Source organism: Lycium ferocissimum, chromosome 11 (assembly GCF_029784015.1).
Source record: "Lycium ferocissimum isolate CSIRO_LF1 chromosome 11, AGI_CSIRO_Lferr_CH_V1, whole genome shotgun sequence".
NCBI classification, from domain to species: domain Eukaryota; kingdom Viridiplantae; phylum Streptophyta; class Magnoliopsida; order Solanales; family Solanaceae; genus Lycium; species Lycium ferocissimum.
This window is the reverse complement of record NC_081352.1, coordinates 24,871,786-24,933,436: the sequence shown is the minus strand read 5'-3', so window position 1 is coordinate 24,933,436 and position 61,651 is coordinate 24,871,786. Positions and strand designations below refer to the sequence as shown.

Below are 61,651 nucleotides of genomic sequence, written 5' to 3'. Positions count from 1 at the left end.
TCGACTGGCGAGGTCGAAATTGTACTTGAGAAATTAGAATTTCGTATAAGCGAGGTCGAAAAACTGGGCAACATTTTGAATTTCGACCTCATGCGGTCGAAATTTTTTTATGTTCTTTCATATTTTGACCGCAAGAGGTCGAAAACTTTCAATAATATTTATATTAAAAAAATATTTTCGACCGCATGCGGTCGAAATTTTTATTAATATTTAAATAAAAAATAACCTTTTCGACCTCACGTGGTCGAAAATTTTATTTTCGTAATTTAGGTAGAAAACTTGTTTCGACCGCGTGAGGTCGAAAATTTTCGACCACGTGAGGTCGAAAAAAAATTTCACCCTAGCTGTTAGCGACTGTGCCTTGAGGTCGAAATTTTGGTCGAAAATTGGCCTTTTTCGACCGCGTGAGGTCGAAAATTTTGGTCGAAAATCACTGTTTTTTTAGTAGTGAGTTACGGAATCTGCTTTTTATACGACTCTCTGGAGATAGCTGTTTTCAATAGAATTTGTATTATAAGTCCCCCAAAAGCTTCTATGCATTCCAATTCTAGTGTTGATATCCACCTTTCTTTTATTGTTAGACATCAGTTTCCTAGTGTTTCACAAAATACATCTGATACGATATAGCATGAAATATCAATTACAACTATTTAGCGTCATAGTGGAGCATATAACATCAGCACAAAAAAAAAAAAAGTTCAACAATGACAGGAACAAAATGGTGATACTTTCAAAGGTACAAAACTATCAGTAAGGCATATGACTATCCGGAGAAACACACAACATGAGCTATTCATGGTTCAATAGTGTGAACAGAACACACAAATTACCTCTTCATAGTTAAAGTGGTGGACTTTCTTCAAAATCCGTTAATCAAAATTGAGCGGCCATTATGTTCCGACTAAATGAAACAAAAGACATTAAATTTAAACAATTACACCCACAAATCGCAGAATGAGTCTTTGCGGAAAGAACTTCTTGAATTCATAAGACTTTCTCTGAAAAATCAAACTGTGCCGTTATAACCCTCGAAACCCCATGTGCTAGACATCGGTTTACCAAAAGGTTCAAAGTTGTTTTAATTGTCAATAAGATTATCTCAAAGAAGGAAGCATCATCAAACTGACTAAATATTTTGGTTCATAGCATATACACTCATTTGCATAACAAAGTTGTACAATTTAGTCTTGAACATGCTTCCAGTAGTACCATAAAGACAGAAGGGTAGTTAGATTGTTCATGTTAAGCGTTCCAACTAATACAAAAGCCAATTAGAGTCTAGCACGCAGAGGAGGACCTCGGTCAAGTAGAAGAAGCGTCTCATTTTACGAAATCAAAATTTCAAAACCTTCATTCGCCGTGACAAAGAAGTAGCAAAATTAGAGGGGAAAAAATTGACCCTAAGCAATTCGAGTGGGGTTGAAGAAAGGATTGCAAAACGGTTTTCATTGTAAGCAATTATAGATGTTTGTTGTTGTGCTATTTTTATTCAATGTCACGGTATTTAGATAGAACGATCTTGAGCAATGAAGTAGTAGCATGTTGCTCCTTTCCTTTTTCCTGCTCTCTTTTCTCTAGTCAAAGTAAATATGAAGCAACACAAATTATAAGAATGTACTTGCAACATAGAACCTCTAGGAAACTGAACAACTATAGCTAACTTGCCGACTATATAATATATATATATATATATATATATATATATATGTATGTGTGTGTGTGTGAGTGTGTGTGTGTGGTGTATGTGCGGCCCTTTTGAAATTGTTATTATTCCACTAGCCTTTACGGTAATATTCAATAAAAGTGTCCGAACCTACTATTACAAAACTAAAGAAGCTATTGCAAGAGTAGAAAATAAGAATAAACCTAGGATAAGGCATTATATTATGATTTAAACACATATTCCTCTTAACTTCAAATAAAGTTCAACTGTTAACTAATAGGTTCGCAGGCCGTGTGTTATTAGTGTAATGAGAGTAGTACACAATAGAGTAATGAAGGATCAAAGTACGCCATAAATGGGAATAAATACATTTTACTCATTGACTTCATACATGTAAATTTATGTAATAAATAGATACACTGACCTTTGTTTTACTTCTCTTAATTTGGACTTGCATTATTGATGATTTCCCTTTCGGAACTGGCTTGGAATTTTAATCTGACAATGAAAATCAGAGCGAAAAATGTCAAACTAACCTAGAGGGGGTGTCAACATGCAATGAACAAGTAAATTCAAAAGCACATGGTTAAATCATATATACAAAGACAACCAGAAATGGCAAACATATGCTCGTACCTATTGTTTTTATATCATGATCCTCTTCCTGCTGGTGTATGTAGTAAAACTTCAAATTTTAATTCCTTTAGGAAGCTCCATGTAATAGTGGATACTGTCTATCTCTACTACATGCATAGCATCCCTCTTACCCATATGTAATATCAAGAACAACCACTTGACTCTAATCTAATCCCTTGAACCAATTCCTATCATGCCACCTTGGAAAATTCACTACAAAGGAGAGAGAGAAAGAGAAGGGAACTTACATATCGACAAATATTAATCCATTGCAAAAAAGGGGGGACATGCATAAGAAGAAACCATTGTAAGAGAAGAAAGATGAAGCGACAGAAACAAAAGACCGATGAAACTAAATTATACTCCAAATTCTGAAATTAACAAAATTTAGTTAAAATGGTATTAACAACAAAATCAGAATTAGCTCTGCATAATTCTCCAGCAACATACATTACAAGTTTGGGACTTTCTACATAGGCTCTTTGTGGCTCTTTAGAGCAGAGTGCAGACATGCTCAGAAGGCTTGAGATTGCTCACTGTACGTCCTCATATAGTCTGCTTTATGGGATTTAAAAAGTTAAAACTTCTAAATAGTATAAGTACATTAAACTACTAAAAAAACACATGACTCTGATGATGAAACACCAAGATTTCCCAGAAACGAAGAACGATAAACATCTACTAAAATCTTTTACTAAATTCTACCATCATGATTTACTATTACTATATTTAAAGTCTGCATTCACTACAAAATCTTGGATTGATTCTCCTGACAAATAATCAAATGATTTCTCAGATCTTATGAATCGATCATCAATAAACATGTGATAGGTGATCAATAGGCTATAGAAGTGTTGAATTTTATCCAAGATTAGGATAAGACTTCTCTTTAGAACGATAGGCATTGACTTTTGCTCAACTGCTCAACTCTAAAGCATATGGTGACATGAAAGAAGAAAACTAAGTACAAAAGTATACCTAGAATCAAACAGGAGGGAAGCTTGAATATTACTTTCAAAACTACTATATTAGACCACTTATACCATGATTAACAACACACCATTGACTGCACTTTTAAGACGCCAGTAAAAGCTGAAATCAATATGGCTGAAAGAACCCCTTAATATTCTATTGCCATCATGTTCATTTCATCTTTTTCTCGGTTTCAGTCTTAAATTGTAGACCATGCTGACTTTCAGTCCTAAAAGTATTCTTCATTTCAATATATCCAGTGATTCGACCTCTGGATAAATGAAACAAAAGTTCATTTCATTTTTTGATAGAAATGTATGGATTTCAATCTTCAAGCCTCGTAAGGGTTGCACAATGACTATAAAATTCCACAACCCACGGTGAGTAACTTGTCAACTCGAGAAGGCGATAACACAAGAATTAATTATGAAAATATTACAAAGCAAAGAAGTAAAAGACCAACCTTTCTCTTCTCACTGGCCTAAGGATTTTATGATGCATTTTTCATCATTACTAAAGTGTATTCCCTGATATAGGCCGTTGTATTCTCCTCTCTTAATTTTCGTATCACCTTGAAATCATCTTGCTCGTTATACGACATATCAACAGACAAAAAATATTAAATTCATCCATACAGCCTTAAAAGTATTCATGTGTAAACTAAACAAATCAGTAAATCAATACGCCCATCGAACAGTAAAGGATCATAATCCCAATCTTTGTTTTGGTTGAATCGAATAGATGTATGTGTAGAATCCTTTAAGAAAGTTAACAAAAGAGATGGAATATGTGTCCACTGTAAAAATCTCAGTCCATCAGACCCTTTTTAAATCTCCTTTCACGATCAGCACCTATTTAATATAAGTCTATCTGCGTGTTATTCTGACATGGTATAAGAATTTCATCAGTGAACATTTAGAGAGATGAGGGAAATATAAAGGTCTAGTGTGCGGAGGTTGAGACTAACACTGGTGCGCACGTTATAAAAAAGAAGCGGGCAGAGCAACTGCTATTGTTTTCTCCAACCGTTGTCAATACCAAATTATTCAGTGTAGTCCAAATTTGGACTATTCGAAAACGTTAAATTTGTCCTCGCTATTTTTAGAGCAATGTTAAAGTCTACTCTGAAAAATCTAAATAGATCGGTAGTTTTAAGGCTCCCTATCAAGAAATAAAGCTTTATTTCGATATGAACACAACTGTTATAAAACAATAACAGCACATGACCAAAATTAAATATGAGAAACACATAGTAAAGGATAAATATGTTATTAAAACTTAAATTAAGTTCTGGATACCTGCAATACAGCTGCAATGTAATTTCTCCGGCAAATGAATAGATTTTTGCTCCTTCCCAATATCTCATCTTTTCAATTACTCTTCTTTTACCTCTAAGTAATTGTAATGCTATCACATGAGAAACCAACAAAATTGAAAACAAAAGACCCTGTCAAGAACAAAAGATTTTATAAATAAAAACGGGAAGATGAAAAGAATGATGAGAACACAATATAAGTAATGTCAACAGCCAAGAGTGCTAAAATTCAGTCATGCAACATGGCTACAACCCAAATAGCAAACAAAATTGCAAATTTCAAAGAAATGTCAAACCAAAAAAAAAAAAGATATCCAAATGAAGCTCATCGGCGGCGGTAGATCATCTTGTACAAAGGGATATAACCCAAAGGAGGTGTCAATTTACAGTAGGTCGTCATGGGGAAACCCAAAGGTTCAATTTACAGTGGGTCTTAATTTTGAGCTCCCATTGATGTAATTTTTTTCTAGAAAATATATATTTAAAAAAAAATTATTTAAAAATAATAATTTTTTTTAAAAAAAATAATTTTTATATTTTTTAAAATTTTTTTTGCTCAAAGGCTTAAAAAATTACCTCAAATTTTTGTGTATGTATGAGCAAAATTTTTAATATAATTTTCATACACAAAATTGTGAGCGAAAACTTTAAGCCTTGAATATTGTATAAAAGCTGTTACAATGTTGTTGTAGTTGTATTAATTTTCCAGAAACCTCATATGAACATTATATACGAAAAATGTGAATGAAATTCTAAGTCTTGAGCGAGATATACACATTTCATACCATTCTTATGCATAAAATTTTGAATGTAATGTTTAAGCCTTGATCGAGATATACGCACTTCATACATTCTTCATACATAAAATTTGAGCGAACTTTTTAAGCCTTGAGTAAGATATACACATTTTATACACAAAAATTTGAGCGATTATTTTAAGTCTTGAATGTTGTATTAAAGTTGTATATAATATTGTTGTAGTTGTATTAATTTTATAGAAATCTAACATGAACTTTATACACAAAAATGTGAGCGAAATTTTAAGACTTGAGCTAGATACAAATTTATATTATTTTCATACACACAATTTTGAGCAGATTTTTAAAGCCTTGAATGAGATATACACATTTCATACATTTTTCATACCGTTTTCATACACTAAATTTTGAGCGAACTTTTTAAGCTTTGAGCGAGATATACACATTTCATACAACTTTCATACATAAAATTTTGAGCGAAAAAAAAAATATAAAAATATTTAAAAAAAGAACATTTTTTTTCAAATAAAAAATATTTAAAAAAAATATTTTTAAATTAAATTTTTTATTTTTAAAAGCATGTTTTGTATAGGGTATGTAATGTTATGTTTTGTAAATATAAAGCTATCGTCGCGTTTCGTAAATATTTCTCCTTAAGATGTATATATACGTAGTTGTCCTACTTTTATAGTAAGTAGAAAATAGAGATATAATGTTAGTAGTAGTAATTAAAGGATAAGGATAATTTTGATTAGAATCCAATTTTAAGAGACTATTTTTGGTCCTTTTACATTACTCCCCGAGTCCATTGACGTTACAGGGAAGATTAGGGTTCAGATTTTATTGCATTGAAGGAGATGACCACACTATTAGTACAACCGAAAGTTTGAAATTTAAAAAGGAGGAAAATCAATTACCTCCAAACACGTGCATCAAAATCTTAAAAGTTGTTTGAAATTCCCTTCATATGGTCTTAAAGGAAAAAACACGGAAGCCTGAAACCAACAGAAAAATTAAAATCAAAGCTCACCTGCAAATAATCCAATTAAAACATGAGAATAAAAATAATGCTCTCGTAAGGAGGAGGTGAAAGGGAGGGAACAATTGAAATGTAAATGACCAGAAGAAGGCGAGCCTCAAGTTACAGAGAATGGAAAAGAAATAAAGACTTACAATGAAGAAGAAGAAATGGCTAGGATCTTGAAAATCAATGGACCACAGTGTAACTCAGTTTCGTATCCAACAAAGGCTTAAAATGATCTGGGCTGCCGCAAGTATAACAAGCTCTCGACCCATACTGACATCGCCCATAGTGCGCTCTGCCACAATTACCACACTGCTGTGGTAGTGATCTAGCCTGTCCCGACCCCCTCTGCTGCTACTTCCAGCTTCAGAAAACGCCATGGTTCCATTAACCATAAAGGTAGAGAACTTCTGAAAGAGGGTAACGTTTAATTTGCGTTTAGGCTCCAAATGCTAAATATGCTAAGATTACTAATCGGGTTCTTCAATGATAGTCACATTGTTCATTACCACAAACTCCTCATCGTCCAAAAACTCGAAGCAAGCGAATGCTTCCATAAATATGGCAGAGGAAACAAAAGCAAGAACGCGTGAAATAGTTAACTAAAGAGAAGAGTACAATAGATGACTGGCAAGACCAAGCATGAAATAACAAAAGCGATTAGAATGAGCATACCCCAAATAATTCGAGCCACAAGAACGAACCGATTAGAATCCCTTTTCCATATAATCTTCATTGGGGAAGCTTGGTATTATTTCTTACTTGCAAGGAAGCCTTCCTTACTATCTGCATTCACCGTTAATTTTTCTTATTCAACTTCAAGAGTAATACAGAGACTATCACTACAATGCAAGACATCCTTTATCATAGTTATACAAATTGCCAGTTCAAAAGTGACATGGAGCACTACTATTTTAGTGCCACAATGCAAGACACTCTTCGTCATAATTGCACTGATTTCCAATTCAATTTCAACGGTGATGCAGGTACCATCAGAATGCAGGACACCTCTTTATCATACTTATGAGACACGGAGACTAAATTTCTCTATATAACTAACAATTTTGAAGAATTCAAAATTATTTAACTAACTGAATAGTGTCAAATATTTTGGACATTTCAAGATGGAAGGTGTATCATATAAATTGGACAGAGTATGTTTATTCACCTCCCATAATCCTTCATCGCGTATCATCAAGATACATTTATCGAATCCCATATGTTAAAGAAGCTCACTTCCAAAAAAAAAAAAAAATGAGCGGATGATATAAATCCAGATTGGAGTTGCCCTGTCAAAAGAGAGAAATACAAAAATTCTGATTTAGGCATACTATCAAACACCCTCGTCGCGCATCAAATTTCTTAGTTTAAGACATAATGGATCTAGTAAGTGAACTTTCTACCGAAGAACAATGATTACCTCAAGCAAACTAATTTTTCATCCTTGTAAGGAAAAACCTGCGGTTGAGAATTGAGATATCACCTAAATATCGAAATTTGACATGTATCAACAATTATCAAGAAAAATTTGATACTTTAAATATTCTCGAAGACGGACTAATTTTGTAGTACTCATTTTATAGCGAGAATACTAACAAAATGCTATTAGAGGATTTCGATCAGTAATTTTCTCAAGCAATTAAGCCATTAGAGAATTAATCAAAACACGCATTGAGTATCTATTTCTAGATATGCATGTGAAGATCGGAAGAAAATACTGACAGACATGTAAGAATCTAACAAAAAAAAATTTACCCATAAACATGTGCAATAAGAAAAGATTAATTGGCAAGAAAACTTACGACAACTGGAGCTTAGACCAGAAACATTAGACCAAGCGAATAGCCTTTGCAAGATAGCCACAAAATGAATAATCTCTGAAAGGATCCAGTGATAGAAACTCCGGAAAAGGGCCAAATATACCCCTGTACTATTGAAAAAGGGTCAAATATACCCCTCGTTATACTTTGAGTTCAAATATACCCCAGTCGTTATACTATTGGTTCAAATATACCCCTCCTCTATTAAAGTTGTTCAAGGTGGACATCCAATCCTATATGACACTGCCATTTGATGAGGTGAATGCCATGTGGCATGCCATCTTAGCATCCTAACCAATTTACCTCTCCCTTTTATTCCACCACTAAAATTTACTTTCCTGTGAACCATATCTCCATTAAAATTGGAGATGCCAAATTTCTTTTAATACCAAAAATCATTACTGTATAATTTTGCACCTTAATTTTTCAATATGCTGGTGGTTGATTCACTTGTAGGAACAATTGTATTTCGGAAGAAAGTAATTTTGCACCTTCATATATCAATATGCTCTGGTTAATTCACTTGTAGGGGAACAATTATGGTTCGGACAGAAGTTGATTTCCTTTGATGTTTATCAAGACTCCTGAGTTTTCGACACAAATGATCCCATTGAGAGTTTTTTCTCTCCAATTTCATCCTTTAAAATATGATAAGCATAAATATAGGTGCTATTTTGGTCTGAGACAGCTCCAGACCTAAAACAGAAACAGCTTAAAACTCTTGATCGGGTTCTCTTCCATATCAGAAATAAAAATAAGGGTGTTGAGTCGGCATGCCACATGGCATCCACCTCATCAAATGGTAGTGCTACGTAGGATTGAATGTCCATCTTGAATAACTTTAATGGAGGAAGGATATATTTGAACCAATAGTATAACGGTAAGGGTATATTTAGACCCAAAGTATAACGAAAGGTATATTTGACCCTTTTTTAATAGTACAGGGATATATTTGGCCCTTTTCCGTAGAAACTCTGATTTAGGAGAGAAGACGGTGGATGGAAGAGAGGAAATTGAAAGGGGAGAAGGACAATTCGTGCAATTTCTTCCATTTTTTTAGTTTTTAATTTGTAATAGATAAATTCCCTTTTTTAAAACTAAACTATATAAAAGCATGAGTTGAAGAAGTGGATCGTCAACCAAGGGCAATTTGGTCAAAGCACTTGCCATTGAATAATTCTATTAGTTAAAAAGTAGAATCTTACTGTAGCTTAGTATTAAATATATTCGTACTTTCCTTATTTTGCCCCTGCTCATAAAAATTGCATCACAACAGATGATGTCATTTCAAGTGGCAGGTATTAATTAGGTTTTTGGCCACGTGTCACTTTTACACTCCTTTTACTTTTCACTATTTTATCATGCTCATATAATTCCACTTAATAGACAAATAACGTTTGTGTATATGTGTTAATGTTCATCTATATATATATTCATCGAAAGTGCAAATTTAGGTATGTTTATTAACAATATAAAATATATATACTATCACTACCCAATACATAAATCTTTACAATTATACACAACTACATACACATAGATACACTATATAATCCAAAGTGTTGGGCCCGTGCGCAGCACGGGCATACGCCATCTAGTATATATGTATTATATATTATTTTTTTATTATTATATTATATTATATTATATTATATTATATTTATATACTATATTATATACTATTAATAAGTGACAATGTAAAGGGTAATTCAGTAAATGTGGCGTTGGTCCTCAGGGGTATTTTCGGTATTCTACAACACACTCCAACAATCTGGAATGATCCATATTTAAAAAAAAAAAAATCTCGAAGCATACATCTTCTTTCTTCCCTAATTTTATACTACTACTCAACCGAATTCTAGAAGCATCTCAATCTCTTAATCTTCTCAGCCGGGTCTTCCAATTTCAGGTAAAGCTTCTCTCAATTTTGGTTTAATCTTGTACCAATTCTTTTCAAATTTCTCAACGTAGAGAAAGGGATAGAGTTTCGGAAGGTTTGTTATGAGTGAATGTAGTTGTGATTTGGGTAGATAACGATGAGCAAACAGATTATTGAGTCTATTTCCTCGTATCTGCGGTCCCCTACTCAAGTTTTAATGGAGGCATCCCCGTGCTTCAGCCAACGACCGCTGCAGTTTCTTTCTTTTCAATTGTGAATGAACAGTAGATGTAGAGCAAGAAAGAGAATAGTGGAAAAGGAAGGAGGAAAATAAACAAAGCTTCTCGCTCAATTTCTGCTGAAAATTTTCTTTCAAGATCTCCTAATAGTTTCCAATTTCTTGGATGTTGTTGTCCTATGGTGGTTGATGACATTATTCTGTTATAGATAGGAGGAAAAGTTCTAATTTTTAGGTTGAAAAAAAATCCTATATTTTATGTTTTGTGGTTTTAGAACCAAATAAAAACTGAAGCGTGTGCTTCATATACATATCCAGTTGCAAGACACTTAAACGTGATCCAAACAAACAAAGCTACGGGTTGGAGCGAAAACAAGTCCTCCCCTCAAGAAAATGGTCTGATCATCTCATTTTTAGTTTTGAATTGTAGTTTAGTTTATTGGAGTATGCATATGTGGTCATTTTGGAGATAATAGTCAAAATACTCCCCAACGTTTGACCAAAATGCCAACTACACACCGAACCTTTGCTTTGGTCCTATTACCCCCTTGGACAATTTTTTTCAATATTAAAATGCCCACTTTTTCTTTGATGTGGCGATCCGATATGACAACCTCAATTATTTGATCTTGTGCTTGTCCACACGCGCACGGCCACGTGCCACATCTTTAATTTCCCCTCATTTTTTATTAATTTCCCCCCCTTGCTCCATCCATTTACTCTTCTTCAAAAAAAAAAAAAAAAAAATCTCTCAATTTTCCACACTCCATTTTCGGTATGAGGATCCAAAAACCCATACCCAATTCTTCTTCATCTTCATCAACATCATCATCATCATCATCTTCATTAGGAGTTGAAAAAAAAAATCACACCAGCTTCCTCAAATTTGATCCAAAAAAACCCAAATGTGAAAGAAATCTTCCTAATACCAAGTAGAACAAAGTTCATCCATTAATTTGATCAAACAATTAAGAATTTAAAGAAACCCACTTGGTGTTCTTCATAGTTTTCTCCAAATTCCTAACAATGGAGTTTAATTTTCTCCCAAATCAACTCAAAGAATTAGTGCTTAGCTTAAACAACTCCAACCAAGCAACAAGTAGTAACTCCAAACAAGCAACTTTCAATCGGATTTTCTTTAACGGATTAGATTTTCAACCTTTTTTTTTTTTTTTCCATTTTCGGTTTTTTTTTTGATTTTTTTTTTGAATTTGATTTGGGAAAAAAATTCAAATGTGAAAGGAAGCTTCCTAACACCAAGTAGAACAAATTTCATCCATTAATTTGATCAAACAATCAAGAATACATAAAGTTACGGGTTCGAACCCCCGCTCAAGCATAAAATAAAAAAATAATTTCGCAAGGCGGATCGGGGAGAATATGCCGGATCCGGCATACAATCTTTAAGGAAAAGCTAAAGTTATGCCGGATCCGGCATAACTAAAATCTGCCCCATAAGGCAGAATTTTTCCTAAGACATAGTTTAGTTATGCCTTACGGGGCAGAATTTTAGTTAAGGCATAACATAATTATGCCCCATAAGGCAAGAACTTTTCCTTAATGCATAGACTTTGCCTTATAAGGCAAAGTTTAAGTTATGCCTTAAGAAAAACTTTCGCATTATGGGCATACTTTTAGTTATGTCTTTGGGGCATACTTTTTAGTTAAGGCATAACTAAAAGTTTACCTTGAAAAGTAATATATATATATATATATATATATATAAGGCAAATCTCGCCGCCGGCGGACTTTTACTTAAACACAACTAAAAGTCGCCCCCTCCGGCGGACTTTTACTTAAACACTGACTAAAGTACGCCCCTCGGCGGACTTTTACTTAAACACAACTAAAGTACGCCCTCAGCGGACTTTTAGTTGAACACAACTAAAAGTCTGCGGAGGGAAAAACTTTCCCTCAGAGAAAGCATATATATATTTTTTTTAACTTTTCAAGGAAACTTTTAGTAATGCCTTAGCTAAAAGTGTGTCCCATAAAACATAACTAAAAGTATGCCCCATAAGGCGTAAGTTTTCCTTAAGGTATAACAAAAGTTTGCCTTATAAGGCAAAATTTAATGGGCAAACTTTTATACGGACCGGCATAACTTTGTGAAGGAATTATCAAAGTTATCTTGGGACCGACATACTTATGCCAAGTCTGCCCATAAGGCATAAGTATGCCGGGTTCGGCATAACTTTGGTAATTCCTTCACAAGTGTATGCCGTTGGGGGCATAGCGAAATTTAACTACGCCTTGCGAATTTTTTTCAAATTTTTATTGCGTGTGGGTTCGAACCTGGAACCTATGGGTTTTAGCCGAAGGGCAAAATTTAAAGATTTCAAATATGAGGGGCAAATTTAAAGACCACCCCAAACGAAGGGCAATTCTGCGAATTGCCCTTTAAAGAAACCCACTTGGTGTTCTTCATAGCTTTCTCCAAATTCCTAACAATGGAGTTTAGTTTTCTCCCTAAATCAAAGAATTAGTGCTTAAACAACTCCAACCAAGCAACAAGTAGCAACTCCAAACAAGCAACTTTCAATCGGATTTTCTTTAACAAGATTAGATTTTCAACCTTTTTTTTTCTTCATTTTCGTTTTTTTTTCTTGATTTTTTTTTTTTTGTGAATTTGATTTGGGAAAACGGTGATTATAAGAATAATCACTATCCTAGCTCTAAATTTATAATGGGTATTATTTTGACCAAAAAAATGGAGATGGGTGTTAAATAGGGTGAAGAAGAAGATGAAGTAGCCTAAAAATGGAGGAATTTAAATTTATCTATGTGGCATCTATGTGGCGGTCCGGTTGGCATTTTAAAACACATCGGATGCTTTTTTTAAAGGCTATAACGCGCCCGAGCGGTGTAGTCACGCTCTTGTCCACATCGGCAAAAAAGGGGCATTTTAATCGAAAAAAATTATCCGGGGGGTAATAGGTCCAACGCAAAGGTTAGGTTTGTAGTTGGCATTTTGGTCAAACGTTGGGGGGTATTTTGACTATTATCTCGGTCATTTTGTGACTTCTTTGCAATTTCTATTTGGCTACATAGATTTGGTGATTTTATATAGAATAGCATTTATATTTAAACTTCCGAATTTAAGCACTTCTTAAAATTATGTTATGCTTAGCTATTAAGTCTTTTTTGTGATTTACGGTAGCAATATCTCTATAACACACTTGTGCTATATACGATGAGGTATTTTCTCTTTTGTGAGTTTATCCGCTAAGATTAGGACAAACAAAACAAGGATGATTTAGCATGATTCCTGGGGAGTGTGTATGGTACCTATGACATGGTATAACTTTGTTCTTTTCTTTGTTTATAACTCACTGCAAATTAGTGTTGGAGCCCTAACATGGGTTGATAAACAGTTCATTGATTTTGCGTTTTTTGGAGCCAAAATGTAGCCTGTTGAACAATTTAAGTATATATTAGGAGTTTTTTTTATGACATTATGTAATTTAAGTATATATTAGTGTTCAGTACTTTTCTAAGACATTTTGTTAAGTATATATTAGGTGTTCATTATTTAAGTTGTGTTCAATACATTATGTTCAGTGGTTTCAGTAGTTTTAAACAAGTCACAAAATCTAACGAGTTTGTTGAAGAAGTTGCAACAACTGACCCATCGTACATTGCAACAAGTTTTTAATATGTTGCAAAGGATGAGTAAGTTGTTGCAACAAGTTGGTAATCTGTTGCAACAGATGGTTCAGTCGTTGCAATATATGGGTCAGTTGTTGTGACAAATCTAACTGCTGTTGAAGAAGTTGCAACGACTAACCCATCTGTTGCAACAAGTTTGTAATCTGTTGCAACAGATGAGTCAGTTGTTGCAACAAGATGTAAATTTGTTGCAACAGATGGTTCAGTTGTTGCAACATATGGGTTAGTTGTTGCGATAAATCTAAGCGCTGTTTTAGAAGTTGCAACAAGTTGATAATCTGTTGCAACAAGTTTGTGATCTGTTGCAACGGATGAGTCACTTGTTGCAACAAATTTTTCAATTGTTGAAGAAATTGCAACAACTAACCCATCATTGCAACAAGTTTGTAATGTTTACACCTAAATGAGTCGATTGTTGCAACAAGATGTAAATTTGTTGCAACAGATGGTTCGATTGTTGCAACATATGGGTTAGTTGTTGCGATAAATCTACATTGTTTTAGAAGTTGCAACAAGTTGATAATTTGTTGCAACAAGTTTCTGATCGTAAATACGGATGAGTCGATTGTTGCAACAAATCTTTCAATTGTTGAAGAAATTGCAACAACTAACCCGCGTTACAACAAGTTTGTAATTTGGTTAAGATGGGTTAGTTGTTGCAACAAGTTCATAATATGTTGCAACAAGTGCATTATCTGTTGTAACGGATGAGTAACCTGTTTAAAAGCTTGACATTTAGTAAACAATAAATATCATTTGTTTTCATTGTTTACACCTAAATATGGGTGAATCAAGTAGTTCTCACAAATTACACCAACGATCGCTCGATTTGGGAAGTATACGCTTAGTTGATCATATGTCCTGACTCAGAATACCATCAAATTGGTTAGGAACATTTAGTAAACAATAAATATCATTGGTTTTCGTTGTTTACACCTAAATATGGGTGAATCAAATAGTTCTCATCAAATTACACCAACGATCGCTTGATTTGGGAAGTATACGCTTAGTTGATCATATGTCCTAACTCAGAATACCATCAAATTGGTTAGGAACATTTAGTAAACAATAAATATCATTGGTTTTCGTTGTTTACACCTAAATATGGGTGAATCAAATAGTTCTCATCAAATTACACCAACGATCGCTCGATTTGGGAAGTATACGCTTAGTTGAACATATGTCCTGACTCAGAATACCATCAAATTGGTTAGGAACATTTAGTAAACAATAAATATCATTGGTTTTCATTGTTTACACCAAAATATAGGTGAATCAAGTAGTTCTCATCAAATTACACCAACGATCGCTCGATTTGGGAAGTATACGCTTAGTTGATCATATGTCCTGACTCAGAATACCATCAAATTGGTTAGGAACATTTAGTAAACAATAAATATCATTGGTTTTCGTTGTTTACGCCTAAATATGGGTGAATCAAGTAGTTCTCATCAAATTACACTAACGATCGCTCGGTTTTGGAAGTATATGCTTAGAATTTCCTATCAAATCAATGAAATTACCGTCTAATCCATTAAGGATTTTAGTAGATAAATATATTGATCACTAAATATCATTGAATCCCTTTATTTAACACTAAATATCGTTTGGTTCCCTCTGTTAATAACTAAACATATGTGACTTATATCCTAGTTGTTGCAGCAATTTCATGATCTGTTGCAGCAATTACATAATCTGCTGCAGCAATTGCATAATCTGTTGCAGCAGTTGCATAACATGTTGCAACAAGTACATAATCTGTTGCAGCAATTGCATAATCTGTTGCAACGTGATTGCATAACTGTTGCAACAAGTACATAATCTGTTGCATAATCTGTTGAGTAACATAGGCTGTTGAACAAGTCATATCATTTGTTGGATGAAACAACTCATTCCATTTGTTGGATGAAACAAGTTAAGGACTTTTCGCAACAACTCATTCCATTTGTTGTAAAAACTCAAAACACTATAGGAACTTACGTAACAAGTCATGTCACTTGTTGGAAAACCAAGTTAAGTTAGTTCTTGCAACAAGTTCGATTCTTTGGTTGGCAAAATCCCAACAAGTTACACAGCTGTTGCAACAGAATTTTTACTTGGTGGAAACTGTTCAGAAATTGCAAAACCACAGAACATACATTGGTGATTTGAGCAAGATCAACATATCATTTAAACCAATTTTACTAACAGAAACAACATAAAAATGTCATAAAATCCAATTTCACAAACACAAACAATAGTAATTATTATTACAAGACATTGCAAATTTAACAACTAGGGAACAATTCGGTTTGGGCATGTAGTTTTTTTATGGCCAGCTGTTTTGCATATGGAGCATTTGTTTTTCCTCGTTGCAAGTGATTCCCCGATTTCACGCCTCCTCTTTGTCCGTTTTCTTCCCGGTTTGCTCGGATCAACATGCGGAGGAGGTATTTCTCTCTCTAAAATCTCCATAGGAACTTCCCAAGATTCTTCAGAAGGCACGGGATTCATTTCCTCACAGTATGCAATTATGTAATTCTCCACCCTATAATATGGAGATGAGTAGTCATAAATCCGCCTTCCAAAGTCTTCACCATATTGGACTCGAAAGCATTTTGCCATAGCATATGGGCAAGGTATTTTGTCCGAGTCAAAAACTCTACAAGTACAAGATCTTCTTTGCGGATCATTGCCGTAAGCTGCAACTGAACCGTGGCCGATGACGCTGAACTTGTAGTTGGCAATTTGATGGGCCAATAACTTATTACCCAAGTTGACAAATTTTGATATTTTTTTTTTCCATTAAGGGAACAAAGATGGTTGGTGAGTCGATGAACTCCATACGCCTCTCATGAAATTTCTCAGTAAACCTCTTGTTTATGGAATCAAATAGAGCAGTAATGGGAAATTCTCTTGCAACATTGAACATTGAGTTCACCGACTCAGCGGCGTTTATCGTCATAAAATTATACCTGACAAAACAAACATATTAGTGTTGGAACATGTGGCTGAGGCTCAGCTATGTCAAAAATCACAACAAGTACAATATTTGCCACAACAAGTTACCTATTAGTTGCAACAGATACGTTACCTGTTGGAAACAGAAATGTGCAAATACCTATTTCTGGGGTAGAATGCCCTGCTCCATCTGTGGAATCCAGCACGTTCAAGATGTTCGGCGGCCCTAGGAACCAAATCTCTGATTTGATTGAAATGGTCATTGAAGACATCAATATTGTACGCTTTTGCTACTTTATAAAATTGAGATACGACCGCGCCATTGTGAAAGGTGGTTCTCAGATTTTCTCCTAGGTGCCTTATGCAAAAACCATAATGACATGTAGGGAAGACAATTGAAACCGCCTTTTTTATACTTGGATGTCTATCAGAAATTATGCACAAGTCAGGGGTATCCTCTATATCGCTTTTCATTTGTTCAAAAAAATATTTGTACGAAGCATCACACTCCTTGTCCACTACACAAAATGCCACTGGAAAAATATGATTCTCCGCATCTTGTGCGACTGCTGACAACAACACTCCTTCGTACTTGCTCCTCAAGAATGTCCCATCGACAAGCCTATGACTTTTTCATTTGCGCAAAACCAAGCATCCAAGCCTTATAGGCTACAAAAAAGTACTTGAACTTCCCATTTTCATCAACCTTCAATGCCGTCTTACTTCGGATTTGCAGAACGAAGCATATAACGGTACGCATCAAGCACCGCATACCCGTGCTCATGTGTCCCCCTTGTCAAAGCCTTTGCAATCTCCATGCCCTTCTATACCTTCTAATAACTTACCTTACAACCCAAATCTGTACGGATTGATTGACTCATATCTTTTGTAGATGGGCCTTTACCGTAAGGAAACTTATCTTTGAAGTATTCACCAATGACTTTCACAGTAGCGTGTGGATTATGGCTCGTAATGTGCTCAGAACCACATGTGTGGTGCTTTATGTAGGTTCTGATACAAAATCTGTCAGAACTTAAAAGCTTCACAGCCCTCAGCCACCACTTGCACTCCGGATGTACACATACGAAGCAATATACGATACGCGAATTAATCACCTTCTTGATTCTAAAATCTTTCTTCAAGCAAGCAAGTTTCAACCAAGTGGCTAGTTCTTCCTTGTTCTTGAATGACATTCCTTTATAAAAACCTATTTCATCATCTTGAACATGGCTAGACTGTATTAATTGTGTAGTGCCCACTGTATTGCTCGCAACTTCGGGTATAGGAATCGGGTCAGCCCCACTTCCATTATCTGGGATATCCACATCCACCCCATCTAATTCATCATTTAACACATCTTGTTGGTCTTGAGATAAATTGTGGTTCTCTACCGGGCTTGCAATAACGTATACCCTTAAAATGGGCCTAGCTACATCATTCAAATAAGCACGCAAACGAACCTGATCAGTTATCTTAAATGGCAAGACCCTCTGATTTTCAAAAGAGCTGTGCATGTAAGTGATGGCAAGATCTTTTGGTACACAATTTAATTCTCAATAGGTGATGATTAGGTTCACAAAATCATCGAACATAACATCTCTTTGGACAGTCATCGCTATCGTCTCTAACGTGTCACTACCCTTCCATCGCCAAATATATCGATTGTTCTTCTCGATCCATTCACCATGGCAATCAACCCCTATTGTTATTGAGTCCCCCATTAGTGGTGTTCGAGGTACCTGAAGATATTTTGTTTAACAAAAAATTGATCATGAGAGTACATACCAATCTATAACAAAATGAAACAGCTGCAGCAGTTGTTCCAACAGATTATTGACTTGTTGGAACAAGTGGACTACTTGTTGCAACAGGTAATAAAATTGTTGCAACAAGTCACTAATCTGTTGGAGTCAGCTTCAGTTTTTTTGGGGTAATGTTTCAGACTGTTGAAGATGTCCAACAGATTATCGAGTTGTTGCAACAAGTGTATTACTTGTTGCAACAAGTAGTACACTTGTTGCGACAAGTCAATAATGGAGGCGACTTCGATTTTTGGGTTGTTTGGACAAAAAGCTGAAGCGACTCCAACAGATAGTTGAGTTGTTGCAACAAGTGGAACACTGTTGCAACAACTATACAACTTGTTGCGGCAAGTCAATAATCTGTTGAGGCGACTTGATTTTTTGGGTTACGTTTCGGACAAAAATTGAAGGCGACTCAACAGATAGTTGAGTTGTTGCAACAAGTGGAACACCTGTTGCAACAACTATACAACTTGTTGCAGCAAGTCAATAATCTGTTGGAAGCAGCTTCAGTTTTTTGGGTTACATTTCAGACAAAAATTGAAGCTGACTCCAACAGATAGTTGAGTTGTTGCAACAAATGGAATACTGTTGCAACAACTCACTCGATTGTTGCGGAGTTATTTATTTAACAATTACAAAAACTTCATAATCTGTTGTAAAAGTTGCAACAACCACATTATATGTTGCAACAACTACAACAGCTACTGTAAGTTGTTGGAAAATCAGTAGATTTATACCCAGGTGAAAAATTGAAATAAAACAGCATTTTTGTACTTACCAAATGAGCGGAAAACACTTATGAAGTAATTGCCAGTGCTACACCAACAAAATCCAGTAAAAAAATTGCAAAATCGGGTGGTCACGTTTTTTTCTTTCTTGAGCAACAATGGCGGACGAAGAAGAAGAAGAAAACAGAACAATGGAATGAGTTATGAAGTAATTCCCAGTGCTACACGAATGAAATCCAGCCAAAAAATTGCAAAATCAGGTGGCCTTGTTTTTTTCTTTCTTGAGCAAAATCCAGTCAAGATGAAGAAGAAGAAGAAGAAGAAGAAGAAGAAGAAGAAGAAGAAGAAGAAGAAGAAGAAGAAGAAGAAGAAGAAGAAGAAACGAGCAGCAGAATAAGAAGAAGAAGAAACGAAGCAAAAAAGAAGAGCCAAAAATGGTGGAAACGGCGCAGGCAAATAGAAAATTTGGCCCGTTTTTTTTTGGCTCTGTAGGGTTTATATGGGTTGGGTCAAAGTGTTAAAAATAAACCTTGGGGGAAAAGTGTAAAAAATAAAGCTTGGGGTCAAAGTGTTAAAAATATAACTTGGGGGCAAAGTGTAAAAAATAAAGCTTGGGGTCAAGGTGTTAAAAATATAACTTTGAGGTGAGTCAAAACTCCCTAATCACTAATCCAAAGTTTATCACCCCTACTCAATTAAAAAAACTAGAGTTACCCCAACTCAATTTTAAAACCTATTTGTCACCTATAATTAAAAGGCCCAAGCTACTCGTATGTACTACGTGTTTGCACAGTTCAAAGAAGTAAAATTACCAATATGCCCTTCGACGTACCACCCGACTTACACTTATTATATAGTTAAAATAAAATAAAAATACTAATATTTCTACTTTCTACTATTATAGAAGCACGGGTTCGAGGCAGGATCGTCGTCATCATTCCAAGGGCATTTCGGTCATTTCACTTTAAATCTAGAAGACTCACTTTACCATATCTCTAATAGTTGCCGACTTCCAAACAAACCCATCTCTCAGTTTGCCCACTTCCAGAAAATACTCGGAGTTTTTTTCACCCCTTCAACTGGTTTTGCAAGTTCAGGTATATGTTCCTGTTAAGTTTTTGTCGAAATCTTCTATTTCTTCTTCTGATCTTTTTTTACATTTTCAAGTTCTCTTCAGATTTCTCATTTTCTTGGTTGAATTTCATGGCTATTGAAGGAAAGATAAAACTTTTAGGTGAGACAGATTATTGTTGTAATAGTATTTGCTTTAGAATTCTTTTCGAATTTCACAAATGTTAGTTCAAATTATGTTAATATCCAATCTGATTGCTTTTTTTTTTTTTTTTTTTTGTTGTTGTTTCAGACGATGAAAAAAGTAACTTTTTGGTTCTCATCTCCTGTGTTTCGTCCATTTCCATCTCTGGACCTATTAGTGGAGGTATAATAATTTAGTGCTTGAACTAATTTTGTGCAAGGTTGTATTTCACACATAGGATGGCATGTCTACAACTCATTAGTAAATTAAAAGCTATCATCAGCTATAGGCCAGCACCTAATGTCAACTTTTAACCCAACAAAAAATATTTTTTCTCTGAAGTAGATAGTTGCTTGATTAGGGCTTTTTGCACTTTGTTAATTGTTACTCAGAGTGGTAAACTTGAGAACTTTTTGCAGTTTATTTCACTGTGCGGCATTTATGCATATTCCTAAATAGTAAGTCTATTTCCGATTTCAATGTGTTTCAGGGCATAAGTATTCACAAGCTATTGCTCTGTACACACAAGTGATTAAGTTAAACAGTGAGAATGTGGTGTACTGGGCTAATCGTGTGTTTGCTCACATCAAATTGAAGGAATATTGCAGCGTAATAGAGGACGGAGCTAAAGCTATTGAAATTGTCCCCATATATTCAAAGGTTTGTTTCAAATTGTCAAAATATTGGAAAAGAATTGTGCTTACTTTTTTATTGTTTTCGATGTAGGTTGATACGGGTGCTGTGTGCTTAATCTCTGATGGGTTGTGATCGGGGTTGCAGGGTTATTATAGGCGAGAGGCTGCATATTTGGCAATGGGAAGTTCAAAGACCATTCAAGAATTTTCAAGAGGTTGGTATTGTTTTTTGAACATCTTAAGTTGTATCAGTTGCATATTGCTGGTGATAATCAAATTGTTCTTATTTTTTATTTTAAAGCTTTACTACAGAATATATCTTGAGAAGAACATTGCTTATGTAACTAGCTACCACATTTAGAAGAGAAGATAATGCCATACCAGTGACATTGTTCGTGCATTATGTTATTTGTGACCTTTAAGATTCCTTGTCAATTCTATGCTCCAGCAACTTCCATATGAACTAGATAAGTTATCTGGAAATACTAATAACATTTTGACATCAAATTTAAGTTCAATGACATTTAGTTGTAGCCGATTAAGGTAGAAGATGACCAATCCCACCCTTGAACTTAAAGTATGTGAATCTTTCAATTTCTTTGCAAAATCTTCTTTTTTTTATTCTTTAATTATATGTCTACGATGCTCTTTTATTTAGCTTTTAGAGAGGTTTATTTTTGTTGGGTATAGGGTCTGAATTTTTGGGGTTAGATAGTATCAGCTTGGATTTCTTCCCCGAACACAATTATGGAATTTTCGCAATGATTTTAGAAATCGAAATTCTCGCCAGATTTTGTCCTTTTTTGTTAGTGTTCATGGAAACACTCATTTTTTTCTTAACCCTCTCGAATACAAGGATTTTCCTGGCACCATCGTTTCTTTCTCCCTATTACTTGCAAAGTTGATCCTCCTCCAATATTTGGGAAATCTAATTTTGTTGTGACGCTTTCAATAGGTAAATTAACATCGTCTTCATTGGACCAACCATATATTCACCCATGGACACGATGTTACAACTAATTGGATCTAAAATTTAGCCGACGCTCATGTTTGTTCAGTTGATGCTAACATCCATTAGTTGGCGACCACTGATAACTTTTTATATTTTTCCATTTTAGTAATTACAGTAACAAATTTAGGTAGGTCTCTTCCATTGTTGGTTCTCACTGTGCTTTCATAATGTCTAAACTATACAAAATCTGGCCCCTTGGGAACTTTGGCTTTGATGTCGACCATTTAAAAATATGGTGCTTGTGATACAGAGGCGCTGCCTGCAGCTGTTATAAGAAGGTGCAATTTCCCAAGCATGTCATCTCTTTAAACCATGAAATAGAACTCTACCCTGTATTCTAAAGCAGAGTTTAACCTTATTGTGTCATCCGATTATTGCGACCTCTCAATTAATGAACACGATATTGTCTGCCTTGAAGGGGAATGTCCAGAGGATGCATTGATGCATTCTGGGATGAAAATTGTGATTGAAGATTGCCCTTTGCAGCAGACATCCTTCTCATATGGTCTAATCAGGTTAGTTGTTGAATTAAATTATGCTTTGAGCTCTTTGGAAATTACTTTATTAAATTTGTATATATAATTTAGAAGATATTCAAAAATAGGGTCAATCCACTAATTATTTAGTTTTCTATAAACGTATACTAAGCTACCTTGATTGCGTGCAAGATGTTAATAGTCCAAAGAATAGCTCTTTGCTTAGCAAAATATCGGTGTATAAGTTTTCCTCTGATATTATGCTTGTTTTTATTAGTAGGCTTTTGTACGTTATATTCGTGAGTTGATTTACAATTGGGGATAATAATGCAGAAGATACCATAAATCTCAAGCTAATTGTATCATCATTGGACTGCAGGTGCCTCAAAAAAAGCTTATATATTGGTCCTTCGGAACATATGAGTGATGTTAGCAACTCGAATCAGTAGCCTGCAGAAGGTACTTTTCTGCCTGTTTAATTGAGCTTTCAATGTAATTTGTCCTTGAAATACTAAGGCTATTGGGGTTTGTTAATTTTAATTTTGGTGCAGATGATTCAAGTAACAAGAAACACATAGTTTTCTACCGCTAAATTGCTACCATTTTATTTGTATATGCATCGGGTCATGTGTGTTTCCAGAAGTATTTTATGGTGGATGATTCAAGAATTTGTTTGCATTTTGTTAAATGATTATTCTGAGTTTGAGAGTTAATTTGATTATATTTTGAAATTAAATCATATTAGATTAATGAATCCCTGATCATATAATGTGGAGAGAAATTTAGATAGGTAGATGAAAAGACTAAATAGAGATTTGAGGTGGCTTTCCATTAAAACCATAACAGACACGTAAATTTTATTTGAGCTGCTGTAGACACGTAAGCTATATCTAAGCATTGCAAAAGGTCAAACTTGCCATTGGATTTGACTTAAAAGCCAGGAAGCAGCCATGTTGAGAATGAGATGTTTGAGTGATTTTCGGTCGATAGCGGTCAATGTGATTGTGAATGGAATATGGAAATTGAAGAATTAAGATAAAGGTATGATTGATCTCGAATCGGAAGGAGTAAGGTATATCTTCTGAAAGGAAAGGATTTGGATTCGAAGCAATGAGATTACTTGAGTCAGGTATAAATTATGGTGACGTTATCTTGCATCATTTGGAAGGATTGTAGTTATAAGTATGCTTGAGCTCTTTATCTTTATATGTCATCTAAGCTTATTGTAGTTGTAGCCCCATTGCATTTGAATGCAATAGCTATATATTTGAATTCTTAAAACCAGATGAAGAAGGGGGTGTTCTCTCTCTTTTTTTTTTTTTTTTTTTTGTTGTTGTTGTTGAAATACATGGGTTCTTTTTTATTTGTTGCACATCATATTTTCTGTCAGCCATGAATTAGTATATCTTCTAAAGGGAATTATACTATATTTCCATCGCTTTTTTATCACCTCTTTTACTTCAATGAAGCGACTTTAACTTGACTAGCTTTTTTTTTTTTTTTTTTTTTGTTGCGGAGCCTCCCAAATAATGTTGAAAAGAAGGAAATGGATTTTTAGCTAACTAAAAGGTGCAGATTCATGTTGCACTCTTGCAGGCACTATTAATTATAATATATTTTTTCAGCTTGAGCTTTGTGTTATTAATTCATTTTACGTATCTGGGTGCATACTAATTAACATATCACATTCTAAGAAATTATTTTGGTCTCTTCAGGAAAGCCTCTGAAGACCAGATGTGTAGATAAAGCCAAAGAAACACTAATTGGTTACCTTCCTTCTGCATCAGAGAGAAGCTTTGAGGAATACTATATGAATACATATGCTCCCGATGACAGAATATATAACACTAAATTAAAGACATACTGATGGGCAGATAAGGACTGAGGACCAAAGTCTATTACTACTGGGAGGAGGTCACATATGTTAAATGTATCAGCAAAAGTAATGTACATCTGAGGATAGTTGTGCTTTTTCCTGGATATTTTTTTTGATGTCAACGTTCAATGTGTTTGAATGTACGGAGTGTAAAAATTGATCTCTCTTTGGCACAGTAGTACATATTTTGGTGTTTCAGAAATCACAGCTATTTTCTTGTGTAATTTATTGATGTCTATGGCAATTTTATTTGGTAAAACTAAACTGTAACAATGTATTTCATGAATCAATATGTCGGGCAGGCCCGTGCGCATCACGGGCATCACTCATCTAGTCTAGTACTGTATAAAAGAGCCAAGTTTGGAACGACCGAGGGCAAAAGAGTCATTTTGAATCACAAAAAATCTCTTTGTACGGTTCTCTCGCTCACTCCGTCGCTTTTCATCATTCTAGAAGAACAAGTTCTCTTTTGTAAAAGAGAGATGATTCCTCCATGTCTCTGAGTCTCTTTCATCGTTCTCATCTGGATTATCAAGTTTTGGTAAGCTTTTGTCTCAATTTTTTCCCTGATTTCCTTTCGGTTCTCTTCAGATACACCAATTTCATGGTTATTGACTTCTTGTTATTATTTTCCGTCTTAATTCCTTCCTTTTGTTTCACATTTTCTTCCTTAACCAGTCCCTTTTGCAATAATTTTTATTAGTTCTTCAGGTTACTCTTTCAATTATCTTCATCTTATCAGCTGAGTGTTCTAATTTCAGGTATGCTTTCCTTTCAATTTTACGCAACTTTCGTTCAGTTCTCTTCAGACTTCTGAATTTACGGCTGAAGGATTTTGTTGTCCTCACATAATTGCGATCTTTTCTATATTCTCAAAATTGTCCTTCATAAAATCACGCAGCTTATGTGCGCTTCCCTCGGTTAGCTTCGCCTTCTACTGTAGCCAGTGAAATTTTAGTTTCGTTCTTGAGAAAAAAAAAAATCTCGCTCTGAGTTCAGTCCTTTTTTTAATTTTGAGTGCTTGTTCTTGTAATTTTATGTGACTCCAACAAAGTGGTTGCGGCATCTCAGATATTGGGAAAATTCAGTTTTGAAGAGTGAAAATTCCTTCTTTATATTTTGAGTTTTACTAATGAAAGTTTATGTGGATTTGATTTATGTGAAGAAAGAGTATTTTGGAAGCTCGGGTAGTATGAATATTCAGTTCTTTATGATTATAATGTTTATCTTGCTTCTGCAAATTATCTCTAATGTTAACACTTCTCCCGCTCGAGTGTATCTGATCACATTAATAGACCCTCTTGGCTGACTGCTACACATGATGATGGAGATTGGATCACAAGTAGTGTTAATGCTAATAACCAATTTAATTTTAGAGAAAGCTCAGGGGATGCTTCTGATAGACTGATACCTCATAAAGTGTTCGATAAATATGTTACGCAAATAAATAGACTGATACCTCATAAAGTGTTCGATATATATGTTACGCAAATATTCCCTACTTCTCAGAGGATAGCACAATACCAGCAACATATTGAAATAGAACCCATTCTATGTGTATGGCCCCCGCTAAGACGAGCACAACGTCACAATTGTGCACGTTAGCATTTCGTCTGTCAAGATTTTAAGATACCTTACCCACATTAATAGTTGTATGGTTAGATCGAAGAGTCAGCATACTTAACTGAAGTATAATATCTACACAACAAACTTTAAAGCTTATGAAATTTTTTGGTTGATAGCGAAGGCTAACCTAAGTTCAGAGTAATTTCTGTAATAAAGAAGGCAAGTTTATAACTGCTTCATCTTTGTTTCAAATTCCATGTGCACGGCTTTGTTTTGTATGTCTTGTGTGCTTTTTGGGGTTTATTCCTTGCTGTCACCTTCCTTCTTACTTTCCTGGAAAAATGTCTAAAGCGAGTATTGCTTTGGAAGCTTGTCTTCTTTGCTACACCAATAAATAAAAAGTGTCTTCCTTGCTACTTATTGCATTCTTGACAATCTTTTACCCTTTTTTTCTTTTCTACCTTTAAACCCTGACGCCCAATAATTATTAGGCCAAGCAGTTTTTGGTACTAATAGCCTATTGGTTAATAAGACTTTGTATATGCTGTGTGCATCACTGATGCTGAATCCTGTGTTTAGTTATCGTTCAATTGCAATACCATATTCTGTTACTCTAGCATGTGATATCTCCTCCATGTTAGGAGTTCTATCTATAATGTGATAAAGTAGTAAAATTGTATTGCTTTTTTGGAAATGCAGAATTATATCAGCACAAGCATTTAAACATATTTACATAAGCTTGCAATCTTTAATACTATCAGAAGTTGCTTAATTTGTGAGAAGAATTTTAGCACTATTGATAACCTTGTACATTCACTTGCAAAATGGTTTAGAGGTACACTTTTCCTTCTTGGATTTTCAGATAAGGAGGCAATATCAATTCAATAAGGGTTGCTTTGGAGACTGAGACAAGCTCTTTGCTAATCTTGCTTTTAATAATCCTTACCTCAGTTCCTTTAGCTTCAACTATGAGCATGGTTAAGAGTGGTGTGAGCTTACTTTAGGTCCTACTATTTGAAGCTGGAAAATGTAGGTATGCAGCATAATACTTAATTTCTAAATAACTGCCTGCTCTTTAAACTTTAATTTTGCTACATCAACCAAACAATTCAAAAATGTGTTGCATGGTGAAAGCTTGTAGAAAACATTATCGCTTTAGGGGAACATGTTTCTCAGGTTAGAACATGTATTCATTTTCATTACAAACTAAAAGTGTATAAAAATAAATTTGGAGAGAACTTGTTCAATCATTTATCGCGTGTTGGACTCACAATATAACATTCTTATTTAATGGCTTCCTTTTAAACTCTTCGAAGCTCATAAATCTGAAATTCCTTCTTCAAAATAAGTTGAGTACTTGCTTACTAGATCCATCAGGAAACTGTGTAACTTGGTTTATCAACATCATGATGAATTACTCATCGTACAATGCTCCTCTACAAAAGGAGTTATATGTCGGTAAGTCTCAGATGATTAATATCTCTTTTGCACTGAACAATCACCATATCACTAATGGTGTTAGCGCTCTCACCACCTTTGTCAAATGAATCGACTTCCAAAGTCGTCCTGGTGGATGTGGAGTTGGGAGGATTCGAATATATGTAAATTTAGACTCTCATCTTAGTGTGTGCACAATTCTATTGCTTCTGAGTATCTACCTAAAAATGGATCCAACACAAGAGGTCGTGCTATAAATTTGACTGGGAGATGATTTGTCTTTGAGCTTCCAAAGGAATCTATCTACCTGACTGTATTTATTATCAAAGAGATTGAAGTCATTCCTATATTCTTCAGAGCATAATAGAAAAAATTTAAAAGAGAAACTGCCTATAAAAAGGGTGGAACAGTATATCTGGACAACTTCAGTGTAACTTTAAAGAGTAAAGTTGAGGAAACCATGGTGTAACTCTTGAAACACTGTTGGAAATGACCACCTAAAGACTAAATCCAGTTATATCTGCTTTTATTTTCTTGTCAAAGATGCCTCTACATTGTCCCTTAAACAAAAATTTATCTCCTATGCAGCTTATTTGTGAGATTATTGGTAAGATGAGCTGCTGTTAGATTATGATGATATACAAATGGTTTTGGATACAAAGTCACTTTCAATGAGTACATGGAGGGGAGATAGTTTTGCTTTATTATTTAAATTCATCTTTCTGAGAGATAATGGTTCAAAATACGTGGTTATATTTTCAATAAGTGTATATGGATTGGGGACAACACTGCACATTAAAATCATGAATAAGAAGATCCCTGACTGTCTTACATACCTTCATATAAAAGGCCCGTTCTATCTCTTTGGAACACATACAACACTTGTCAGCTTTTCTTCCCTTTTGATAGTTATATGTAGAAATTAGGTTCTGCAGTTCAATTGAAATTGGTAGAAGGGGGTGTGTACACTTATCAATGGTCTGAGGAAGTAACTCTGAGGATTACTCTGTTTCTTGTGAAAGACTTGGCAAGGTACTTGTGCATGATGCATGTCTCATATAAAACAGCCTGCCGAAGAGAGGTGTATCATTTTGTAGTAGATGTTTCATGTGCAACAGTGGGGAGGAAATTGGCGCAAATATCTTTTGTATTTTTCATTTTGTGTTTAGCTTCTTCAGTGTTAATCTTGTGCATTTGTTGGTAAAATGTATAATTTCTGCGGTACTGTCAACAAATGTATGTAAGTACCTGTTTACATTTTATTCAAGATTATAAACGAAATTCATAATAAAATGGAAGCATTTGACTTCCCATCTAAAATTGAAAAAATTTCTATCTTATCTATCCACGGTATCATTTTATTCAGTAAATAACCACTAAATTTAAGAAATGAATAATTAAAAAAAAAAAATGAATAAAATACTAATTGCAAATTGTTGGGCCCGTGCATAGCACGGGCATGACGCATCTAGTTATTTCTATCCTTTAGAAGAGCGAGTTTAAGAGCACCTTCGTCGTCCGTCTGTGGGCCTCCAAAAAAATTTTGGGCCCACATATTATTAAACACAAATCAACTAATATTAAAAAAAAAAAAAATTGGGTCCCATATTAAACACAAATCAACCAATATTAAAAAATAAACAATGTCAAAAAAAATGTGCAGATTTTATATTCGTAGCAAACACTAATATAATAAAGTTTTAGATATTTTAACATAAATTACAATGTTAGTTGTGAGCCCACATATTAAACACAAACCAACCAATATTAAAAAAAAAAAAATAGGTAAAAAAAGTGCAACCCACCATCTCCAAACTCACGGGCAAAAAAAAAGTGGACCCCATATTAACAAAATCAAGCAATATAAAAAAAAAGTGATCCCATATTAAAAAACAAACAATGTCAAGAAAAAAAGGTGCAAATTTTGTATTCGTAACAAACACTAATATAATAAAGTTTTATATACGGAGCATAAACTACAATGTTATATTAATTGTGTTTTGAACATTAAAAAAAATAAAGTAAAAAAAGTGAAACCCACCATCTCCAAACTCACGGGGAAAAAAAAAGTGGACCCCATATTAATAAAATCAAGCAATATAAAAAAAAAAAAGTGAATCCCATATTAAAATAACAAACAATGTAAAAAAAAAACGTGCAGACTTTGTATTCGTAGCAAACACTAATATAATAAAGTTTTAGATACGGAGCACAAATTACAATGTTATATTAATCGTGTTTTGAACATAGTATATATATATATATATATATATATATATATATATATATATATATGCATAAAAATAGTGCAAACTAATAATGTCCAAAAGGGTGGGCCCTATACTAAACAACACCAAGCAATATAAAAAATGGACTCCATATTAACAAAATCAAGCAATATCAAAAAAAAAAAAGTGAACCCCATATTAAAAAAAAATAATGTCCAAAAAAACAAAAAGGACTTTGTATTAGTAGTAAACACTAATTTCCAAAGTATCTCATTAAGTCAATAATAATGGATTCATTGCCACGTGCGTATCAATCCATTAGTGGGAGCAAATGAAACTGCTTTTCTTCAAAAAGTTAAGCAGTCAAACCATACAGTTTTTCTTATTTTTTTATATTAGCCTGAGATCTAATCTAAATATTAAACTGTTGTATTTGCTATTCCGCCATGTCATTTATCTGTTATGTTCACTAAAATAAATATACTTAAAATATTTATATTTTAAAATAAGATAGAATAATGTGAAAAGAGATTAATGTCGTAAAAAAAAAAATCAAATAGAGATCAAATAATGAATAAAGTAAATTAGTCAAATTATAATTCTAATCGACGTTTTCTTAAAAAATCATGCAAAAGACAACATGACAAGTAAAATGAGCTAAACCGAGAATATTTACCAAAAATTAAAAAATAGTATTTCATCATTTAAATAGAAAATCAATTTTTATTTTGTTTCGTTTTAAACATGTAAAATTAATTTAATAATTTGAATTAGAATTATCCAAATCAAAATTTGATAAAAAAATAATAAGTATTTTACACCTTTAAATTAATCGAATTAAAATTGAAAATATCAACTGATGCTCAAATATTGCTATTATTTTATTTCAAAGAGAGGAAAATAGTTTCCTTTTAAACAAGTTTTCTCTTTTAAAAAATATTAATAAATTTGCCGTTTTTGTATTCGTAGCAAACATTAATATAATAAAATTTTAGATACGGAGCACAAATTACAATGTTATATTAATCGTGTTTTGAACATAATATATAATCTATATATATATATATATATATATATATATATATATATATATATATATATATATATATATATATATATATATATATATATATAATCACTATTCAAAGACAATTACATACACATAGATGCACTGTAATTTAAAGTGTTGGGCGCACGGGCCTAGGACGTCTAGTTTCTACTATATAGAAGAGTGAGTTTTACTCACTCTTCGTCGTCCGTCGTGGGCCCCTCCCCATAAATAAAAATTTTTGGCCCCCCACCCCCATAAACACCCCCATAAATTAAAAAAAAAAATTCCCCCCCCCCCCCCCCCAAATATTAAATAGGCCCACAAAAATAAAAAATAAAAAATTTTGGGTCCCCCCTAAAAAGTGAAACCCATCACATCCAAACTCACGGAAAAAAAAAAATTAGACCCCATATTAACAAAATCAAGCAATATTAAAAAAAAATGAATCCCGTATTAAAAAAAAAATAAACAATGTTAAAAAAAAATTGTGGGCCTCATATTAAACACCATGCGTATCAGTAGCAAACACTAATATAATAAAGTTTTAAATACGGAGCACAAACTATAATGTTATATTAATCGTGCTTTGAATATAGTATCCCATATTTTTCTACTATATAGAAGAGTGAGTTTTACTCACTCTTCGTCGTCCGTCGTGGGCCCCTCCCCATAAATAAAAAATTTTGGCCCCCCACCCCCATAAACACCCCCATAAATTAAAAAAAAAAAATTCCCCCCCCCCCCCCAAATATTAAATAGGCCCACAAAAATAAAAAATAAAAAATTTTGGGTCCCCCTAAAAAGTGAAACCCATCACATCCAAACTCACGGGAAAAAAATTAGACCCTATATTAACAAAATCAAGCAATATTAAAAAAAAAAAATGAATCCCGTATTAAAAAAAATAAACAATGTTAAAAAAAAAAAATTGTGGGCCTCATATTAAACACCATGCGTATCAAGAGCAAACACTAATATAATAAAGTTTTAAATACGGATCACAAACTACAATGTTATATTAATCGTGCTTTGAACATAGTATCCCATATTGACAAAATCAAGCAATATATATATATATAAAAAAAGAGTTAATCTCATTAAAAAAATAAACAATGTCAAAAAAAAGTTCGACTTTGTATTCTTAGCAAACACTAATATAATAAAGTTTTAGATACGGACACAATAAAATGAGTTAAACGAAAAATATTTACTAAAAAAAAAAAAATGAATCCCGTATTAAAAAAAAATAAACAATGTTAAAAAAAAAATTGTGGGCCTCATATTAAACACCATGCGTATCAGTAGCAAACACTAATATAATAAAGTTTTAAATACGGAGCACAAACTACAATGTTATATTAATCGGGCTTTGAACATAGTATCTCATATTGACAAAATCAAGCAATATATATATATAAAAAAAGAGTTAATCTCATATTAAAAAAATAAGCAATGTCAAAAAAAAAATTCAGACTTTGTATTCTTAGCAAACACTAATATAATAAAGTTTTAGATACGGAGCACAATAAAATGAGTTAAACGAAAAATAATTACTAAAAATTTAAAAATAGAAGTTCTTCATGGCCCCATATTAAACACCAACTAGTATTAAAAAAAAAAAAAAAAAAAAAAAAGTGGAACCCACCTCATCCAAACTCTTCGGAAAAAAATGTGGGCCCCATATATATTAAACAACAACTAATATTAAAAAAAAAGTGAATCTCATATTGAAAAAACAAACAATGTTAAAAAAAAGTGCCTAGAAAATCAAACAATTAAATCAATAATGATGGATTCATTGCCACATGCGTATCAACCCATTAGTGGGAGCACATGAAATTATTGTACAGCAACATACTTAAAATACTTATATATTAAAATAAGATAGAATTTAATTACTTTCATTTTTCCTTACTCTAATAAATGTGAAAAGAGATTAATGTCATAAAAGAAAAAATAATATTAAATAGAGATCAAATAATTAATAAGGTAAATTAGTGAAATTCTAATTCTAATTGACGTTTCCTTAAAAAACATGTAAAAAACAACATGACAAGTAAAATGAGTTAAACAAAAAATATTTACTAAAAAATAAAAAATAAAAATTCTTCATTTAAATAGAAAATCAAATTTCTACTTCGTTTCATCTTAAACATATAAAATTAATATAATAATTTGAATTAGAATTATCCAAATCAAATTTTGATAAAAAAAATTATATGTATTACTTTACTATTACTACTGTATAGAAGAGCCAGTTTATAGAGGCAACATCGCCATCCGTATTCGGTCCTATTTTTTTACTTAAGAGTAAAAAAAATCCTTTATATTACCAAAACTCTTCTAAAAAGTAGATAGAAATGCTTTATTATATTTATTATGTTTACTAAAATAAATATACTTAAAATATATATATTTAAAAAATAACATACAATTTAATTACTTTTTTTTATTTTTATTCTTACTCTAATAAATGTGAAAAGAGATTAATATCAAATGAAGATCAAATAATGAATAAGATAAATTAGTCAAATTATAATTTTAATTCGCGTTTCCTTAAAAAACCATGCAAAAGACAACATGACAAGTAAAATGAGTTAAACCGAGAATATTTACAAAAAATTAAAAAATAGCATTTCTTCGTTTAAATAAAAAATTAATTTCTACTTTGTTTCGTTTCAAACATGTAAAATTAATTTAATAATTTGAATTAGAATTATCCAAATCAAAATTTGATAAAAAATAATAAGTATTTTACACTTTTAAATTAATCGAATTAAAATTGAAAGTATCAACTCGATGCTTAAATATTGCTATTATTTTATCTCAAAGAGAAGAAAATAGTTTTCTTTTAAACAAATCTTCTCTTTTAAAAAGTATTAATAAATTTTCGTAGCAAACACGAATAAAATAAAGTCTTAGATACGGAAAGACAAACTACAATATTATATTAATCGTATTTTGAACATAGTATGTATGTGTATATATATATATATATATATATATATACAACTACAACTACATAGATACACTATAATCCGAAATGTTGGGCCCGTGCGCAGCACGGGCATAGGCCATCTAGTCTAGTAATATAATAATATATAGAAATGGGAGTTTGGAAGGACGAACAAGGGCACATTTGTAATTGTGATATTTCGGTTGGGGCAAATTTGGAAAGTCACTCTGTTACGTATATACCATTCTCTTCTTCATTCTTCACATAGATTCTAGATTAAGCTCAATACAGAGATCTCTCTAGCCTTCATTACTGCTCTTCAGTTCTCAATTTCTCGGCTTTGGTTCAAGTTTGTCTTCAGTGTTTCTATATTTCTAAGTTAGTGTAAGTTTTTCTTCTGATTTTCCTCCACTCTCTCTTCTTCAATGTTTCCAATTCTCAGAGATCGAACTACAACGGTAGCTTTTTTCCTTCCTTTTAAAATTTTTAGCTGTGCATATCAACAATTATATATGATTTTCACATGCATGATTTTGGATATTTGATGAATCAAAATCCGGCTTTTCTCGATGATTAAATCTAATTAGCATTTTTCCTCTTCAAAGTTATGAAATTAACTACAAATTATATGATTTAATTTTTGGTGATGTTCAGTTCTTTTTTCTCTTTGTTAATCAGAAAGTGACGTTCTTTAACTGAGTGTCCAAATCTGGTTGTGCGGGTAATTTTCAAGTTCATAGTTCATGTTGAATAATGGTTTGCCTGATATCATTTGTTTTTCTTAGTTTTTAAGCATTGTATAAAGTAAAATCTTTTCCTCTGCTTTTTCTATTTTCGACCTTATGAGTACTTTGGTTAATATAATATTCATGTTACTGATTTAGCATTGTAACATCATTATGCACAAAATGAATCTAAGATATTTGATTTTATGGCTAAAACAGCTGAATTAGTTTTTCTGGACGCATTTTTTAGGGTTCTACGACAAATTCATCCGTCATAAAAAATTCAAAAGGTACATTTTTATTTTCCACTTCTAATGGATAATATTGGTATGTGTATGTGTAACATTATGGTTGACGTATTCTATTTGGTTGCATTTGTATTTCTATTGAACTCTTGCTACTATTCCTCAAACTTTATGTTTCAAGAAAGATTAGATATTTAAATTGTAGAGTACTTGGAAAAGAAATGACCAAAGTCCAATACACTGCAGATTGGAAAGTGATGTTTGGTTTAAGCCTTTAGCATTTGAAATAACATCTTTCTCTCAAATTCAGATGTATTATCTCTATTAAAATTTGAATGTGATGTTTTATTTTTGCCTTTAGCTATGGAAACTATTTAGTTCTGGGTGACTTTTTAATTTTTGCTACGTTTCCTCCCTCTCTTTGAGGTTGCTTATGGTAGTTCTAGCTATAACCTTATTAACACGTAGATATGTGTAGTAAGAATTCTTCGCAGTATTGGTTGTTTCCATCGTATACAATAAATTTTTTCTTTTGTACTTTTGTGCAACATTAGGTACATATAAATGAATTTTATTAATTCCGCACTGTAGGCATCCAAGGTGTTTGATAGAGGGAGGAGATATAGAAAGTACTGTGCTTGATTCATAAGATTCTAATAGCACCGGTATATTATTTTACTTAGCCTGCCTCTCCTATGACTTTGTTTACAGAAGAGTTGTTTTTTGTTATTCTATCTGTGTGCTTTTGTCATGAATGTATAAGTGCATCTGTCTAGCACAAGCCCGTTAACCGGTTTAACCGGAACCGGACCGGTAACCGGTTAGGGAACCGGCCGGTTTCCGGTTAAAAAATCGGAACCGTTTAACCGGTTCCGGTTTACCGGTTTGAAACCTCAAACCGGAACCGGTCCGGTTAAAAGGCTCCAAAACCTTTTTTGTTTTTGTTTTTTGTATTATATAATATATTATTTATTAGTATATTGTAGGTATATTTACATATGTTATACAAGTTTATAAGTAAAGTTTAAATATTTTTGACTAACGTGCTAATATAATAAGTCAAAGAATGCAATACGAGAATATACGTGTATACATATATATATATATATATTAAGTTATATGCTTAAGTTAACACTATATACTACATATACCTAAAATATAGTAAGAATATACGTATATATATCAATATACCTAGGTTATATAACTTACTTATATATATATATATATACACATATATATACCTAAAATATAGTAAGAATATACTTATATATATATATATATATATATATATATATATCAATATATGTATCAGTATACTTAGGTTATACAACTTAATATATATAAATATGTTTTAAGTTATATATAACTTATATATATGTATAACTTAATATATATATAACTAAAATAACTAAAATATACTAAGAATATACTTTAGTTATATATTTTAGTTAGTATATTTTAGTTATTTTTCAAGTATATAACTTTCTAGTTTTTAATTTAAGTATATTCTTAGTATATTTTAGGTATATTCCTAACTTTATAAAAGTAAAAATATGAACACAAGTAAATAGAAGAAAGCTCAATGAGCCATATATTTTATTCATTCTTGGATAACATTTATTTGCAAGTTGTAGTTTTTTTTAACTTGCAAATAATACATGAGCAGTATAGAAATAGTAGAATAATAAAATCACCAATTTTGAACCATTTCGTTAATTTCCCCACATCATAGTCGGTCATGGAAATATCTTCAAAGTCTTCCATTTGGTCCGGTCCACTAGCTATCAAATCTTCAATTTCTTCCTCTTCGCCTTCCTCCGCTTCTAAGTTTTGGTTGCGTCGCTCCGATCTAATCCAATCGCGAATGCACACTAGTACTTGCAAGCTAAAGCCGGATAATGAATGTCGTGGTCTCCAATTTCTTTGTCTTCCTTGGCTAAATGCGCTCTCCGAAGCCACGGTTGATACTTGAACCGTAAGGATATCTCGAGCCATTCTTGAGAGTATCGGGTAACTTGCCTTGTACTTCTTCCACCATGTTAAGACGTCCAAGTCATCCGGTTCCTTGATATCCACATTTGGCGCATCAAATAAAAGTTATATTCATCAAAGTTTGCAGTACAAGAAGAAGTTGGCTGTGAATGTAAAACTTTTAAACCCGACAAGTCCTTTTTGCTACTCTGAGAAGTAGTAGGGCGTGGAGCAACGGGTGTAGCACGTTCTTCCAAACTACAATAATGAGTAAAAACTTTTCTAAACTCATCATCAATAGCGAGTTCGGCTTCAGCTAAAGATGGTTGAACTCTCGCTTCAATTTCTAAAAATGTATAAATTTGACCAACCAAATTTTTAGTATAAGACATTTTTAAACAAGGATTTAAGAGAGAACCCAATATAAATAAAGTTGGGATGAGAAAAAAATACTTCTTAAATTTGATTATCATTTCAAAAATAGCCACTTGATAACCGGGTTTATATTTATACTCTTGTAAAACTCTAGCTATTTCCGCTAAGTAGGCTAAAATTTCGGTTATCGTGGGATAGAATTGTCTAGAAAAAGCAAGAGTTGCATTATAAAATTTTTCTAAGAGGTCAACACATTCTTTAACATCTTCCCAATGCGAATAATTTAACCAATCTTCACTATCAGTATTATATTTGTTGTGAATTTATTGTATGGGAATCCTATACTCATATGCTTGTTGTAGCATAATGTAAGTGTAGTTCCACCTAGTCTCAATTTCTACTTGAATTTTCTTAGGTCTAAGGTTATTTTCCACACAAGCATTCTTAAAATCTCTAATTCTTCCGCTATTAGCATTACAAAAAAGAAACGCAACCGCATTTCTAACTTTTTGAATAGAATCGTCAAAATAGTCAAGACCATCTTTAACAATTAAATTTAAAATGTGACAACTACATCTCACATGAAAAATATTTTTAGGCGAGGGTTTAATTCTCTCTTAAAAGACCAATCGCCTTTGTATTATTAGAAGCATTATCTAAAGCAATATAAAGTGTTTTTCTATAAATGTTAAAAAATCTCATAATAGTAGACATTGAATCCGCTAAAAAATTTTCATCGTGACGATCTTTTCCTTCATCATATAAAAAAGCTATAATTCTTTTTTGCATAACTCAGTTGTCATCAACCCAATGACATGTAATAGCAAAAAAATCTAACTTGTTAAGACTAAGACCCAAATCAGCGGTAAGACTAACATTACAATTTAAAGAATTAAATACATGGCGCAAATAAAATCTATTTTTTTTAAACAAATCTATAACATCGGCTCTACAAGTACTTCTAGGAATACCCTCAAATAACGGATTATAACAACGTTGAATGTAAGTAACAAACCCCATACCCGATGGAAAGGAAAATGGTAAACAATCATAAGCTACCATTTTAGCTATTTCTACACGCTCTTTTTTCTTGTCATACTTAAAATTTCTACCAGTTTGTGGGTCTATCGTCATTTGAATCCCCCCACATTTGAACCCGTTTGCTCTCCCCAAACATCCATATGTTTGGTTCTCATATGAGCATTTAGTGTACCCGTTCCACCATCCTTACCAGTTCCTTGCTTAAAACTAAATATTTGTTCACATAGGGTACATGTAGCTGATTGGTTTTCTCTATTCTTAGTCATAAATTTTCAAACTTTAGCTGTTGGCTTACGAGTTCTAGGCGGTTTGTCTTGTGTATGTGATTGTGCAGGACATGTATCTCCTATAGGATTTTCGGGGGGTTGTGTTTCATCATCATCATCTAAGTCTTCATTAAAAGTGTCGGTAAAATGTTGTTGCATTGCCTCATGACCTAAAAGTGGATTATTTCCTCCAACATCAATACCTAAATTAGGTGTTTCTTCCACAAATGTTTCCTCATTAAGCCCACCCCTAACAATACCACTACTACTACCGGCACCACGTCTTAATCTCTTTGACATTATTAAATAGAATTAATTTAAATCACAATCAAATAAATCACAACATATTAAATTGCTAGAATTAAATTGCGTAAATTAAATTGCGAAAAATAAATTGCTAGAATTAAATTGCGAAAAATAAAGATAGAGTTGGAACGAAGGTACCAAATTGCCGGATTAATTTCCAACAAAGTGAAGGCGGCTAGAATTGCAAATCCACCAAAGTTACTTCGGATTGTTGCAAAATCACCAACTCCACCAACAATATTATTATTGCAAAATTAATAATTGAAACTATAATAAGACTTTGTAATATTTATTTGAGAGAAATATAAAGTGACTAATTATTGCAAAGTAACTATAATTGAGAGATTGAGATTTGAGAGAAAGAGAAGAGTGAATTGGTGTGAATTAAAATGAAAATGAAGAAGGGTTTATATAGGGGTAAGGGATGGGTTAAAGTGTTAAAAAAAAAGTTTGGGGGGTTGGGGGAGCCAAAAATTAAGTAAATGACCGTTTGGCAACGGCCATTTTTGCAAATGGACCGTTGCCAACGGTCCAATTACTCACAGTCACACAGCCCAACGGCTCCTTATTTTTTTTTTTTTTTAATTTAACCGGTTTAAACCAGTTTAACCGGTCCGGTTCCGGTTTCAAAAAAATGGGAACCGGACCGGTAAAGAATTAATGGTTAACCGGTTCTACCGGTTCCGATTTCGGTTTTAACCGGTTTAGAATTAACGGTTAGAGCGGATATATCTTTGTGAAATAAAGGCTAAACCCATCGACAGTCACATGTGGTCGTCCGGATTTTTCACCTGAACACCTCAACTAACCCTTGTTTCATTTAGACACCTAAGGTAATGTTCGATTGTATCATTTACACACTTTTTGCGCAATCAGCTAAATATATAAAATATGTGTAATACACTCGCCAATGGCGTGACAAAATGACAAATTAAGTTACGACATGTGGCGTTTGATCAAATAATAATATTAAAAATAAATTTTGAGAAAAAAATAATATTTCAAAAAAGAAACAAAGTCCCTACCCACCCAACCATATTATACACACACCTAAATAATTATAAAAAAAGGGTTTCTCCTCCATACCCCTCCTTTTCCATCGTCTTTTCCGTCCACACCCCCCGCCCCACCGGCAGATTTGACCATCTTCCTCGCCCCACCCCCACCTACATGGCAGAGAAGAACGCAGGGGGGAACAGTGAAGTTTCTTGTTTTTTTTTTTTTTTGTGCAATTGTTAGTTTTTGATGAAATCTTGCTTTTATGTTCATACCCATCTGCAAATTTATTCGGGTTTTCAGTGATAAAGATTAAAAAGGAATTTTTAGGGTCGAAGAGTTTGCCCTTTTCCCAAAAGATTAAAAAAAGAATCTTGTTTTTTTGTTCACTTAATTTGTTTTTAGTGTTTTCTACAAATTATGCGTAAGAATATTTTCATACAGAGCCTTTGTATGAGAAATGAATTGATAACATTGAATTAATAAATCTGAGAACATTAAGAACAAAGTCAATTACCAATTTGATTTTTTTTTAAGAATCCAAATGAAGCAAATGTTGAAATGGAATTTTGGTAGATTGATTATTAGGTGTAGCAGTAGTGGTGGTGGAAATGGCAGCAATAGCGATGGTAACAGATTTGAGTCGAATCCAACCTCCATGAAAGGAGTAAGCTTGGTGATGGTAGAGAAAAAAAATGAAGAAGAAAGAAATAAAAAGAGAGAGAATCTGATTTTTGGGCTACGTTGTTAGGTCAGCAAAAAGTGTCTAAATGACATAGTCGAATCTAAACTTAGGTGTCTAAATGAAACAAGAGTTACTTGAGGTGTTCAGGTAAAAAATTCGGACAATCACAGGTGGGCCTGAAATAAATGATGCATACATACTTTCACCGTTACACAAATGGTGATGGATTTTTCCAAAAGAAAAAATCATTTAATTTATTTTTTAATTAAAGAATTACCACGTGGCAATTTTCTTTTTCTGGTGAGTTTAAAAAGATGGGTAGAATACTTATTCTTTTTAAACCTATGGGCATATTTTTTCGGAGGAGTAGACTACCCATTATTAATAAAAAATTTCCTCATGGCTTTAAAAAAATAAATTTACCAAAAAATAGGTAGAAATATTTTTTTAAGCCACTTGACATTCTTTAATTAAAAACATAAACTAAATGATTTTTTAAGAAATAATTTCGTCAACGAATAGGTATCTTTGCAGCATTTGTATAACACTGAGTGTGTGTATATATATATATATATGCACCACAGGGTATATCTGCTAGTATATTTGTAACTTTACCCTATTAACTATTCCCTCTATGCCAATTTATTTATGTGGCACCATTTTTTAATCTGTTTAAAAAAATGTCATGTTGCTTTCAGCTCCTTGCCAAATCTATTGGTGCCTCGTAAATTAGACAGAGCAAGTAGTAAATTACTAGCTACGTCTCTCATCTAAAGCCGACAGTACAACCTCAGGAAGCAACTCAATTGCAGGCCATTTCCAGATCGAATCACGATTTTCGAATTTGCAACTGTGGAATTTGCCGGAATCGGTGGATAGGCGGCATTCATAATTGCCCCGATTAAGGTTAAGTTATCGCTTGAACTTACCTTGAAGGATTGGTTCCCTTGAAATTGATCATAATTATATAAATCAGGTTGCAGTTTGCTTTGACTCTCATCTTACTGCAACAACGATAGTACAAAAAGCTTCAATTTCTACTTCTCTGTGCGATTTTCACAAGAACACAAATGACCCATTTTTAGGTTTATAGTCTGATTTTTGAGTATTAGTTATCAAAACTCAGCAAAAACATGGGGTAATAAAATATTTACTATCATTCTATATTGAGCCCGTTTGGATTGGCTTATAAGTTGGCTTATAAAAATTTGTTTTTTTTTTTGAGTGTTTGGTAGTAAATTTAAAATCATTTTTGTCTTAAAATAAATTTCAAAAAAATAATTGAATAAATTTAAACTTGGTTTATCTAAAAGCGTTTATAAATTTGAAAACGTTTATATAAAAAAAAAATAAGTTGAAAAACTTATTTTTTTTCATTTATAGGCTAGAAATTTTAAAGCTATAAGCCAATCCAAACGGGCTCATTGTGGTTTCTGGCCAATTGATTTTGAGGAAGGTAAATTTTTCCATAGAACTCGGTCTTATATGGTCTATATATGAATTAGGTTACAATAAATGATAGTCTCAGCTTCAATTTCTAGTTATCTATGCGATTTTTGGAAGAGCATAAATGACTCCGATTTTTAGGTTTACAATCTGATTTTTGATTGCTATATATTAATTACTTCTCTCCATTCACCTTTACTTGTTACCTTTTGCTTCTCAAGACTTTGACCAACATTTTTAGGTATTGTTTTTCAATCATATTAATATGAGAGAAATTGCATCGCACAGGGCTTGCCTGGAGCGAGTTGTTTCTCTTGTGTGGTTTGCAGGCTATTGCACAGGAGCGGCGTTTACCCTATGCACACCCGAAGGGTGGCAGCTATGGGTTCCCTTGTCGTCAAAATGAGAAAAATTGCAACTTATAGTATTTTTCGTATAGTTTTTGAACATTTAAATTTAAATTTTAAAATATTGAATTAATGTAATTTAATTTAGCTCCGAAGATTATTCAATTGACTCTTGAAAAGCTAAACATGACAAGTAAAAGTGAACGGAGGGAGTAGGTTACAGTTTGCTTCGACTCTGCTCACTTCATAATGATAGACCCAGCTTCAGTTTCTAGTTTGCTGTGTGATTTTCGCAAGAGCATACAACGACTCCGATTTTTAGGTTTACAGTGTGACTTTTGAGTATTAGTAATCCAATTTTGAAACTTTCTACTAGAGAAGAGCGAAAATACAATAAGAACATAGGAGAATAAAATATTAATCATTCTATATTGAGGTTTCCAGCCACTTGATTTTTAGGAAGGTAAATTTTTCCCTAGAACTTGGTCTTATATGATCTATATGAATTAGGTTACAATGCTTTGATTCTTCTCTCACTGTATAATGATAGCCTCAGCTTCAATTTCTAGTTTGATGTGCGATTTTTGCAAGAGCATAAATGACCGATTATTAGGTTTATAATCTGATTTTTAGTATTAGTAACGAAATTCCGAAACTTTCTGCTAGAGAAGATCAAAATACAGTAAGAACAAAGGAGAGTAAAATATTAATCATTCTATATATTGAGGTTTTAGTGCTTGTACTTCCATTATAGTATTAAGTTGTGATAGGTACAGCTTCTTTTTTTTTTTTTTTAAGACAACTTTATCATGCTTTTTATAGTATTCATGGTTTTTTGTACTGCTTTGTGTAGACACGTAATTTTGACCCTCCCATGATTTTTTTTTTAAGACCACTTTATCATGCTTTTTATAGTATTCATGGCTTTTTGTACTGCTTTGTGTAGACACGTAATTTTGACCCTCCCATGACAAAATTTGATAACAAACCTTATCACAAAAGGCGGGGTCCGTTGCATTTTGCATCCTTAATGTGTGCTTCCTTTTGCAACTTGCACCCTAACCTCTTCAACTTCTTGCAAAATAATAAAACTACTCTTTTTTAAAAAAAAATCACGAGGGCAGAATTGGAAATACAAATTTAAAAACTAAAGAAATGACTTCAAAATTAAAAAAACGTAAATTTCAAAAAAAAAAAAAACTCTTTCGACACCAGTACTTCCTTTCGTTTTCACCTAGAGAACATCGAAGAGCTCATGGAATGGACTTTAGCCTTTAGCCTCTGCTCCAAGTCCGACGAATCTCAGCTAAAATCTTAGCTAAGATTTATTTCTAAATTTACATCAAGAATGAACGAGATGAAGATGTAATGCTGTCGCCATTAGCAAGAACCGAAAATGATGAAGGTAGATGAAGATGTAATAAGATATTGGTCGGAAGTAACAAATGTAATTGCTCGTGCTTGTGAGATATTTATCTTTGCGTATTCTTTCTTTTTATCTTCAATTTTACGCTCTCGGTGTGTGTTGTGGTTTCTCCCCACTTTTTTTGGGTATGTGAATCGAAGATGCGGTTCACCTTACTTGACATGTTAATTAATTTGTCTTTGGTTGAGACTTGAATCAGTTGATAGTACTATGCTTCTCGATGAATGTCTGAGCACTACATCCTTTTCTTTTACCTTTGGAATTGTATAGGATCAAACTGAATTAGATTAAACTGTTTCTCCTTATTCGTATCCGTTAATGATTTACTGGTGTTGCAATTGTCTGCAATAAAATATGAGCTGCTGCTTTATGATTTTTAAGCTTGGAGATGTTAACCTAATTTCACAATGTAAGGGTTGATGGCGGGAACGTTTCAGTTACTCTAGCCTCCTACATTAAAATAAATAAATTTAAGAAAAATATGATATATTATTTGTATTTCCGATTTTGCCCCCGTGAGTTTTTAAGAAAAAGAGTAGTTTTATTGTTTTGCAAGAAGTTGAAAAGGTTAGGGTGCAAGTCATAAAAAAAATAGAATAGGGTGCAAGCTGCAAAAGGGAGCACACATTAAGGGTGCAAATGCAACAGACTCCAAAAGGCGAGGGGGTTCACGTTTTTTTTTTCTTTTTTTTCCCTTTGGCTGGGGCACACACACCGAACATAGAAAAGGGCTTGGAATCATTTGATACAGAGGGAGAGAGAAACGGACAGCATAGATAAATATATAAGAGTGGGGCACAGATATAGAAGGGAGATTAGAAAAAAGAAGAGGGATCAATAGAGAATAGGGAGATAGATAGGCATAGATAGAGAGAGAAAAAACGGACAGAGAACCAAAAAAAAAAAAAAAAAAAAAAAAAAGGCCCATCATCATCATCTTCCTCAAACCAACACGACCACCGGGTCATCTCCACCTTCACCGTGAGTCACCGCCTCCACCCATTTCACCACCCCAAACCCCAACTGAAAACACCCCTATTTTTACCACAAAAAAAAAAAAAACCAGTCAGCAAACAAAAAAAGAAAAGAAAAAAGAATCATCTTCTTTCTTCATTTTGTTCACCGGAAAACCCATAAACCACCACCACCACCAAACACCACTGTAGATCTGGTTTAGGCTGGGCTTTGAGTTTTTCCGTCGGGTTTTGTTGAGTGGCGGTTCAAAGCTCCGTTTGAGGTCCATTTCAATCTTAATCTCTTCCTCTTTGAATGCTTTTATCTGGTGTTGAATGATTGTTTGAAGTGGTTTTTCATGTTTATTTGATAAATATTGAAACATAAATTGTTTGATTAACAAATTGCGTTGCCGGGTTTGGTGAAAATTTATTTCTCCGTTTGTTTAGCCAAAAATTAGAGCTAATGTTTAAGGCTAGTTTATTTATTTTGGAACTAATTAAATCTGAAAGGACCATTTGGGGTGTGAAATTCATTTGATATGAGATAATTTTGGGCTTAGAATTTTATTACTGCTTTTAGTAATTGGATGGTAGTAAAATGGACGATTGATATATTGGGGGTTGGTAGGCAAATTTAGGTCCGTTTGTCTATGTTGCTCGGACTCGGGTGCGGGTGTCGGATACGGGTACGGATCTAGAGGTCGGATTCGGCATGATCTAAATTTTAAGATTCGTGGGTACGGATCAGGGTACGGATACGGGTGCGGGGATTCGGCAAAAAATAATTCAAAATTCTAAAAATATAAGTATAAAAATGTAAATTAGGTGTTCTCAGTTCTTTCTATTCTTGATTTTATCTTTTCAAAAAATCTCTATTTGGTTCCTTAAAGTAATATTTTTTTCAAACTGTTATAGAGAATTAGTTTGTTCACTAATCAGGTGAATTAGGGTTAGGGAAAATACATACCTATCTATCATAGGTTATATAGAAGTTTCTTGAGGAGTTTATAATGGTCTTGGGCCAGCCACTCCGCCTAAACATATCCTTTCATAAACCTTAACCCACCAACCCCTTTCATAAACCCTAACACACCATGAGATAGATTGACTCCCGACGACCTGATCTCTGAAAATCCCAGCCGCAACCGACCTTGCACGCGCCGTCACGCGCCAACTGTCAGTCAGCGTCGGCGAGCGTGTCAGTGTCACGCGCCGGCAGGTGAACTTTTCCGGCAGTTTTCAACCTCGTTTCTTCTTCTGTGGAGGTCGCAACACTTTCAGAGTCTACACATGCTACTTTTTCTGGCTGATTTAGTCTTCTCAGATCGGACTGATTTCGTCAAAGTATCCAATCTCTATTGATCGGATCTGACATGAATCCCGCACCCTAACCCGTGTCAGTGTCGTGTCGACACGGGTATGACGGCAAAAGTGCCGGGTCCGAGCAACATAGCCGTTTGTGGTGTGTTTGCTTTTACTTGCTTTAAATCTCATGTATTCGTTTCCCGGGTGGGATGTACCGGAAGAAATAAAAATGTAAAATGGTGGTTGTCCGTGGAGAAGACCCTGAAATGTCGGGGATGGCTTAGTATAGCTTAGCATAGTGTAGTTTAGGTTTATTTTCTCACATTTTGTTTTATTTTATTTCAGGTTGTAATAATTCGGACTTTATTTTCAAACTTTTCTTGGTGCACATACTTGTTTGTTGTTTGAGGTTACCTTATTGAGTTTCTATTTAAGCCAATGCGAGTTAATTAAAGCGACCATGCTAAAACCACGGGACTCGAGGGATGCCTCACACCTTCCCCTCGGTCAATAAAATTCCTTAACTGGAATCTCTGTCGCTGATCAGTTTTAGAGTCAAACCCGTTCTTAAAAGGGATAACTATTTTAAGGTGACTTGGCACACCGAAATCCATTGCCAAGTGGCGACTCTTATTATTTCTAAAATAATCCCTTTTTGAAACATATTTTTGTCGCTTTCGATTTGAAAACCCTTTTGAGCTTAACATAGAAATAAATCATATTTTTATGGGAAAAAAGGGGTGTGACACTTTGAATTACTTGTCCTTGTCTTTGAGGGTCTACCAGAAACAACCTCTCTACCTCCTAAGGTAGGGGTAGGGTCTGCGTACACTCTACTCTCCTTAGACCCCACTTTGTGGGATTACACTGGATATTCTAAAGTGTTAAAGTTAAAGTTCTTGGCATGAAAGACTTAAGTTTGATTTCATTTTGCAAGTGCTTCTCTATACCCGACCTTAACTGAACTTGAATTGAGACATAGTTGATTAATTGATTTTCTCTAATCTTTTCTAACTATTCAAAGCAACCGATTTCATTCTCTATCCGTCCAGGAAATAAGCATTTGAAATCTATTAAGTTTAAAAAAAAAAAAAAAAAAAAAAAACCAGTAAGTTGAAATATACCTTAAGTCCAAATCAATCCATTCACATTGGCCGCAAGTAAGGTTAGTATCACTTTTTTTTTTTTTTTTTAAAGAAAAATAAGGATTAGTATGTTAGAGAACTTGACAACTGATATCTCCAACTATTGGTATGGTTTCTGTTTTCCGATTATAAGTTGTGAAAGATGAGATTGTAGTTGATGAATTGGAACTTGCTAATTTTGTTTTGTAGAGTTTTATGCAGGAGGGAGGATATCTTTGGTTTTCTGCTGGTATACCAAACCACTATATGCTGTTCACACTGCATCATTTGATTGGGAGAAATCTTCTTATTTTTTATCCTGCAATTTGGAGGAATGTCAAAAGTTAGAGACAGAACGGAAGATTTTAAAGATGTTGCACATCGATCAGCATTGTCTTTGGGATATGATGAGGTACATTAACTATTCAATTCATTGCTTTTCTCTATTTTTGGTCGAAAGAATTAGTGTTGTAAAATGTCTTCCCGACAGTCCCTTGCCTATGGTGTTGTTATGAATCAGGCCCAGCCCAATGTGGATACCAGAGAGGTCACACAAGTAGCTATTAGGCTGATAAAAGCTATTGGGCAGAGAACAAGCAATAAGACCAGAAGGCCTTCAAAAAGGTTAAGCTGGGATCTAGGTTGAGTAGCGGGCATAAGAACGATTCTGTTTAAGAGGGTAGTAGTCTGTGATTTTAGGATTATGCGTATTCTTGAGTCAAGCGGGTGCTTCGCTTCACCTTCCTTCTTGACTGTCTGTATCCTCTGTCTCCCTTATACACTCTGTTACTAGTTCCCCTCTTATTTTTTCTACTGCCTTGGTTTAATCTTTTAAGCTCTCCATCATAATAGTTAGTTTAAGCTTTCAATCAAAGGAATTAGTTCCCCATTATCAAGCATTTAAGTGTTCCTTACATTAGTGCTTTCATTGATTAGTACTCCTTGGATTCCTCGTAGTATTGCCTTGCTATATAGGAAAATTACTCGAATACGTCTAAGCAGTAAGCAACTCCACGAAATCCAGTTGCGTCTTTCCAATGTGTCAAGAGGCTTGCCACCAATGGTGTTGCAGGATACCGCGGTCGAAGATGCCACTTCCACTGCTGCAGCGATTGATTCGGATGTGAACGATGAAAACTCAAGCCTTGTGACTACATCCGAGGTACATAGTGCGATGTTCGACAGTCCGATTGACTCCCTCCTTCTTGCTGGGACTGATTTGAATTTGGAGGATGAACAGTCTGGCAATGTGGACCAGTTGTTTGATGAAAGTTCCCAAAACTATACAACTGGGTAGCTGATTCAAACTGCCACAACACATTAATTTCTGGTTCCTTTTGATAACCAGGAAGTTATTGGATGGACTCGTCTTGTGCCTACTGAGATTCTGTTTGTTGAAACTGGGACGCTCACACGAAATGAGGTGATTGTTCCCATTATTGCACAACCAGTGTTTGAAGGTGCTAGAAAGCTGTTTGCTGAATGCCCAGTAGAATTCCACTGAGTGCTTGCTCTGCTCCTATCAGTAGGATTGGATGGCCTTACAATCATCGATATCTGTCTTGGCTACAGGTTCAACTTTCAAGTGCCACTGGATTTTGGGTGTTGCCTCAGTGGAGTGGAAGTTCTCTACGGCATCTGGACTCCATGTTTGGTATAGTTGGCAATTTGTTTCGAGATACCATAAAGGTTCAGCTTCATATTTCCATTCAAAGTAAATTCTTTGACGAGCCGCGAAAGGACAAATGAATAAATGAAGTTACCCGACTCAATTTGTGGCTTGCAAATGCCTTAGGCTTACACATATGCAATTGGTTTGATACTGGACAGGTTCTATCGTCTTGCTTTGATGGGGTAGATCTGGGTGTATTTTCATTTCTACAAGCGCTTATTGATTATTCTAGTCGCTTTCAAGTTCTAGATGTTGCACATGCTTCAAATGTACAGATACTCTCTAGGTGTGATGATCTAGTAGCCTTTACGACTGAGGTGCCTACTGAGGTGTTAGATACTATCATAGGTAGCTATATCCCAGTGATTGATCTACCCAAATCATCAACAAGCTCCATTCATGCTGGTTTAGTAAAAGCCAACCAACAATTTGGTTTATTTAGATTGTAAACCATGGAATATCGGAGAATCTGATGATGATGTGATGAATTTATTAAAGGAGTTGTTTGGAAAATCTGCCAATGAGAAGGAAAACTTCTGTTCTGAGGCTTCAAATAAGAGCTGCTATGTGTATGGAAGTGGAAAGACCTCTTCATACAACCTATATTTCCGGTAGAAATAGACATAAGAGTGGCTTGACAAGCCAGCTAGATGTAGGAGGCTACTTGAACCATATTCATATGAGATGAAAACTTTCAGCATGTGGATCTTAGAGCTGATAGGCAGCGGTCTGGGACTAGAAGAAACTACCGTAGGCCATGGGGTTTTGGTTATTGCAGATGGTTATGTTGTTCATCGTAAGGATGGAGGTGTATCGCTATTTAAGTTTGACATGGCTAAGAATAAACATAGTGGAACTGCTAGTAGGTCTGCTTCTATTCAATGGGACTTATCCATTCTTGAGATAGAAGTGTAGCATACATCCCTTGTTAATGCAACTGGACTGCACCCCTCTGGTATAAGGAGATCACCCCTCTCTCTGGACTTGTTGCAGCTCCTTACTTTACTCTAGGTTATTTTGTTGGGGCTGTTTTAATTGTCAGGTTGACTAGCATTGGACACGAGGTTAAAAATATATCTATGGATTCCTTTAATTGGAGTATCTCTTTTCAGAAGACTCAAGCAGTGCATAATTCTGGTTGCAAACGTATTGGTGTCCTTGGCATGACAGATTTGCTTGCAATAGCATTCCTTATCATTTGTGGCCTTACACACTTCTTTATGGGCGGTAAACCCTTCTTGATTCTAGAAGTTGGAAAACCTACTGTCATATGTATGCATTCCTGTTCAAGTCAGATCATTAGAGGCTAGATCTCTTTCTTGTTTGGAGTGATTTAGAAGATGTCAAAAGCTTGGTGGATGAGCTTTGTGTGCTGCAAAAAGACAGTTTCAATGAAACTGAGTTCATGCTTTTGTGGAGGCTCGCTACTGGAATGTTTGCCTTGGTTCTCTCGTTTAGCTTACTGCTAACTGCTTCAAGAAGATGACAAGCAAGGTCATGTCAATATGCCGGGAAGGTTACAAGGCTACTCAAGTTAATAAATTGTTATTGTTTACTGGGAGCCACAATGCCGAAGGTTTTGATTGGTCAATAATAGGTGCACTAGGTGTCATATTTTTCTCAAGTCATAATGCACGCCTTGGTATTAAGATAATTGGTTGGGAGCCTGTGAGTATTACTGTTCTCGACTCGAACCTTGAGGAAAAGGTTCTCATTTAGGACAGGAGTATTTTTATGAATCAGTCCCAGCCCAATGTGGATACCAGTGAGGTCACACAGGTAGCTATTGGGCTGAGAACAAGCAATAGGGCCAGAAGGCCTTAAAAAAGGTTAATTTGGAATCCAGGTTGAGCAATGGGCATAAGAATGATTCTGTTTAAAGTAGTCTGTGATTTTAGGATTGTGTGTATTGTTGAGTCAAGAGTTTGCTTCTCCTCACCTTCCTTCTTGAGTTATGTATCCTCTCATCTCCCCTCTACACTCTGTTACTATTTTCCCTGTTATCTTTTCTACTGCCTGGGTTTAATCTTTTAAGCTTTCCAAGTGTAAGTTTTCGCTAAAAAAAATCAGTTCCCCATTATTGAGCATTTAAGTATTCGTTACCGTGGAATTGGTCGAGGTGTGCGCAAGCTGGCCCCGACACCACGGTTATTAAAAAAAAGATTTTTCGTTACAGGTGTAGAGTCTGATCGTGCATATAGCTTCAGGAATTTCCTTGTGTATCAATTGTTCATACCGTTCTTGGATCAGATGCTCAGTTTTATAATTAAACTGATCAAGAATTTGTGTGGTTGCAAATGTCTGGAAATTTTGTTCATTGCAGATGTTTTATCATTCTCTTGTAGTCTTGTTTCCATATAATTGAACTTCAACAACCCCCCCTCCCCTTTTGTTTAGTCTATGTCATGCTACCATCATATCTCAGTTTATATGTCCTCTAAACTTAGATCTTTGCTGACAGTCTAAAACAGCTGCCTTATTGGCATCTTTTATCATGCACAAACCTCGGCAAAGGTCAGGATTCACCAAAGCTGCGCTTAAAACGGTATTTTTTTTTTTTTCACCTAATGCGTATTTTCTTTTATTATGTTGTGTGCTTTGAATTTTATATCCTTTTGTTCATAAATAAATTAAAACCAAAAATCCTTTTCATAAATTTCATTTGTCAGCTAGAGAGCATTGGGACTCTGGAGCAATTTTTGATGAAACACAAGAAGGATTATGTTGATTTGCACCGTACAACTGAACAAGAGAGGGATAGCATTGAGCATGAAGTAAGATCACATACTTTGGCATCTGTTTTCTTTCTTCCTTTTCTGTACCTTTTTCCTTCTTTTTCTGTATGGATTTCAGAACAGGATGGTTAGCTAGAGTATCTTCTTCTTGCTGCTATATTGATGTGGATAGATATACTTTATTCTTGCTGCATGATGCTCTCTTATAGAATATATGTTGATGAAACAAGGGGGTGTTTCAGTTTGCAAATAGGATTAGGCCATTCACAGGGTGAGGTTGGAGTTGGGATTACATATTCAAGACAATTATACTGTTTTGCCTATATTAGGTGGTGATTTGCAATGTTATATTTATGAAAAATATCAGTCATCTTTCAATTTTTGACTAGTTGGGACGGCTAAAGGAATCTTTTATATCTATTCCGCTATATTTGGATCCATTTTTTTAGTACTTAAAAAGAATATGTTTTAAGGCAAATTAGGGCTTAGCTAAAATTAAATGTTCAAAAAGTCTCACACTTATCTTGACCCGGTTCAAATGTAAGTGTAAGAACAACTCTGCCTTAATCCCAACCAATTGTTACCATTGATATGGTTTCTTTTCTTCCGTTGTTTAAAAGCTTACCTCATGATTCTAAGTCTACACGTAGCTTTTAGAACTTTCAATCTCCATAATATCACATCTTTGGAGTAGTGCTTTCAGACTTTTATTTAGGATGTGGCCTAATCATCTCAGATAATATTCTCATATGTTATCCTATATGTATGCTACTTACTCTATCTATCTGATGTGGTAATTTATAATCTTGTCTAATTGTGTATGGCGCGCATCAATCTTAACCTCTATATTCATACAACACTCATCTTGTGGACAGGTTGAAACCCAATAGTCATTCCAATATAATATTATGGTCTCAAAATTGTTATAGAAAACTTGCCTTTCTCTTTTTTAATTATCATCCGCATAGACGTCTTGTAGTAGTCCTTTATTCCAACCATCTGATTTTCTTTTGTGGTACATTTTCATCCATCATGTCATTCTTTTAGGAGACTAGGTCTGTATGTCTGAATTGTATGCATTTGGGCACCACAATTCTGTCCAATCTCACTTCACATTCATTCGTCTTATGGGGGCTAATCTTGCCGTGCATGATTTCTCTAATAATTATTCAAACTGAAGTCAATTAGTATGAAAGGAATAATTTTATGAGAAAAGTGGCGTAGTTTCTCTAGTTTTATGTACGGATCTAGTAAAAAAAAGTAAATTTAACATAATCACACTCCAAAAAAGAGATCCTCTTTTTTGGTTCTGGTGGCAGGGACGATTAAGGGTAGTGGATTGGGAAAGTGAGTCCTGATCCACAATTCCCATTTCATGGAATCATAATCCCAAGCTCCTTCTCCTGGACTAGGAATAAGTGTTAAGTAGCGCACTGCTCTTCTAAGTGCTTTAGGGTTACCCCGCATTTGTGGTTTTTAAAACCAGGAGAAGAACCGATGTGTAATGGAATGTAGGGTACATCTTGAAAAAAATTCTGAAGTTTGATCCTGCATAATGCATATATTAATGAGCTTCTTGTTTTTCATTTTTAGTTTTTATATAACGAATTTTTAATATTCTATACACAATATTAAGTTCAGTCCATGCAATAATATAAAATTACAAAGAAAATGAAGGATGAAAGCCAATAGAAGTTGAATTGGTGGTTACAGTACTCTAGTTTGACTATAAACTATTTTTGAATCGACACTTCTGCACCAAGGTTCTCCGTTTGATTTCTTTTCCTGCCTTTTACTATAGTCAATTTCTTATGAAAAGTTGAAAACTACATCTTTGTTTACTCTCTTGAAATATTTGATAAAATATAGTCTTCTTTTCCTGCTTGGTCAACTTTAATGTCTTTATTAATTTTGAGTCTGGAGAAAGAGATCCTTGCCCACCTTTTTAGTTGACTGCTTCTTGTGCAGCTTTATCTTGAATGCTAATGCACTTAATCGAGATTGTGAAGTTAGAATTAGAAGAGAAATTGGAAGGATCTTACTGACACAACTTTCTGCAGGTTACTATTTTTGTAAAATCATGCAAAGAGCAGATAGATGTTCTCAGAAATAGTATAAATGAGGAAGATGCAAATTCAAAGGGATGGCTAGGACTCAAGGGTGACAATTTGAATGCTGATACTATAGCACACAAGCATGGAGTGGTATGGTTGCTACATACAATATAGTCATCAAATATTCTCATAATTGATTACGACTGCTTCCTGATACAGCTTTTCCCACTTTCTGCTGGTATTTGGAAATTCTGAAGTAACTTTATCAATACTGTTTGAATAAAAGATACTATCAAATGACCTGTGATGCTAGAGGATATTGTGTTCTCATTCTTGATGTGACTGTTACTACATACTATTGTATCCATGTGATTATTTTTTATAACGGGTCCATGTGCCTTTGTTAGTTACTTTGACTTAGAGATTTATTTTCATTTTGCTATTTGGAAAGTTGATGTTTAGTGTAATTTTTTGCAATCCAGAGAACACCATCGTAGTTGTCATTTCACAGTTATTTCTCCCCCACTCTCTGCTGGTTTTTCATACTTTCTATGAATAGCCTGTTTTATATAAAGAAATTATTGAAATGACCGCTGATGTCAGCGGTAAATGGTAATACTTCAAAATATTGTCTTCGCTATGATTCTATTAGGAGAGTATCCATATTCTAATTTTAAATTTGGATCTCTGACTACTACAGATTTTCTTTCCCTGAGTTTTGCTTATTGGAAGAGGATGTGTTATGTGGTTGTTCTGTGATCTGCACAACATATCACTTAATCGTATTGCCATGCTCCTGCAACTGCAGATGGAGTAATTGAAATCACTAGGTAGTGGTGATTATTAATATAGTTTTTCAACCAAAGCTTCTGTAATCAGATGAAAGTAGTCTAAAGCTGTTTCTTCTACTTGTTTTCAAACTGCCTCTTGTGTCCCACCAAGAGTGAGGCTGACGATGTAAAAGGGGAAAAAAAAACATTTAGAGTACATTGCCGGGGCATTTGAAAGCATATTTCTTCTGGTTTATCATGAGACCCACAGTAGGTGAAAATCCTTTAGTAATATATACACCTAATGGTGCACTGCTTGTCATTCTTGGAGTCTTGATGCATATCTTCATATTCATTGTTTGCTTTTATACTGCAGGTTTTAATTTTAAGTGAAAAGCTTCACTCTGTCACATCACAGTTTGACCAGTTGCGGGCAATACGCTTTCAAGATGCTATTAACCGAGTGACACCTAGAAGGAAACGTAAGAACACTACCAAATCAAATGCTGCAGAGACCTCTGAAAGTAATTTGGATCCCGACATGAAAAAGGACTCTGAGGTCAGGGACCCTGATGTATCACAAGCAGCGCCTCTAAGAGTCCAAGAACAACTTTTGGACAATGAAACACGTGCCTTACAGGTAAGTGGGAAGTTTGCAGATACAGGATTTAGCTCTGGCAAACAAGCAACATCTTAGGGTGTGTTTGGTATGAAGGAAAATGTAGTGAGATTCTTACTTTGTTTTTGGTTAGTAAGCAGAAAATAGTCCCAAAAATATTATATAATCTATGCAAACACTATAGGAGGTGGGGTAGAGGGTAGGAGTGTGGGGTGGTGGGAATGGGGGATGTGGGGGTGGGGTGTGTTGGAGGGTGGAGAGGACAGAGGTGGATCCAAGATTTAAACTCTATGGGGTTCAATCTTGAGATTTTTAGCATTAAACTCATTATATTTTTAAGGTTATGGGTTCATATCTACTATTTATTACAATTTTAGTAGCTTTTTGCACATAAATATACGCTCCGCGTCAAAAGTCAATTGAACCCCTACCCAGAATGCTAGATACGCTTCTAGGAGAGGGGAGACAATTAATGTGGAATGTCACTTATGCAACTTATTTTTCCTACTTCCATTAGGGAAGTAATTTCCTCATTTTTAAGGAACTTGTTTTCCTAGAGAAAATATTTTTCAAAAATTTTGACCAACCAAACATAGGAAAATTGGAAAACATTTTCAGAATATATTTATTTCATACCAAACCCACCCTTAAAGCCAAAATCACATGTTCCGTGTTCCTGTACTCTTACCCACTATGATTATTCACATGATGCAGGTAGAGCTGAACAGTCTCCTGGATTCTGTTCAAGAAACAGAAACGAAGATGGTGGAAATGTCTGCGTTGAACCATCTTATGTCTACTCATGTTTTGCAACAGGCCCAACAGATAGAGCTTTTATATGAGCAGGTTAGCGATATTGTTGCTGTTTTACTTTCTGGTTAGATAGAACTTCTATCTTCTTAAAATGACAAGAAAGTCATTTTCTCTCTTTTGTTTAAATAAATTCAGGCAATCTCCGCATTTTCTTTATTAAATTTGTCATGGGTAACCGTTTGAGTTTTTGGCTAAAAACATCCTTTAACTATGGTCCAAACCTAAGGTACATCCTTGTGTTTTATTAATGATAAAACATAAAACATCCCTTAACTATTCCAAAAATTACAACTTTCATCCTTCCGTTTAGTTTCTTTCAAGAAACTAACGACATAAAACAAAACACGTGACTTTCCCCATGTATCTGTCAATTTTGTCCCTCCCCCCGATTGTCACATCTTCAGTCTCCTGCTCAAAAGTACTACTCATTTTTTTCTTTTTGTTTTCCCCCTTTTCTTTTAATATTGGCAGAGCTTTTAGTCACCACAAGTTGGTGATGGGCTATTATGGAAACAACTCAATGAATTTGTATTGCTTCGTGCAGTACTTTAACTATATCAGTATGTATATAATTGAGAGTTTTTTGTAATAAGATGGAGGCTTTTTTGAGCCGAAACACACACCCATCAACCCGCTGCATAAACAAATTAAAAGATGCTAAATTTTAGTTGAACATAAACAATTAAAATAGTACAACTGGAAGAAGAAAGAAGGGGAAGATTTTGAAGCGCAACAATAACATGTAGGAAGGCAAAGAGTATGAAGATCATAGCTCTTTAATTTCAATTGGAAAAAGGAGTAAAAGAGTTGGGACATATGGTTTCTCTGTCCAAAAAATCTAGACGGTTCAGAATGAAAGAAAAGTGCAGTTCCTTTAGCCTTTGCTTCCTGAAGGTTGAAGACGATAGGAAGGGACAGGACATGAAGGAAATTTGGAGGGGAAGTCACGTGCCAAGCACATGTTTTAGTTGGTGTGTCTGTTGTTCTGATAAAAATAACAAATTTGGAGGGGAAGTCACGTGCCAAGCACGTGTTTTAGTTGGTGTGTTTGTTGTTCTGATAAAAATAACGGAAGGATGTTTATTGCAACTTTTGGATTAGCTAGGGGATGTTTTTTTTTTTAATGTAGTAACACGAGGATGTAGCTTAGGTTTGATCCATAGTTCAAGGATGTTTTTAGCCAAAAACTCTAAACATTTCCCAGTTAGAAATAGCAAACACACAATTTACATATCTTTTTTCTTTTGGGAGAAAGGTTAAAGATTTTTATACATACAGGAAAAATACATACAGAGAACAATGACTGCCAAAATATTACAACCAAACACAGTTCCTCTGCATTACTATAGGATGCAGAGAAATTCTAACATACCATCCACTGTAGTACTGTACTAACATCTTCTAATCTACACCGAAAGACCAAAAAGAAATACATTTATATTTCAAGATATGAATATTCCCATATTTGCTTTTAAAACATCCTTTGTTTCTTTCTCTGTTATACTTTTACTTTGTGCATTAAGCATTTAGAAGTGATGCATATCAAGCATTCTGAGTTCGCATCCACCTCTTGAGCTTAACAATTGTCAGCAATTGACATGAAAAGAACAAAGAAAGTAGAAAAGAATGAAATGATAGAAGTGGTTGCAAACCAAATATGATCAACCAGTTTCATTTTTCTTTGAAGTGCACCAAACAGAATTTAGAATGATATTCTTCCAATGGCAGATCATGTCACAATATATTGTTTATGCTGTATTCGTGAGTTCATCCTCTAGTACACGTTCTTTTAATGAATGTAACTTCACGGAAGTTCTTGGTGAAGTCTATGCCTTACGTAATTATTGTTGAGCTTCGGGTTGGTATGAATTTATGGTTTTTCATTTCAGGCAGTTGAAGCTACCCAAAATGTGGAACTTGGTAACAAAGAACTGTCACAAGCCATTCAACGGAACAGCAGTAGCAGAACTTTTCTTTTGCTCTTTCTGTTTGTACTTACATTTTCAATCCTCTTCCTAGATTGGTACAGTTAATTATAGGATTTTTGCGCTATTTTTTGTCTTACAAGTAATCAGAGTATAGAGCGTATATTGTCAACTAAAGTTCCATAATTTGGAGGCAGTTATCTGTCGTTCTTACTCTGCTTTAAAGCCATTCTGCTTTTATTTTGTATCGCTATTATTAGTACTTGCCCATACAGGCACTATTGAACTGTTGGCCTTCTTGCTGGGAGATACTAACTAGGCCTGTCAATGGCGTGGAGATGTTCATCCGTCGTTTTGACTCAATTGTATCCCTAAACATTTGATTATGGTTTAAGATGTATCCTTTAGGTTAAAGCACCGTTGGGAGTAAATGTCAAAAACAAGACTTTTTCCTCATTTTTGTTTTTGCTGAATAATGATGGATTCAAAACCAAGCATAGTTCTTGAGTTCCCAAAGTGAGCCAGTGTATCCGCTACCTCGTTTGCCTCCTTGTAAACGTGCTGCAGGGGTGGGCTACCTCGTTTGCCTTGTAAACGTGCTGTACGGGTGGACAATCCATAGCGTCAAGCAGAATTCTGCAATTATTTGACATACTCAAAAATGGTGCAATTTGTGTGGATCAATATCTGCAAATCTGTTTCTATAATGAGACGAAACAGATTCTTAGTAAAGGCTAGTTCATGGCCATTAAAAAGAGCAATCAGTTGATAGTATGAGTAATTGACAATAATCTGACAGGAAATAAAGTTAGTCAATTTGGATTGTACATGCAATAAATTTAACCATTTTCCCTAAAGGAAAGAGAAAAAAAGACAGAGAATTAGTAGGTCTTGGGTACCCGTCAGTAAATATATTACATTCATTTCTTCCTTAGAAAAACAGGGCAAAAAAAGAAGGAAAAGTGTTAGGCACGACCCTTAAAACAGTATGATTGCAAATATGGAAACCGAAAGACAAGTAGACCCCTTTAGTTTGGAAGGATAAATGCTTAAAAAAAACAAAAAATCCTCAATCTCGATTCTTGCCCCGTTGGTGGAATTACAATGATGATGTTTCCCCGACTAAACAAGGGACGGAAAATAAAACAGAAAGCTGGAACAGGAAAAGGGAAAATTACATCTCAATGACTTTGGGTGATCTAGTTTATAAAATATGATGTTTAATATACATATAATATACATAATCAATGTATAGGTTTGTATATTTCGGCCATATTGATAAATAAGTTTGACCGAACAATATACCCATCGGAAAAGGATAGCTGACTCGAGAGTCATTGGCATACAGTTTGAAATTCGGTGGATAGTGGACTTACTTTTCTATTTTTTCACTCAAATATCAAACTTTTGTCAGCGATTGATTCAAAACTGTGACGTGTTTCTGATCCACATCTTACGTGTTGTGCTTTTACCACTGCAAATTCTATATTCAAGTCTATGTTTTATGATTAAATTTTTTTGGGTTGAGCTAGAATAATTGGAAGGAGAAAATAGGAGAGCTTTTTTTGTATGACCCATCACTTGAGATACGTAATAGAATTGCTATGATTGGCCTGTAACTTTAATTCAAAAAAAAAAAAAAAAAAAAAAAGAGCAGTTCGGTATACAAAGCATCCCGTTTCAGTAGGGTTCGATGAAGAGCCACAACCCAAGAGATGTGATGTGAAGATAATCAGAACTCCATTAATGAGTTCTGAGATTGAGGAAAAAGAATGGACAAGAAAGAAGTCGACTGAGAAGAGAAGAAGAAATCAAACTGTGTTCATTGATGTAAAATGAGTAGAAATCAATGTGTTAATGATTACAATGTAATGAGAGTTGTATATACAAGTAGAGACTAATGAATTAATCTTCCACTAGTCAGTTACTAAGCTAGCCGTGTAGTTAGTTAGTTAATCCTAAATAACTGGTTCTTAACAGAGGGCAATTCGCAGAATTGCCCTTCTTTTGGGGTGGTCTTTAAATTTTGCCCTTCATATTTGAAATGTTTAAATTTTGCCCTTCGGCTAACACCCATAGGTTCCAGGTTCGAACCCACGCGCAATCAAAATTTTTAAAAAAATTCGCAAGGCAGTTTAAATTTCGCTATGCCGCCAACAACATACACTTGTTAAGGAATTACACATTTTATGCCGGACCCGGCATACTCATGCCTTATGGGCAGACTTGGCATAAGTATGCCGGGTCCGGCAAAACTTTGATAATTCCTTCACAAAGTTATGCCGGTGGGGGCATACTTTTAATGGGCAAACTTTTATGCCGGACCAGGCATAAACTTGTGAAGGAATTATCAAAGTTATGCCGGACCCCGCATACTTATGCCAAGTCTGCCCATAAGGCATAAGTATGCGGGTCCGCATAACTTTGATAATTCCTTCACAAAGTTATGCCGGTGGGGGCATACTTTTAATGGGCAAACTTTTATGCCGGACCCGGCATAACTTTGTGAAGGAATTATCAAAGTTATGCCGGACCCGGCATACTTATGCCAAGTCTGCCCACAAGGCATAAGTATGCCGGGTCCGGCATAACTTTGGTAATTCCTTAACAAAAGTATGCCGGGTCCGGCATAGCGAAATTTAAACTTGCCTTGCGAATTTTTTTTAAAATTTTGACTGCGCGTGGGTTCGAACCTGGAACCTATGGGTGTTAGCCGAAGGGCAAATTTTAAAGATTTCAAATATGAGGGGCAAAATTTAAAGACCACCCCAAACGAAGGGCACTCCGCGCAAAAAAATGCTTAACAGACTCATAACTAATAAATGGAAAAGGCTGAAATGACTACTATGCCGCTAACTAGGGATGTACATGGACCGGGTTGGTTCGGATTTTTTAAACACCAAATCAAATCAATTGCATCGGGTTTTTAAATTTATACACCAAACCAAACAAATAAAATTCGGGTTTTTCAACCTCGGGTTATTCGGGTTTTTCAGGTTTTTTTTCTTTTCGGAATAGTTTTGATACAAAACATACAACCTTTACTTCAAATATTTCTTTAGTCCTAGTAAGATACAACTATATAATTAAGGTGTTTCTTAAGAAAATAACACAAAATGTGAGAAGAGTGATGACATTGTATTAAAATATTCAACAAAAGCTAATAAAATCGGCTAAAATAAATATTGCTAATTAACAAGCCATAAAGAAAATGACCATAATCTAAAAATACTAAGTCATGCTAAAACAAATGAGTATTAATTACATGACAAAGAAAAAAAACTTAAGTTATGTATTTTTCACTCTCTGAATAAATTATGCAAAACTAAAGAATAGATATCCAACATTATTGTCATTCCTGGTGGTGAATTGAATTTCTTTTGTTAGCATTAGCGTTGAGTTGGTTTTGGTTTAGACTTTATTTGAGTTACTAACATCCATATGATATAAAACTTATTGACATTCAAAATTCTAAGTTCAAGTTTGAATAATATAAAATAGATAAAAAACTACGAAAAAAATTTAAGAAATATTTGTAAATTACATTACAAATAAATATTTTTATGTATAAAATATTTTAAAAATTGAATACATGTAATGTCGGGTTGGTTTGGTTTGGTTCGGTTTGATTTTTTTTTTTTTTTAGTTAAAACCAAACCAAACTAATTATGGTCGGGTTTTTTTTTTTCAACACCAAACCAAGTCAAACCAAACTACAAGTCGGGTTTTTTTTTCTCGGTTTGACTCGGTTTATCTGTTTGGTGTGGTTTACTTTGTACATCCCCACCGCTAACTACTCTTAATTGCTTATACTCTTTTCTTCAACACTCCCCCCTCAAGCCAGGTGTCCTAAAGATGTTTAACACACCTAACTTGGAATTGAGATAATGGTGTTGCACTCCTGTAAGTC

At 34.2% G+C, this 61,651-nt stretch overlaps 2 protein-coding genes and 4 long non-coding RNA genes across 14 annotated transcripts; 4 read left to right on the top strand and 2 right to left on the bottom strand.

Moving 5' to 3' along the window:
* Positions 1–2,082: 2,082 nt before the first annotated feature.
* LOC132037152 (uncharacterized) lies at positions 2,083–4,934 on the bottom strand. Its single transcript, XR_009409788.1, has 4 exons — positions 3,735–4,934; positions 2,746–2,854; positions 2,300–2,487; positions 2,083–2,161 (listed from the first exon to the last, which is right to left on the bottom strand). It is a non-coding gene; the product is annotated as an uncharacterized LOC132037152 (long non-coding RNA).
* Positions 4,935–6,261: 1,327 nt separating this feature from the next.
* LOC132037181 (uncharacterized) lies at positions 6,262–8,271 on the bottom strand. The gene is made up of 4 exons (XR_009409791.1): positions 8,171–8,271; positions 7,073–7,657; positions 6,561–6,778; positions 6,262–6,339 (listed from the first exon to the last, which is right to left on the bottom strand). It is a non-coding gene; the product is annotated as an uncharacterized LOC132037181 (long non-coding RNA).
* Positions 8,272–20,417: 12,146 nt separating this feature from the next.
* LOC132036131 (protein SGT1 homolog) lies at positions 20,418–21,903 on the top strand. Its single transcript, XM_059426371.1, has 5 exons — positions 20,418–20,544; positions 20,625–20,681; positions 20,811–20,885; positions 21,193–21,362; positions 21,483–21,903. The coding sequence occupies exons 2-5, from the start codon at positions 20,651–20,653 to the stop codon at positions 21,696–21,698; spliced, it is 492 nt and encodes a 163-aa protein (XP_059282354.1). The 5' UTR covers positions 20,418–20,544; positions 20,625–20,650; the 3' UTR covers positions 21,699–21,903.
* A 74-nt stretch (positions 21,904–21,977) lies between these two features.
* Positions 21,978–25,021, top strand: LOC132036627 (uncharacterized). 2 transcript variants are annotated; one of them, XR_009409636.1, is made up of 4 exons: positions 21,978–22,627; positions 22,768–22,864; positions 23,205–23,284; positions 24,541–25,021. It is a non-coding gene; the product is annotated as an uncharacterized LOC132036627 (long non-coding RNA). The 2 variants fall into 2 exon arrangements; XR_009409635.1 differs by having other exon boundaries at positions 21,984–22,864; positions 24,541–25,019.
* A 15-nt stretch (positions 25,022–25,036) lies between these two features.
* On the top strand, positions 25,037–28,861 carry LOC132036626 (uncharacterized). Its single transcript, XR_009409634.1, has 3 exons — positions 25,037–25,242; positions 25,413–25,462; positions 27,130–28,861. It is a non-coding gene; the product is annotated as an uncharacterized LOC132036626 (long non-coding RNA).
* A 12,304-nt stretch (positions 28,862–41,165) lies between these two features.
* Positions 41,166–58,127, top strand: LOC132036625 (syntaxin-81). 8 transcript variants are annotated; one of them, XM_059427002.1, is made up of 8 exons: positions 41,166–41,455; positions 47,376–47,565; positions 51,287–51,370; positions 51,495–51,599; positions 53,621–53,764; positions 54,761–55,024; positions 55,718–55,849; positions 57,706–58,127. In XM_059427002.1, the coding sequence occupies exons 2-8, from the start codon at positions 47,488–47,490 to the stop codon at positions 57,847–57,849; spliced, it is 951 nt and encodes a 316-aa protein (XP_059282985.1). In that variant the 5' UTR covers positions 41,166–41,455; positions 47,376–47,487; the 3' UTR covers positions 57,850–58,127. The 8 variants fall into 8 exon arrangements, with proteins under 8 accessions (XP_059282985.1, XP_059282983.1, XP_059282980.1 ...); XM_059427000.1 differs by having other exon boundaries at positions 47,364–47,565; XM_059426997.1 differs by lacking the exon at positions 41,166–41,455 and adding an exon at positions 41,460–41,525.
* Positions 58,128–61,651: the final 3,524 nt, after the last annotated feature.

What these genes read in the sequence shown, in the direction of transcription:
- LOC132036131 (XM_059426371.1), top strand. Translation starts at nt 20,651, where the DNA reads ATGGCTATTGAAGGAAAGATAAAACTTTTAG. An exon ending in CTCTGGACCTATTAGTGGAG is followed by an intron (nt 20,886 to 21,192) that starts GTATAATAATTT and finishes AATGTGTTTCAG; the next exon opens with GGCATAAGTATTCACAAGCT. An exon ending in TTGTCCCCATATATTCAAAG is followed by an intron (nt 21,363 to 21,482) that starts GTTTGTTTCAAA and finishes TCGGGGTTGCAG; the next exon opens with GGTTATTATAGGCGAGAGGC.
- LOC132036625 (XM_059427002.1), top strand. Translation starts at nt 47,488, where the DNA reads ATGTCAAAAGTTAGAGACAGAACGGAAGATTTTAAAGATGTTGCACAT. An exon ending in TGTCTTTGGGATATGATGAG is followed by an intron (nt 47,566 to 51,286) that starts GTACATTAACTA and finishes CTTTGCTGACAG; the next exon opens with TCTAAAACAGCTGCCTTATT. An exon ending in GGGATAGCATTGAGCATGAA is followed by an intron (nt 51,600 to 53,620) that starts GTAAGATCACAT and finishes AACTTTCTGCAG; the next exon opens with GTTACTATTTTTGTAAAATC.